Source organism: Adiantum capillus-veneris, chromosome 1 (assembly GCF_014529385.1).
Source record: "Adiantum capillus-veneris isolate H3 chromosome 1, ASM1452938v2, whole genome shotgun sequence".
Lineage (NCBI taxonomy): Eukaryota > Viridiplantae > Streptophyta > Polypodiopsida > Polypodiales > Pteridaceae > Adiantum > Adiantum capillus-veneris.
Window position 1 is genome coordinate 177228904 of NC_140931.1, and position 72089 is coordinate 177300992.

At 42.9% G+C, this 72089-nt stretch overlaps 1 protein-coding gene across 2 annotated transcripts; it reads left to right on the top strand.

Moving 5' to 3' along the window:
- The first annotated feature begins 24791 nt into the window (after positions 1-24791).
- LOC147466061 (extradiol ring-cleavage dioxygenase-like) lies at positions 24792-54178 on the top strand. Of its 2 annotated transcripts, none has more exons than XM_086523617.1 (4): positions 24792-25143; positions 52745-53112; positions 53180-53368; positions 53799-54178. In XM_086523617.1, exons 1-4 carry the CDS (start codon positions 24925-24927, stop codon positions 53965-53967), a joined length of 945 nt encoding a protein of 314 aa, XP_086379743.1. In that variant the 5' UTR covers positions 24792-24924; the 3' UTR covers positions 53968-54178. The 2 variants fall into 2 exon arrangements, with proteins under 2 accessions (XP_086379743.1, XP_086379744.1); XM_086523618.1 differs by having other exon boundaries at positions 24797-25143; positions 53180-53412; positions 53799-53930.
- Positions 54179-72089: the final 17911 nt, after the last annotated feature.

The following is a 72089-nucleotide window of genomic DNA, read 5'->3' on the forward strand; positions in this document are numbered from 1 at the left end:
CATGGCATTCATAAGACTGCCAATTGTTGAAGAATATGGCACCTAGGCTATTTCCACTTTCTCAGCATCAGACTTGGGAGCATCATTCTTGCTAAGATTTGCATATGCTTGCATGGGAGTACTCAATGTAGCCTTGCCCCTTGCATATTAAAACATTGCAAGACTTTATGGATATACTTTTTCTGTGATAGCTTTAGTATTCCATGCTTTCAATCTCTCTTGATTCACATACCAAGAAAGTGATTCGCATCTCCCAAATATTTCATAGCAAATTGTGTGCTAAGTGACTTTTTCAAGATGGAAATCTTGTCTTTAGACTTCTTGGCAATGAGCATACCATCTTTCAACTTCCAAGTATACAAGCAGTGATCTTCTTGGCTCCTTTCATACCCTTGGGACTGGATGTACTTGTCATACTTCATGTACCACTACCTTGAGCCTTGTTTTAGGCCATACAATGCCTTATGAAATCTACACACTAGTTCTACCCTCATAGCCTTCTCCCCGTAAAGAAGTGTTGTCTTCACATCAATATGGACAAGCTCCATGTCCTAAGTGGCTACCAATCCAAGCACAAGATGCAATGTAGTCATCTTGACTACAAAAGAAAATGTTTCATCAAAATCCTTGCCTTTCTTTTGCTTGAAATCCTTAGCAATCAATCTATTCTTGTACTTAAGCTCACAATTATCTGCTATGAACTTCTTCTTGTACACCCATTTGCAAGGCAGGGCTTGTCTTCCCTCTAGCAACTCTGTTAGTTTCCAAGTTTCATTAGCCAAAATCGAGGTGCACTCAAATTGCATTGAACTTTGTTCCCATGTCACATTATCTTCCATCTCAATAGCCTCTTGGCAGTAGGTAGGCTCTCTGCAGTCAGTGACCAATAGATAGTCTAATCCTGACTAGAATCGCTCAGGGGCATGGGATACATGCTCGGGGTGGTCACTTTTCAAAATTTGTATCATATCACGTGAGTTAACTAGACAGGATTATTAATTATCCAAAATGTATACATTAAAGGGCTGTAGGGGTTTTTTTAATAGGCATGTAGTATATATAGTATGTATGTTGAGGTATTATTAATAACCTCTTGAACGCATGTGATATAGGGAGCTTTTGATAAGTGACTCCCTTGAGATGTCCTCACTGCCTGATTGCTAGACCTAGCTCTCTCTAGAGCACTACTAGCGGTAGGTACATTGCCAATAGACAGAGTTGTTTACATAACTAGACTTGAGGCTACAACTCATTTTGTGATACTCAACCTCTCTCACGGGCTATTTGTGCATCTTTGAATCATTAAAGATCACTTGTGAGATGTGAATAACTCTTCAAGAGTCCGGGTGCCAGAAACGATAATCCATCTCTCCATTTGCATCATAGCTACTTAGGGTCTAGCTTCTTTCTAAGCTCTTTAGGCACATGTGAGAATGCCTCACGCAAACACATATTAGGCTTCTTGCCTATCTATATCTCCTAGAATCTTGTAGTTCAATGGTGTACTAGGTGACATGTTGATTATATGCATCGATTTCATAGAAGCCTCTCCCCAAAACTCGTGAGGTAAATTTTCCATAGATAGCATGGAAGTGACCCTCTCATGAATATTTATATTCATGCACTCATTCTAAGCAAGTGTGCATGGTGTAGTAAACTGCCTTCTAATGCTACAAAAGTCCTTAAACTCAGTGGAGATGTACTCTCCCCCGTTGTCAATGCACAAGGCCTTCAATTTCTTGCTTGATTGATTTTTCACTATGGCTAGAAATTTTTGCAACATAGCAAAAACCTTGTCTTTCCTCTTCAAGAGGTAGACCCCCACCTTTTTAGTAGAGTGGTCTATGAAAGCCAGGAAATTTAATTCCCCCCCTAAAGACTTATACTGCATAGGAACACATAGATCACTATGAACCAAATCTAGAGGATTCCCTAACTTTTAATCTAATGGCGATGAGGTAAGGCTAGTCTGTTTCCCGTATATGCAAGGCTCACACAAACTAAAATTAGAATAGTTTTAGGGATAGAGCAAAAGCGTTGCAGCTACTTCGTTATCTTTTGTCTCATATGACCAACCTGCCTATGATACAAGTCACTAGAAGGCACCTCAACAACATGGTTAGAGTTCTCTTTCACATTAGAGACATACAAGGAATATACTGAGCCAGACTTTTGGTCTTTGAGCACAACCAAGTTACCTTTCTGTATCATCCAAATACCAAACACTATAGAGTATCCAAGATTGTCGTCCTATTGAAACCAAGCTCTTAGTTAGCATTGGCACATGTCTAACATCTTACATCATGAACTTAGTACCGTTGTGCACACACAACTTCACATCTCCAATGCCACATATCTCAAACCGATGAGAATTACCCAGCTAAATTAAACCATGTGTAGAATCATATTTGGAGAACCACTCCTTGTGAGGAGGAGTGACATGAAAACTAGCACCCGAGTCAATAATCCAATTTTGTGCATAGTATTCATGAGAGAGCTAACAAGTTCACTAGACTCAAATGAGTCGTGAAGACTAGTACATCTAATGGCTATGGCACATCAAGGACAACATCAACATGTGGAGGCTCAGCGATATTGAGCTCCTCTATCTTCATACTACTCTTAGGAGGTGCATGACTTACGATAATGGCTTTACCCTTCTCTTTGCAACAAATGGAAATCTTTCTTCATGTGTCCTTTCTTGTGACAATGACAGCCTTCATTGTTCCTCGTGTTACGTCCATGACTCTTGCTACATGCATTCTTGTAATCTTAAGAACAATCATGACTGGGACTATGACCTATTAACCACTGGCGTCCACTTCTAGTAGTCATGGGCCGGGCTTGTTGGTCCAATAAGAAAAGAGTAAGAGTGATCGCCGATGAGAGGCGCACTCTGACAGGAACATTCAAGGGTTAGTTGGCTAAGTATGGGAGCCCAAGTGTGAATGGGGCGAGCTCATATAAGAGTTACTAAACCTAAAATTCATTCATTCATTCATTTTTTCAATTGAAGAGTGCTCTTGCTCCATCTCCAACTTCTTCTTCTTCATCTCCTTGTGTGTGTGTGTATGAGTGACAAAGAGAGAGAGAGAGAGAGAGAGAGAGAGAGAGAGAGAGAGAGAGAGAGAGTGTGATCAAGCATTGCAACGATAGCACGGTGGTGGCGAGGCGGTTGAGCACGGCACGACAGTAGCTCCTTCTTCTTTGCGGCAAGGAATCCTCCAGGAAGGCGAGTGTAGGGCGGTGAGTGACACACCCTTGCTCTCTTGAGCTTGCTAGATTAGTGTGGTTGTGTGCTTGCAGCCATTTGTGGCTCGCACACAGTGTATCAGCAAGTCCCTTTAGAAGTAAGGCAGTACAAATAGCCAAGCTCACACAAAAATTTAGTGGAGATGGGGATGTGAGAAAGCATATCGAAGTGTTTGAACAAATATGCGATTCTCTAGGAGAACACAATGACCTGCATAAGAGTAATTCTTTAAGCCTAACCTTAAGTGGGAAGGTAGGGGATTGGTATAGAACCCTAAGGGCGGAAGCAAAAACGATTTACCCTACTCTTAGGAGACTGTTCTTAAAAGAATACATACAAGAGGGAGTGCTTTGGGGTGTAGCCTCTCAACTCCAAAAAGCCCAACGAGAGGAAGGAGAGTCGGTGAGAGACTTTATTAGTCGCTTGAAGCATTTGAATTCTCGTTGTAATCCAAATGAGTGCTTCAATGATAATCAATTTCTTGATAGATTCATTAGGGGATTACGACATGAGGATATCTACAATGGCCTAGTCATTAGAGGTATCACCACTTGGGAAGCAGGCACCACCAATGCAATTTAATTGGAGGATAATTTAATGATTCAAGGAGAAAGAGTGTCTGTTGAGCCTAAATCTATTAGCTCGCAAGCATCGGGGCATCAGCCAATGACCCTAAAGCCTAGTGCTAAGGAGCCAAAGATATCTGAGATGACTTTAGCAGACCTCACCAAGGCCATTCAAGAGAGTCTTAGAGACAATCGTGCTCCGCAAAACAATCATATGTATCCAAAAAGGGAGCAACAATGGTGCTCAGTATGCTATGGACCGCATAGTACCAGTGAATGCCCTACTTTTAGAGTAAAATTCAATGGGAACTACAATGCCTGTGGGAGGTATGGTCATCAAGCTAAGGATTGCATAGTATTTAAGCGCGCAATGGCCAATAGACCAACCTTTGCATGGATAGACACACCTCGAGTGCCTGCATCGATGCCGGCCCCACCTCTTGAACAAACGTCACAACACATGGTCCCTAGGGCCCCGAATGTTGTTCAAACAACACCCTTACCACCTCCAGTGCTAGGACCGCAACCACCACATCTCAGAATCACTTCAGTGAATCAAGTGGGTTGTGAATCATCTATTGCTTGTTTGGAAGGTTGTGAGGAAGATATAGACCCTAAAATTGCCTATGGGATGGATGCGCTTGAAGAAATTCCACAATACTACATGGAGGACTATTGGGGACGAGTCAAACCTATCTATCAAGTACCTACTCTTGCTATAAGAGGCCAAAATATCAATTACACTGCTAAGAGACCACCTCTTCAATGCTATGAGTGTGGAGGTCCACATCGTGTGGCGAGTGTCCTATCAGGCTACAAAAGAACGCCACACTAATGCAAACCAATCAATCGAGCATGTCTACAATGCTGATACTCATGTGTAATCGATGTGGCATAGATCATTGGATTGCCCAATGTCCAAATAATCCAAATGCACCGAAGATCACGCCATTAAACTTGGTTGAGGTTACCGAGGAGCCATCACAAAGTACACCTGTGGTACCAGTAAACGTATTGACACGATCGATGCTCCAAAAAAAAAATTATATTCGTGAGGAAAGAGACACGGCAACAATTGCCCAATCTCAGAAAAAGAAGAAAACACGAAGGAAGAGATCGCAAGAAGCAGCGAAGTCAGACCCCAGTTCAAAGACCAACATAGGGACATGTGACGTATATATGAACAACGTTGAAGAGGATTCCGATTCAGGTGAAACCATGGAGACCAAAATGACCACTAAGATAAAAACCAACAAGGAAGATCTTCATGAGCCACAATGGCCAGGATCCAATAAGAAGATAGGAACTCATCCAAACCCTACAGAGGAGATCGAGCGAGTCAAGCAATTAAGGAGTTTGGTAGAAGATACCCAAAGGGATCTAGAACCAGCACCTAGGCAGATCCAGATTATAGACACAATGTTCCCTACGCAACAACAACCTCACCAAGTCCATAGACCCTTAGCCATACCTGGTGTCATCCAAGAAGAAAGTGACTTAAAGTCATGGGAAAGTGGACGTATTCACTTCTTGATGGAAAGAATGTTTACAGAGGGACTACCTGATCCTATCAAAGAAATGGAGATCCCATCTTCCCCACGTCAAGGGACTGAAGCCCAAAAGGTGCCATTAAACATTGCCAAATTGATGGATTTCATGTCTTCAAAAGTTAGAACCACCATTATGTCCAAACTATATAAAGACCTTGAGCTAGTCTCAACGCTTCGAGCCTTCCTCAATGGAGAACTGAAGTTTGGGCTACCACAATTTGCACAGATGGATGGAGTTGGGGAGATGCCAATAGAGGAGGAACACTTAGATCCACAACCCAACCTAGATGAGAACCTTGTTATAGAAATACCTGTTAACAAGTTGGGACAATACTTTGAGGGTGATGTATCCAATGTGACCATACCAATCACTACTAAGGGATTAACTATGAAGGGAATCCTTGATGGTGGCGCTGGGGTTAGAATTGTGACTAAAAATTGCTGGGAAACTATGGGAAGACCTCACCTTGCAACCACAACCATAGTAGTGAAGATGGCCAATGGGTCTATTGTTAAACCTATTGGGATGCTAGAAGACCTCAAGATCAAGGTCTTTGGACATAAATAAGAATTACCTTCATTGTTATGGATTTCTCCAAGCACACTATGGCATCGGAAATGATATTAGGATGTCCTTTCATGAGGGAAGCAAAAATGGTGCATGATTGGTCTAAAAACCATGTCTACTTGCAGTTCCAAGATTCTGTCATTCGAGTGGATCTTGTAACTGGTCGAGCACATCCTCTAGGAAACAGGTTTATAATTGATCATAGATCTGACACCACAATTCACTCGGCCACACTGCAGTATTGTTACACGTGTAAAGAGGACACTGATATTGGGGAAGATTCTCCTTATATGGATGTACTACCTGGGATGACTGAGTCGGACAATGTGGATTTGGTCCACCTAGCAACAACCATAGACACTTGGGGAAATAGGGGGACGACTTGGGTAACACCTGAGGGGATGAAATGCCACCACTCGTACCCTTAAGTATGCTGGAAGCAATGAATATAGCTTCTGATGACCTACAAGATGAAGGTTTGACTGGCATTGGAACCAGTAGCGCCTCACAAGACTATAGCCCACACAATTTGGGGTCAGAATCAACAATTTAAATTGACTTTGAGGACCAAGAATCTGAGTTGAATCTTAGTGCAAATGTGGGGATAAACCATTCAGGGCCCAGTGGTACCCTAGATGACAATCTATCCAAGGGACCAGAAGACACAAGAAGCGATTCATCTAGTGACTCTTCACTAGAGATCGGTCGTAATAAAAAATTAGACAAGAAGAGTAAGAGATATAAGAGGCAACGATATCGAGCAAATGTGAGTGCTAGAATAAATGAAAAGAAATCTACCGCGAAATGGCTTAATTATATAGGGGCATGTGATGCTCATCGGAAGTTGGTAGATAACTAGGGTGGATACCGTCAAAGCGTTATGTGGTGTAGTCCACAACCCATTGACATCACACAACTAGAGGCTACAAAGAAGCCAAAGTTAAGCCATACCATAAGGAGACGACAAAATCAAGAGTTAGCTCAACAACAAAGGAATCGGAAGTGAAATCATAGTCCACAGAACAATAGGACCCCACAAACTTACACCCTGCACCTGAACATTTCAAATCCTATATCACAGAGGAATGTAAGGTTGTGTATACAAAGGCTCAAAGAACACCCATCGATGGAGTCTATGACAGTCCAGTGATAGTTATGGAAATAGAGTTAGCAGACCCAGGAGAAGAGTTCAAACGTGTTTTTATTTCCCAAGATCTTACAGAGATTGAGGAGTGTGTACTTAAAGAACTTCTCAAGGAATTCAGGGATATATTTGCCTGGACATATCATGATATGAAAGGTGTTCCACCTTCCGTGGTGCAACACACAATCCCATGAATAGCATGGCTAAACCAGTTCAGCAACGACCCTACCCAATGAATCCTAAATATGCAAAAATCGTTCAAGAAGAGATTAAAAAGCTTGTGAAATGTGAATTCCCTTATTGAGCACTCAGAATGGGTGTCTCCAATAGTGATTGTGCCAAAAAAGAATAAAAAACTCAGAGTGTGCGTGGATCCCAAGAATGTCAATGCCGCCACTAGGAGGGACCATTACCCCTTACCATATTCAGAACATGTGCTTGAAAGAGTTGCAGAGAAGGAAGCTTATAGCTTTTTAGATGGGTACTCTTGCTACAATCAAATCACAATTGCACTGGAGGACCAAGCTAAAACAACCTTTATAATCGAATTTGGAGTGTTCACATTTCGTGTTATGGTTTTTGGCTTAACAAATGCCCCTGCTACCTTCCAAAGATTAATAAACACTGCTTTTAGAGAATATTTGAGGGAGTTTTGTGAAGCTTTCTTAGATGACCTTTGTGTTTATTCCTCTTGGAAATAACATCTATCATGCTTACGAAAAGTTTTTGAGATGTGCAGATTGTATCGCATCCCCTTAAACCCTTTCAAATGCCAATTTTGGGTTAAACATGGAGTCATTTTAGGGCATATAGTGTCCAAAAATGGGATTTCCTCACATGAGAGCAAAATTAAAGCCACCACCTACAAACTATAAAGGAGTTCAAAGGTTCATGGGCCATGTTGGTTATTACCGACGGTTTATTTTAAACTTTACCAAGATAGCTCGTCCTTTGTACAAGCTTCTTATTGAGCTCCACTGGACCGCGGAGTGTGGCCATGCTTATGAGTCATTGAAAAAGACCTTGACTAGTGCTCCTATTCTACGAGTGCCCGATTGGAATGTAATTTTCCATGTGTATATTGATGCATCGAACTTTGCTATTGGGTGTGTTATAGCTCAACCAGGAGAACATAAATTGGACTACCCCATTAGCTTTGCAAGTCATCAATTGAATGATGCCGAGAGAAACTACACCACTACAGAGCGAGAAGGTTTATGTATGATTTATGCAGTGAAGAAATTTTGCTACTACCTTCTGACCAACAAGTTTGTTTTCTATGTTGATCATCAAGCCTTGTTGTATCTAGTAAATAAACCTTGTTCCACGGGAAGAATTACACGATGGTTGTTAATTCTCCTTGAGTTTGATTTTACCGTTGTGACGAGACCTAGTAAAAGACATGTCATGGCGGATCATTTGTCTCACATACCCAATGGTGAAGCCCCTACTGGAGTCAATGATGAGTTGCTTGATACTTCTCTATTCCTAGTCGAAACCATACCTGAATGGAGTGAGAAGATTGTGAACTTTCTAGTTAATGTTTTTCCACCCAAAGAGCTTCGTAAGGACACAGCTCGAAAACTGTTAAAAAAATGTGAACCTTACTCTCTCATTGCAGGAACTCTCTACATGCTAGGGAAGGATGATATTCTTAGATGTTGTGTCCGTGAGGATGAGTATTTATACATACTGCAAGAAGCCCACATGGGTATAGACGGAGGACATTTCTCAGGGGAACTAACAGCTAGAAAGGTGTTGCAATCAGGCTATTGGTGGCCTACCTTATTCAAGGATGCATCACTTTTTGCAAAAGGATGTGATGAATGCCAAAGTTACAAGATCACACAACAAAAGGGTAACATGCCCTTACATCCTGTTAAAGTGACTCAACCATTTGAAAAAAGGGGTTTGGACTTTGTAGGCCCAATTAGTCCGACAGCTCGTAGCACCCAATCCGATATATTATCGTTGCCACTAACTATGTGACAAAGTGGGTGGAAGCTAGGGCGACACGTAAGGCTGATGCAAGGTCAACTGCCAAGTTTCTCTTTGAGAACATTATTACAAGATTTGGTTGTCCCTTTGAGATTGTGAGTGACAATGGTACTCATTTTATAAATGGAGTAATAAAAGAACTCACTACCAACTTTATGATAGCTAACCATGTCCAAACCTTATTATCCACAAGCAAATGGCCAAGCTGAGAGCATCAACAAGACCTTAAATCTCTATATTGACCAAAATGGTGGAAGCTCAATGCATAGATTGGGATTTAAAGCTGACTTCAGCTTTATGGGCTTATCGTACTGCGTACAAAGTTGCCATTAACTGCACACCATTTAAGATGGTGTATGGACAAGAAGCAGTGATGCCATGGGAGTTTGTCGTTCCTAGTCTTCGAGTAGCTTCTCAATAATGTTGGGATGGTAACCCCTTAGTTGAGTGATTATATATCCTTGAAAGGCTAGATGAAGAGAGGCAATTAGCTGTGCAAAACGCACTTGTGGAGAAAGATAGGAGGAAGAAATGGTTTGACCGTCATCTAAAGAACAAAGATATCAATGTTGGTGATAAAGTCCTTATGTATGGAGTGCATAACGAAAAGAAAAAGTTGAAATATGTGGGAAAAGGACCATATAGAGTATGTGAGATCACCCCACAAGGAACCATTCGTGTGGAGACTCTTGATGGAGTTGAAACCATTGGATTCCTCAATGGGAGCAAATTTAAAAGATACTATGATCCTTTAAGCCAAGAGGAGCTACGTGCCATCCATCAAAAAAAGGCAGCCAAGGTACAAACAAAATTGAAGAAGATACAAGCTCAAGCTGAGGCTAAGGAGCGACAACAACGCATAAGATGCCAACAAGAGGCTAACCTTGGAGTTACACATGCATTTCACGTTGAAACTGACAAGGATTGGTTGGACTCTGACACAACTCTACGATACCCTATTGAGCTAAATAGTGCCTATGGAAAAGTGCTATATAATGCCTTATTGGACACGGGTGCTAAATATAATTTTCTATCATATGGGGTGTGGTGTCAGTTAGGGAAGCCACCTCTATCTGAGAGTATTATCCAAGTCAAGGGTGTCAACAAGAAAAAAACTGCGATTTTTGGAATATGGCACACTTCTGTGAGTTATGACAATGGGGTTGTAGCTCAAGACTTTTTGGTCATGCCTATTGGAACTATGGAGGGTAATATAAACCTAGGACGGACGTGGATGATAGCCACCAAATGCACTATTGTGTACTTCTCTTAGAGTCAACCTAATAGACCCTAACTCAATTGCATTTTCTTCAGGTACTACGCTTGTTCTAGTTGGCAATGTTACAATTCATGAATTTGTTTTTGCATTTCCTAGAATATCATGTATGCATCTCACTTATTGCACACTTGTACATGCGGCCTTTGAGCTTTCACAATGTTGTTTTTCTTCTGACACAGGTACTTCTATCATGGATCCCGATACTGCACTGTTATATTTCGAGGACGGAATCTACATCAGGAAGGGGGGCATGTTAACCACTGGTGTCCACTTCTAGTAGTCATGGGCCGGGGTTGTCGGTCCAATAGGAAAAGAGTAAGAGTGATCACCGATGAGAGGCGCACTCTAACAGGAACATTCAAGGTTAGTTGGCGAAGTATGGGTGCCCAAGTGTGAATGGGGCGAGCTCATATAAAAGGCACCTAAACCTAAAATTCGTTCATTCTTTCATTTGTGCAATTGAAGAGTGCTCTTGATCCATCTCCATCTTCTTCTTCTTCATCTCTTTGTGTGTGTGTGTGTGAGTGTGTATGCGTGAGAGAGAGAGAGAGTGTGTGTGTGTGTGATCGAGCATAGTGACAACGGCACAGCGACGGTGAGGCGGTTGAGCGCGGCATGGTGGTAGCTCCTTCTTCTTCACGGCGAGGAATCCTCCACGAAAGCGAGCGTAGGGCGGTGAGTGACACACCCTTGCTCTCTTGAGATTGCTAGATTAGTCTGATTGTGTGCTTGCAACCATTTGTGGTTCGCACATAGTGTATCGGCAAGTCCCTTGTATTGACACGTGCGACAAACGCACACACGACCTCTCTTTTGTTGCCTTACATTTTGTAGCACCACAATAACTCTCCCTACCTGTAGATTGCGTTGTAAAAATTCCCAATGCTACGTGTTACGTTCACTTGCGCTAGAGTAGAGTTCCACACCAACATTCCCTTTCAAAAAATCACGTGCATTTGATAAATCTTCCTACCGTTTCTATCTATTGTTTTCAAAGTATAGCACTATGTGTTTCTAGTACCCAACATTGCTGACTTTTTTAATTTTCAACTTCAAATCAACTCCACACTCTCAACTTCGATTATACTTCACATAGTAACGCATAGAGCTTCAATCAATTTCTTGTATCTCTGTGTAGCTACCTTGAACCAAGATAACCTTAGGCTTGCCTCAAAGCCCGTGAACACGCAAAGTGGGAGGAAGCGCCCGTGGATCTAATACCACTTGTGAGTGCACGTGCAGTGCGTGCAAAGTGCGAGTGCAGGTGAGGAAGGAGATAAGTGCACAAAGTGTTGATGGAGCTTAGCGTGAGGATTAATTCCTCACTACTCCTTATTGTTCTATATAACCAAAGAATAGATAAGGTTAGTACGGTCAATGAGATGGGTATCTGGCTCATTGGCCTTGTCTTCTTCTGGAAATTTATTCTTTATGCAAGACTTCATCACCAAAATGGCTCCCCATGTTTGAACGATAGCGACAAGCTTACCGAGACAACTATGCACATTAGAAATTGATCATGCGATTGTGGTTTTTATGGAAAGGGTTGTGGGACATTGTCAATGATGCGAAGACAAGACCCATGGTGTTCGATGATGAGTTTATTCAATTTGTGTTGATTGGGATACGAGTAATGCAAAAGGGATGCCAACCATTGTTCAAGCACTCACGAAGGATGTCTCTCCTACAGTATAGACTTTGCAAACTTGCGAGTGATATGTGGTCAAAGCTTGGAGATATGTTTGTTCAAGACTCTACAATGCAAGTGATCACCCTACTTGTCCATTAATTTGGAATCCTAGACTTCCATGTCATCATTTTTTATAAGGCAAAGGTCATCCATGATCAATTCTCAGTTATGTGAATTGCAACAACTAGTACTCAATTAATTGCCTTGGTACCTACACATTTTCCCAAGGAGTTTGAGGTGATGGCAAGGGCATTAGGCTTGCAAATCACAAAGGAAAAGCTAGATTTTGATGATCTCAACTCTTTCCTTATTGAGGGGAAATTTGTCTTAGCCTTCCAAGCCACAACATGATCTAGCTAGACTGGTGCAAGTGGAACTCCCAATACTTCATTTGGACCAATCTGTCAGTTTACAAAGCACATTGCATCTGGCAACGAACCCACGTGACAAATACAAAACACTATGGATGTTGTGCATACAATCCATTATTGTCGATAGGATTATGGATTATGGATAGGATCTGTTCCAAAGTTCATTATCTTGAAATATCTTGGACGAAGATGTGTTCATAGTTCACAAATGGGGATTCTTCAATGTAGTGTGGTCCATAATTGAACTTTTTATGAGGCAAGATGGTTTTTTTTTTTGTGACAAGGTGTTGGTTGAAAATTGAAGGTGTATCTAGTAGAAGGCTTGTGATGGGGTGTCCATTGTTGGGATGAACCCAACTTGTGTCCTCTATGGGAAAGCCAACTAGCCACCTAAGAAGGATGAAATTATGACATGGTCCCAATGGCAAGAGAGTGCAATAGAACTAGCCAATGATTGTAAAGCACTAAGCCTGTTTTAGAGGGTCTTTTCTAATGAATCATTGCACCTTTGAATTTTACCATTTATGTCAATACTCTACCCTAATGCTCTTACACTTAACCTAACCCTAATCTCCATCTGTGTAATCCTAACCCTAACACCATGATTAAGTAAGGCTCCATCCTCCATAGCCTAACGCCACACCATTGGTGATTAAGGAGCACACTTTCGCTACTAACCCAACAAGTGGTATCAGAGCCGACGATTCCATACCTAGGCCTACCTATCAATTAATTTATATTTTCATTAAATGTTCTTAATAATCCAAATCCATAATCCCCACTTGGGCATGAGCATATTCCACCACCCTTTGGTGATTAGAGGAAGAGGAAGTTGTATTTAGTTTTCATTGTTTGATTTCTTGAATAATTTCAACTAGCCTTTGCATCTTAGATTGCATTTAGTTTTATCATTGCACGGTTTTTAGCTCCCCCAATTATGTAAGGAAATATGACGTAGCTTAAGTAAATAATTGAGTAGTCTACTTAATGGAGAAAGATAATTTTCACACATGAGAGATTATAGAGTAGAGGGAGAGAGAGAGAGAGAGAGCACACGATATACGTGGTTCACCCAATGTGGGCTACGTCCACGGGAAAGCTGTCACTCAATGGCTTTAGTACTGCAAAACAAGAAGTAGATTACAAAGGGATTATACCCTTTTGGAGCTCCCGCCTCGCTTCACACTCACCACCTCACATCAACTTCACAATGCACCACAATGCTTCACAATCCATTTTTGTGTGTAGAAGAGGCCTCCTTTTATAGGCCAAAAGGGTTGGGTTGCCCTCTCTCATGAGAGGCAGCCGTGTGTAGCCGCCATTGTGTTGACAAGTCCGACTTGGACTCTCCAATGCGCCCATGTGTCGCTGCCCTTGAGAAGACAAGTCCATCTTGAAATCGGCCACCAGCCATTGAATTTGGCCACCGTCCACCGGCCATTGACTTTTGACCACCGGCCATTAACTACCGGCCACCGGCCAATCGACCAACCGTTTTCCAACCACTTTTCGACCGTTGCCCGGCCATAATATTTCAATGAAAATGAATATTCCAGCTGGCCATGAAAATTTTGGTTTCCGACGAGTGATTTTTCTTCACGTACAATGGCTTCTCCTCATAACGGGGGCCTTACAATTGTGCGTTTTTAATACAAAAAATTACAAAGGGTAAATCAGACTCCATACTTAACAAATTATCCACTACTTGAACCTCAACTCATTGCATGAGAGGTGTGTGTGTGTGAAGCCATTGGCAAGAGCTCCTTGATGATCCGATGAATATTTGTTCGCTCTAATCGGATCTCATATGTGCATTTAATTGCTCAATTATTTTTTTGCAAATTAGTGCATCATTAGCTTATGGAATTTTTGCAAATCTGCAATAACTCAACTTTTGTGTGTGTGTTGGCTTTTGAGCATTCATCAACATCAAATGAAGACGAAAATAATGACCAACAATGAAAAAGAACGACATCAACACATGAAGACGACAACAATGACAAGAAGATGAAGACACTTTTGAAGAGGACACACACGATATAAGCGAAATTTGTACTACCTAGGACTACTAGTGAACCTACCAAGTCTCACTTGTGAACCATATTGATGAATCCAATTGAGAACCACTATGATGTATCATGGGAAATTGAACCATGGTGATGGATCAAATTGAATCGCCATGATGTATTGGGTAGATGAATCATGTTAGCCTAGGAGTATGCCATGCCATGAATACATGAACCACAACATCATGAAATATCTATGAAAGCCCCAAGTTTGACTTAAGGTGGCGATTGTTAGGATAAGCCCAACTTGTGTCTTCTATGGGGAAGTCACTTAGCCACCTAGGAAGGATGAAATTATGACATGGTTTAATAGCAGGAAGGTGCATAACACTAGCCAATGATTGTAAAGCACCAAGCCTATTTTAGAGTCTCTTTTCTAATAAATCATTACACTTTTGAGTTCTATTGTTTGTGTCTATACTCTACCCTAATGCTCTTGCACTTGGCATAGCCTAACCCTAACACCATGGCTAAGCTAAGGCTCCAACCTCCATATCCCAATGCTACACCATTGGTGATTAGGGAGCACGCTTTCGCTATTAACCCAACATCCATGGTAGCTTCTTTATGGACTCGGTCTTTCTATATATGTTGACTATGAGTTGCAAAGAGGGTGTTAAGGTTATGCATCTCAAGTGAATGCCCAATGTGATCCTATTTATTTAATTTATCATTTTTAGGTATTTGTTTTACTAATTTGACAAGAGTCTAGGTAAGCGATTCATGTGTGGGACATATAAGACTCATAGAGGAGTATATAAGAGGATCTTGTCCCCAGAGAAATAATCTATCTAATTCAGTGCTTAGTCGATTGGTTTGAGAAATCTCTCTCTCTCTCTCTCTCTCTCTCTCTCTCTCTCTCTCTCTCTCTCTCTCTCTCTTTGTTTGACGGCTTCAACTACCCCCCACACACATTGGCATCCATTTTTGAATTGGTTGGCGAGAAGGTGGTTTGAGTGTGCAGCTTCACATGTGTTCAATGCACAAACAACCCTTCAATAAATGGGCATTGTAAAGGGTTTTTTGTTTTTGAGGGGGGCACTCTTAGAGCTCTCTCTTGCCGGGTGCGTACGAGGTTTTGGGGGGGGGGATAGGTGTTGTACACACCCCATGGAGTGGTCTCGCCTAAGCTCTACAACACATACAAGGGGATGTGTGCTTGCGCTCTTATCCCCATAACATCTTACTACAAGCTGCATGTTTACATCATACAAGGAAGGAGCGTTTATGGTGTCAAAAAAAGTAAGGGCTACCAAGTCACAAACAATCAATTGTAAAATTGAAAGTGAATATATTGGGTCGTATAATTGTAGAAGCAAGAGTCTTGTTTGCATTTAGCGTGTTGAGAAAAGAAGCTTACAAACCATGAAAGTTGCTCTTCATTGCTGTCCCTTGTGGCATTGGGTGGGATGGGGCTCTTAGGCTACCTAGTATCCACATAGAAAACTCTCTTGTTGGCTTTCTAAATAAAGCCTTTAGAAGAGGCCATGCAAAATTTTATTATTTTCTACTATGATTTGACCTTTCTTTTGGTGTAAACAATTAAAATCTTAGGCCACTGTCACACATGGTCGGTCGAACAAACATAAAAGAGCTTGTTTAGGCCCTATTTGCATCACACAAGGGCGGGCACATAAATGTATAAACTGTTTTGGCTCAATTATTAGCGAATAGAAATGGCACAACTGTATTGGTTAGCCGTTGCAACTGTATGGGTTAGCTGTTGTTGCAAGTCTACTGGTTTTCACTTTCTTGATAGGAAAGGCAAATGGGCACTGCTTTCTTCTTCTAGGCGAGGGGGTAACTCTGGATGTGTTATAGCACTCCCGAACATCATCTTTGGAAAATCATTTTGTGCCAGCTCAAAATCACACATGTCCAGGCGGACGTGTGTGACAAGGGCCTTAGTACATGACTTATGCCAACGTGAACCTTCCGTGTCATTGGTCCTTCACCTTGTTGGCACTACCTGCTTGTAGGTTGGTGCCTATCAAATCTTGTACACATTTTTTAGGCTTTTTTGAAGCCTTTTTTAGGCTATTTTAAGATTCTTCGATGCTTCGTAATAAAAATAGCACTACTTTGTAATGAAAACAGTGCTTGTGTAAAAAAGGCTTTGCAAATAGCAGCAGTGCAAGGGGATTCGTGTAGAGATGAGAGCAAGCTGGCTCTCTCTCTCTCTCTCTCTCTCTCTCTCTCTCTCTCTCTCTCTCTCTCTCTCTCTCTCTCGTGTGTGTGTGTGTGTGTGTGTGTGTGTGCACGCTAATAAAAAGAGGAGAATGGCATAACCTTTCTATCACCTAAGTTTGGTAGATTGGTTATGCCATTTCCCTCTTGAATAACAGGTCTTGAGTTCAACTCTCCTTGTCGGATAGATCTTTAAGGTCTCTTGGGATAGTTTCCTACTCTCTCTCTCTCTCTCTCTCTCTCTCTCTCTCTTTGCTGCAAGGTAAGAACTCAAGGTCTGTGCCCTGTGAAGCAGTCATGGGACGCACTCACAATGGCCAAATCCTCGATTGTCAAAGTGGCCATGGAGCTTTAGGGGGATTTCGACCTTCAAAATTATTATTGTGAGCACATAAGAGGAGTCAATCAGTCACCCAGCCAATTTCAGGGGCGTGTGCTAAGGTGGACACCCATATTTGGGTCAACATGGCCGACGAGCAAGCCAGAAAAATCAAGGCCTGGTTTTCACAGCCAGCCAGCCAGTACTCTGACGAGATTTATAACAAGAAAAGCAGCAGCAGCTTGATGTGCTCAAACCAACAGGTGAGCCAAGGCCATAAATATGAGCGACTATCGTTATGTGCTCAAGATTGCTGATGGAGCTTAGGTTGAGCCCAGGATGACTGGACTTTCCTGACTTGCCTTATGTGCTGAAGACATCTGAACATGGGCAGGGTGAAAAATCGCCAGAGCGTTTGCAAAAGGAAGGTGTTTCATTGACGAGTCTCTGTGTGTGTGTGTGTGTGTGTGTGTGTGTCTAAGAATGTCTAAGAATAGGTAGTTCCGCCTTGTTTATAAAGGTCATGAGGTGGGAGGCGAGGGATCTAAGGCGATGCGTATGATAGACGGAGCGGGGGGGCCTTTGGGCCGTCGGATCCACCCAACATGGAGGGGGCATGTTTTTATAGCTGTGGAGTCGCATCCCTTGCACGGATGCGCGATAGGTAGGTTGGATAAGGCGTGGGAGTCCTGAGTCGGAGGTCCAGGGCTTGAGGCGCGAGCGCGACGGAGGTTTAATCCATCGTTGATCCGATCTCCGTGCGATTAACAGGTAAGGCTCCCCACCATCGTAGATCCCTCGACTATTGGGCGTGGCTCCTCATGACTATTTGACACCCCCTTTGTCAAGTGGGATCAAGGATCCACGATCTTTGAACAATGTGGACAATCCAATTATTCTCAAGAATAAAAAGATATCGACCGGTCGAGCCTCCGCGACTCGAACCCACTACCTACCCCACCAAAGGCCATGACTCTCCCGTTAAGCTATCACGCACCACTTGAAATGGAGGTGTGAACATAGAATCTAATAGCAAAAATGACGGAGTGGGGATCACATGGTGTTCACTTAGAGATCACTTTGGGATGATCGGCGTCACACTGCAATCACTTTGGGATGGTCAGGGTCACAAGGTGATCACATGTTGATTGGGATTCACACGAGACTCACTTGGCGGTCACTTGATGTTCACATCAAATTTCCTTGGGGTTCACTTTAATTGTAATCACATGGGGATCACTTGGGGATTAAACTGCTATCGGACGGTGCAAAACCACCCCCAATTTTTAGGGACCATTGATCCGACCTGAGAGAGAGGGGGTGTCAAATAATCACGAGGGGCGTGGCTAGTCCTTGTCTATACTATATATAATTGAGCTTAAAGTTTTCAAGAAAGGAGAGGGCATCCAGGTGTCACTCTCTCCTTCGTTTTGAAAACCTTAAGAAACATTTGGTTTGAAATGTAAAAGTAAAGGGTAAGTAGCAAGTACTCTCGTGGTAGAAAATGAAAAGACTTAAAAAGCCTTAGTTTTGACTTCCCATTTCTGCCAAAAGTCACAATACTTAGTACTATATTTATTATTTAAACTCTTTAGTAAGACCATTGAGTTTCACTCCAGTGTTTAATTTTGAAGGGTGATTACTTTTGTTTTTGTAAAGGGTAGCTCTACTTCGCATTTTGAAAGTCGTAAAAAACACCGAGCATTATATGGTATGGATGTAGTTAAATGGGATTAAGGGTGGAGGTGATAGATCATGACATGCATGCGATGTAGACCATCCGATCGACACCCAAATTTACAAATCAATCTGCATTTACAATGTAATGCATAAGAGTACCATGATCTTCAGTGAAAGCATGTAAGCGTGGTGGTTAAAGCCCATGCCTTGAATACGGTAGGGCGTGGTTTTGACGTGCAAGGTGTGAAACAATCTTGACTAGCTCAAATTTATTTTTTCGCCCTGAATTTACTCGACAATCCAAATTGGACGGTCTAAATGACCCCCAATGTCGATCCCATTGGGATGTGCCCCGGTTAGATTGTGCAAAGCAAAAAAAAACTCCCTTTTCCTTTCTAGCCTTGAAATTTATACTTGAGCTTCAAAAAATGTAGAACTTTCAAAGATTTCACGCATTGAATAAGGTTGAGCTAAAATTTCGCACTTGGCATCTTCATGTATAATTTTCCTTCTAGCCCCGAAAATGTGCACATTGCATGTTGTAGCTTTGCACAAAGGGTTAGAGTCGAATGATCTCAGAGTCGATTGGCGCTACCTACACCTTATGTGGCACATCATGAGCTTGCACACACACACACACACACACACACACACACACACACACACACACACAGGGTTTCTTGAATAGGGCCTGCCAAATTTTTTTTTAAAAATCAAAGAAATCTTAAAATAAAAATTACAGAATAAAACAAGCTTTTGAATTTTATGTTGAAATTTGAAGAATTGATAGTATTGACAGTAAAACTTACAAAATTTAGTCAATTTTCTTCTTTGGCAAGCTTGAAATCTAGCAAACAAATTTGCAATTTTAGTGGCAAAAATATATTAAACCTGGCTTATTGCAAACATTGGGAATCTCAAATAGCCCCAAAATAGAAGAGCATGATAGATGTAGAAAAGTTGAATACCCAGTACATCCACGATCACTCTCTCACCACCCCAAGCACACCTATTGAAAGTCACCCTTGCATGGGGCACTGGTGTGTGTTAGAGAGAGAGAGAGAGAGAGAGAGAGAGAGAGAGAGAGATGAGCCCTAGAGGCATCCATGTGTCACTTACAAGGTTACTCTACTTTTCCTTTTGAAGGCCATAAAGAAACTCCAGCCCTCAAATTTAATACTTTTATATCTATACTACTTCTTTATTGAGCTTGAGAAATCCTCGAGCACTGAATCCTTCCACGGATCAAAAAGAGGATTCAACGGATCAAAAAGTGCTCTCTCTCTCTCTCGCTCTCTCTCTCTCTCTCTCTCTCTCTCTCTCTCTCTCTCTCTCTTGCGCGTGGGTGAACCACCACTTTTTTCAGGATTATAGAACCTCACAGGTATCGACAATCGAGATGGCTGTCACTGCTATTCCCATGCCACTACTGGTTAGGGAGCATGAGGTTGGCAAATTGACTTGCGAGAGAAGTTAGAACTACAGCGCCACAAGTCTAGGGCTCCTGGTCCCAACTTGCTGGCTACAGCTCTCGCGCGCGCATGTGTGTGTTTTTGTGTGTGTGTGTGTGTGTGTGTGTGTGTGTGTGTGTGTGAGAGAGAGAGAGAGAGAGAGAGAGAGAGAGAGAGAGAGAGAGAGCACTCGCGTCCAACCTCCATGGCAGCTGTGTTAGTTCCCTTCCAGCACTTCTCCTCTGCATGTGCGACAAGATTGACCTTGCGACTATGCTTTTTGGCCTTTCATTTCTTAGCTCCCTGCCACACAGGTGGTGTCATCGGTGGCTTCTCTCATTGCACCTCCCTCAGCTACGCAATGGATGTTAGTGGCGGAGGAGGTCCTTCCTACACACTCACAACATGTCTTCCATTGGAATGCGTAAGCGAGAACTATTTAGTTTGCAAGGAAAATGAAACCAGTTTTGTTACCTTTCCAAGCAAATAGACACCTGCTTAGAAGTGGAAGCAAGATAGGCAAGTCTCTATGTGTTACCACGATAGAAAGATCGGGCCCTGTTGGTATAGAAAGCCCTTAAAGAAAAAACTCATGTAATGAAGAGCAAGTTTAGACTCTGTTGGGATCTGAGGTGTCTTTTGAATACCTTGGAATTGTTTACAAACTATGAGCTTAATATTTAAGTGAAAAACCAAGTTTGGTGCCTACACGTAGGTACTATCTCTAGAAAGGGGAAGTATAAGGGGTATGAGCCTCCCGAAGACCGGCCACGGGAGGGGACCCCCCACCTAGACACTGTAGCCTCACTCCACGCACTCGCGCACCGTGGGGACTCCACGCAAGGTTCCCCGGGGCACGCTATGACCCGTCGGCGGTGCGGCGGAGCCTGAGGCTACGTGGGGCTAGGGACCCGAGACGCGAGATCCGCGAAGACCCGCGAAACGCAAACGGCCGTCGACCCATGGAACGCAACCTCGCCCGAGCCGGCCCCGTCCGAGCCGGGCCCCCGAGAAGGCAACTTGACCCGAGCCGGTGCCGTCCGAGCCGGGCCCTCCTGAGCCGGTGCCGTCCGTGCCAGGACCCCTTGAAGCAACACCTTGGTCCCTTGGCTGCGCGCGGGTATAAATCCCCGCCGGGCCCTTGAAGGTAGAAGTCCCCTCGGCCGCGTGCGGGTATGAATCCCCGACGGGCCCCTTGAAGATAGAAGTTCCCTCGGCTGCGTGCGGGTAAGAATCCCCGCCGGGCCCCCTCCCCGACGCGCCCAGAAACTGGGGCGTCACACTTGGTATCAGAGCTCCAGAACGAGCTCCTGGAAACGAGCCGAAGACTAACGTGCCCGACGCGCACGATACTCACGACGACTCCAACCGCAATGGCCCGGGTCGTCAAAATCCTGGTGAAGAGAGCTCTAGAAAGCAACCACACGCCCTCCGCACCGTGACGCGTTCCCTGAACACCGGGCCGTCACTTGTGACCCGTGCCGGCCCCGATCCGAGCCGGGCACCTCCATGAGGAAAAGGAACGATGCGAGCCAGACAGGGCTCTTCGTGACGCGTCCAAACAACGGGCCGTCACCCGTGACCCGCGCCGGCCCCGATCCGAGCCGGGCACCTCCACATGACAAAAAGCAAAGATGTGAGCCAGACAGGGCTCTCCACATGAAGAAAAGGCAGATACGAGCCAGACAGGGCTCTTTATGACAAAAACAGAGAAAGACCAAAAACGCGACGAACCAAGCCAACGGTGTTCGTCGCGCCCCGGCCACGTTTTGTGGCCCATGCTGAGCTGAAGACCCATTCAAGTCTACAAAGAGACCACAGGGCCCCGAGCTATGCCCTCCAAACGACGTCCAGACAGGGACCAACTCGCAAGTGCTGCATTGCGACGGAACGCTCTTTCAGATTCGGCTTTCAAGAAGCCTCCGCGCGGACCAACGCAGCAGGTGGCTCCGCGCACATCGGGTTACCTATTCGGGGAACGCTCAAGTACGGGGAATTCTACTTGGGTGTTCAAAGCATACTTTTTCAGCCTTCTGCCAAAACCCCACAAATACTCACTCACTCATTTCAAAAATGACAAAAACAAAGCATGCCGACTTACTTGCATTTTGGGAACAGTTTTGATCACTTGCACTTATATGCACCCCTTTGTCCCCACGGCCTCATGCATAGCCGAGCACTTTTTTCCACGTTCGACGCGGTCGTCGAACTCTCTTCAAACGGGGGTGTATATAAGGGGTATGAGCCTCCCGAAGACCGGCCACGGGAGGGGACCCCCCACCTAGACACTGTAGCCTCACTCCACGCACTCGCGCACCGTGGGGACTCCACGCAAGGTTCCCCGGGGCACGCTATGACCCGTCGGCGGTGCGGCGGAGCCTGAGGCTACGTGGGGCTAGGGACCCGAGACGCGAGACCCGCGAAGACCCGCGAAACGCAAACGGCCGTCGACCCATGGAACGCAACCTCGCCCGAGCCGGGCCCCCGAGAAGGCAACTTGACCCGAGCCGGTGCCGTCCGAGCCGGGCCCTCCTGAGCCGGTGCCGTCCGTGCCAGGACCCCTTGAAGCAACACCTTGGTCCCTTGGCTGCGCGCGGGTATAAATCCCCGCCGGGCCCTTGAAGGTAGAAGTCCCCTCGGCCGCGTGCGGGTATGAATCCCCGACGGGCCCCTTGAAGATAGAAGTTCCCTCGGCTGCGTGCGGGTAAGAATCCCCGCCGGGCCCCCTCCCCGACGCGCCCAGAAACTGGGGCGTCACAGGAAGATAACTCAAAGATAATAGTAAGCTCGTGTATGTATAAAAGGGAACCGAGTAAAATGGAAAGGGGATTAGGTAAGGTAGAGAGCTAACAAAAAAGATACCTCATATGGCACTGTCAATATGTGAAAAAATAAGAAGGATGTTGCTATCGGTTATGACAATATGTAAGGGGTCCATGTGAGGCATGGTGACATATTCAAACCAATAGTGAGGCCAATGCATTTTGATGCAAGCATAAGAGGGAAAACATATGGCAAAGTAAGTTTGCAATAGTTTAATTTATAATCAAAATGGACTAAATTGTAGCAAAGCGTGGATGTGGATGTGGATGTGGATGTGGATGTGGATGTGCATGTCCATATAGCCATAAAGATTGAGTACAATCCATCAAATGGATGGTGGCAAAGACAAATTCACAAAGGAGAAATGGTGGCAAGCTAATAAAGTTTGTGTTTGTTGCTTATCAAAGTTACTATATTGAGATCAAGATGTACATAGTGTGAGGAAGGTTTAGAATATTCTTGGAATTGCAATAACATGCGTGAATCAGATATGCTGGTGGGAATCTGGGATCTCAATGTTTCACGAAGGATCATAGGCTGTGACTTATTGCATGCCTAAAAAAGAGTAGATCGCTAAACTCTACCATTTGAGGTATGAATTTTATAAAACAATATGCTATTCATAGATATTGACAATATAGTAAGAGCATGTAACCCTCTAAAAATACCCTTTTCTCTTGCACATCTTCTTTCTTTACTATTAAACATCATAGTTCACAAGTTTTGTAGTGGTTCTTATAAGAATACGGAGACATGTTTTTCTTTTTTTGCGTTACCCATTGCATTGAACTTATTGCAACGGTGTAAAGTGAGAGCTTAGGGGAATAGCATGCATTAGCCCCTTGGCATTGACATGATATACACCATCAAAAGCTTACTTGGATACCAAAACATGGCCCTTTTATCACAAATGTGGTGACCGCCCATGCCAAGCAAGGTGCTCACATTGAAGCAATCACTCCAACACTTTTGGTGTGTGTGTGTGTGTGTGTGTGTGTGTGTGTGTGAGAGAGAGAGAGAGAGAGAGAGAGAGAGAGAGAGAGAGAGATCTCACACACACACACACACGGAATGTGGTCAACATAAAAAACACTCTTTGGTTTTCCCAACCTTATTGTACACACTACATAAGCAACATTACATAGAGCAAGCCACACCTTTAAGGTGGTGGTCACACGAGGCACAGGTATCAATAATTGATAATTGTGTTTACTATGCTTTATTTTGAGAAATTCAATGATCATTGAGCCTACTCCATGGTCGTGCAAAAAGACTAAGTCAAAACTGAACCCACGCTGCTGCCACCTGGCGGTTGAGCTCCAACCACGAGTCGGTAGTTGGCCTTGGATACGCCTCACAACAAAACATCTGCTTTGAATGTGCTACAGCTGCCATGGCCGTGTAACTGGCTCTCTCTCTCTCTCTCTCTCTCTCTCTCTCTCTAAAGAGGTGCAGACAACGTCGTCAACATGCGCAAGCTTAAAAAAAGAAAAAAAATGTATAGGTGATAGGCCTTTGCAACTATGCCGATTTTGACATACTTACAAGAGCCTTGACATAGTAGGATTGAGATGCTTCACTCAGGAGGCTCAGTGATCTACCCAACTTACTTATAACTGAGCCTCATGTGATCACGTCCTAAAGTCGGCTTTCTATAGTTGTTGTTAATCCACAATGTTAGGGATACTTAGGCCATGGGACCTTGCCTTTGTTTTTAGAACCACAAAGCCCTTGGAGAGCCCACGATTTTGCGACTCTTCTTTTATGACCGCAGCAACGCGCGGGTCACGTATTTTACTCCGAGAAGTGTTCACGACGGAAGCTTCTACCTTTCCACGAAAGGCGCCCGCCACCCCCAGTGTTTGACTCCGTCGCCTGTTACCTTCCATTTCTTACGATCTAACATACGGGAGCTGCGGGTTTACTCTATTCGAGAGGAGAAGAAGAAGAAGAGGAGAGAGAGAGAGAGAGAGCGCTTGATGGACCCTGTGTACATATCGCATGGATCGCCTATGCTTCCCTTGGAGGACATCCCTGCTAGAGATTTTCTTCGGCAATGGAGGCAGTATTTGCCTGAGAAGCCAACGGCCATCGTTGCGATCTCTGCCCATTGGAATACCTCGCACCCAAGTGTCACCACCACTTCCCAAAACACCACCATTCATGACTTTTATGGCTTCCCTCCCGAGCTTTACAAGGTGTGTACTTACTTACACTTCTGCACTTGCTAGTAGACCCATTGATTTTAGGCACATCTCTCAGGAAACTGGCATTGCGTGAAACAAAGGTTTGGTTGGAGAGTCCCATTGTGGAAGTTTATTACAGTAATCATAGGAAATGTCCATTCTCTCTTTTGTTTTTTGCCACATTTCAAGAGGATACAATGTACAAGAGAAAAAGGGAGCTCTTCCATGCTGAAGAATAGAATGTATCAGCTCCACCAGAAGGCACGTATTGTCGCTGGCCTTGGACATGCTGACCATGCTATTGCTCCCCAAGTGAAAAGCACCTTCGGCAAAATAGGCGTCCTCATGCGGAGAATTGTGAGCCTAATGGCCTGTGTGCAATCCCATAGAAAGTGCCTAAAGGATGCCCACAACCAGGGCAAACCGAGGGGTGTCCACCAAGCATAAGCCACACCCCCACTGGAGTCCCTCTATGTGCGACTAGCCATTGAAAGACAGCAATCCACCAAGCCTGGTGGCTAGCCCAAGGACAAGTTCAAAATTTGTTAAGAACTCATCTGTGATCACCTGCTGATGCAATGGTAATGCTGTTGGAATGGCCTGCTGCCCTGGATGCCAATATATGCCCGCCAAGCCGAGCTGTATACTCGAAAAAGGGAATCCTGGGGTGGTTGGGAGAAACAAAGGGTTTTACTGAAGTTGAGCTAGAGCGCAAGCTCCAAAAACCCATAATTGTCCGTTCCCTCTGTCTCCCCTGAATTTGGGCCAAGAAACCACGGTCATTGACCTGAAGTGAGATCATTAATGCTCTGAAATGTGCACTTCAAGACCACACAGCCACCTCGCACTGAATGTGAGAGAGCTGACCCTCCTTATACACAACGAAGGAAAAGCACTTACCCTCATCTATGCAAGCTTTCACTCAGAGCACCGACTGTATATACTATATTTAGTCACATAGTCAATACCTCCTCATTTGAGGCTCAGTCTGTCTTTCTTCACCTCCTTAGGCAAACTGCGTACACTCTTCAAAACTCTGAACTGGACGAGCTGCCATAGGACCTGAGGCTACATATGGTCTAGTACCCAACATATGTCCATTCTGTGTGCAAAGCAACTGGTTTCCATTCAAAGGCTGTCGAAGACGCTCCTCCATCCAAGTTGGCGGACTTTGATTCAGGCACGAGCGCAACATCTCTCAGGGTGTGAGCAGACTCATGGCGAATTCGTCCTCCCATCCTCATTGAATTTGACTCTGCATCTTTGTGAATTTCCATCGAGTCTCTAGGGCCACTTGCTAGGGGAACACAAGCCTGAATCCTGGTGAGAAGCAGCTCCTTTCAAGGTGCAGGACCTGGGTGTCCTCGAACAATAAGTGTCATGTGACACATCCCAACCATATGTGTCCGTGGCCAAGCTACACCACAGCAGGGTTCAGTCAGTCCGATCAAGTTAGATTAGCAGTGATTTGGTACTTTTGTGAGTCTATTCGTAGACCGTGCATGCCCAGTCACTTAGCATAGATGCATATCCTCCGGTTGCACACAGCATGACCATCGGAATTCCCATCAGAATCCATTAGCATCAGTTAGGGGAATTTTCTAGTGCATTTAGCCTATTTTCCTATTTATTGGGATTTTCACTTATTATTTTTAAGTGACTTTCCTACAAAAGTAGGTAGGGCAATTTTGCTAAGTTAATATATAAGCAAACCAAAGTTCACACTTTTTGGCAGAAGAGGCAGTAGGAGCTTCCCGCTCAACAGGCAACTTCTCAACAGTACCCCCAGCATTTAGCAAAGTCCAACCCTTTCTAGCGTTTGTTCCCCCTTCAGGCAACCCCCAAAGCCCATCGTTTTTGGGATTGCAAAGCATCAGCAGAATCAGCGTTTTGACATCATATTGTCGCCGGAAAGACCATCACGTGCCTGGCGTTTTTCACATGCCCAGCGTTTTTGGAAATGCAAGATCAGCTAGCGTTTTTGGTCAACCTCAGTCTCTAGCGTTTTGGATTTCAACAATAGAAAAAGTAGCAGATTCAGCCCCGTAAAGATCATCAGTTTTCAGCCATGAAGAACCTCAGTTATCAGCCCTAAAACGCAGATCTGCAGCAGTCAGAAACGCAGATTTTCAGCCTTTAGCAAGGTAGCAGATACATCCCAGATTGGTTGCAGAAGTTCCCCCATCTTTAGCCCAAGAAAACGCAGCCAAAACAATCATTTTTAGCCACCGAAACAGTCCCGAAATTCAGCGATTAGAATATCTCAGATTTCAGCCATCAAGTCATCGTCGTCGTCACCGTCGTCGTCATCGGCATAGTCCCATTGCATCAGTCCATTGCATACGCATTGTACACCTTTTTGCAATCAAAGTAGACCACTCTCGCCGACGAGAGTGGGGCCTTTGGAGGAGGTTTTACAACCTCTCGGTGTCGTATCTCTTCTCTCTCCTTCTCTCAGTCTCATTCACTTGCACGCACAATATCCACTCACTTTGTTCGTGACCACAACACTCTCCATAAGATGGAAAGCTCTCTCTTTCCGTAAGAACTAAAAGGAACCTTGAGCAATAAAGATCACTAATCTTGAGAAAATACAACATTCATTCCGCTGCACCTAACATTGGTATCAGAGCTTTGGAAGCGTTCTGCATTACTCAAGGAAAGAACCACAAGAACCACAAGAATTTTTTTTGCTTGTTGCAATCGCACGAACCCAAGTTTACTTCGGCGTGGCGATTCCTAATCGTGTTTTGTTGAAGAGTGACAGGAATCCCAAGAAAGAAGGGCTTGTCCAGCCTCCCCTTGTGTCTCTTTTCACTCATTGAGAGCGGACTGTGCACTTAGCGGCCGGCCAATCGACGTGAGGTGGGAAAAAGCAACCTTGGTGTGAGCGCAAGGCCGCCAAGGGGTGCGCCCTCAAAAAAGGGTAGCACTCGGGTGAAGAGAAGATCCTTCTCCAACGCGATTTGCAAGCGAAAGAAAACCTCAAGAACCCCAAGAACCAAAGACCCTCAAGACTCAAGAACCTCAAGAACCCAAGATTCTCACGAATCAAGGACTTCAAGAAACTCAAGACCCTCAAGAACCCAAGTTCCGCGTGAACTTAAGAACCCAAGACCCCCAAGATCCCACAAGAACCCACAAGAACCCACGATTGCAGAATGATCATCACTCGAAGCGGATTGGATACTTTGCTTGGAAGTGATGAGCATGAGAGAGGCGAAGAAGAATTTTCCCTACCAGGAGGTTTTTCTGACCCTTCCCCAGCTACGACAAAGATTGCACTAACTCCTATGGAGGAGTTGGACCAAGAAAGAGAAGCAGAAAGAAAAGCCTACGAAGAAGATATGGCAGCCATCGAGCGTAAGTACCAAGAAAGAAGGGCAGCCATAGAAGCAGAATTTTATCGCGAGAACAAAGCACAAATGCAAGAGTTATTGCGACTCTTTTCTCAAGCTCAGGCACAGATGCAACAAAATCGGAAAAAGGAGACTCTCTCAGTCTCTTCTTCTCCAAAGCAGGATACACAGGATTTGCATGATTGTTTGAAGCATGATGATGAATTGAATGATAATGACTTGCATGATGATTTGAAGCACAATGATAAGCATGATGATTTGGATGCCAATGATTTGCATAATGATTTGGATGACAATGACAAGCATGATGATTTGCATGATCAAGATGTGATTTCTCACAAGCATGATGATTTGCATGATCAAGATGTGATTTCTCACAAGCATGATGAGTTACATGAAGATGATGTGATTGTTCACAAGGATGATGTGTTAGTGGATGCTTTTTCTAGCGAAGCTAACATCGTTGTAGATTAGATCAATCACGAAGAATCGATCTTGACTTTCGAGTCGAGGTCCACGGAACCCCCACAGGACGATTCGATGGACCCGGAAGAAGCGATCTTGGCTCTCGAACCTTGGTCCAAGGAACCGTATTATGTGTTTGCATGATTGATACGCACGCATTGTTCGAGTGTTTCATTCGTGAAGGTTTCCTGTATTTTAGTCAGCATCGTTATGTGATCCCTTTTCCTAGGCATGACATATTGTATGTTGAGCACGTTTCTCTCATGAATGAGCATGGATGTATGCGGATTGTTCATGAAAAGTTGAAAAGTTTGTATGTTAGGAAGGCGCATTCCATATCTCTTCCGTGGCATGACACAGTTTTCGAAAGAGCACATGATAGTATGAGCACCAAGCATGGGCATTTCCATTGTGATTTGCCACAGTTGATTGATTTCGATCAAACAGAAAAGATTCGACCGCATTGTTTGCATATGTTTGATGAACGGGTTGTCACTCCGTCTCTATGTTCATCGACATTGTATACACAGTCTTTAGAGAAGACACGATTTTTTTCCTTCTCTTTACATGGAATGGGTATGTTCATGGTTTTGTGTTGCAGATGGTTTCAGGAATTTTCAGCTATGGAGATTCTTGAAGACGAAAGAAGTAGATCTCTAGACGTAGTTGACACAAGGAGATTCAAACAACTTTGAGTCGCTTTCGGCGCGGCCCAAAGAAGCAAGTGTTGCAGACCTTTATGAAGTTCAAGTACCGCACGACCCACACATCAGAGTGGGCCGGCGAAGAGTCCCTTCCAAGATTCCGGATGCTGTTGGCGATCTCCCTCGACGCCATACAGTTCGGTATCAGTACCTCACTTTGAAAAGGAGGGGATCTCACGTGACACATCCCAACCCTATGTGTCCGTGGACAAGCTACATTGTCAGTCCGATCAAGTTAGATTAGCAGTGATCTGGTACTTTTGTGAGTCTATTCGTAGACCGTGCATGCCCAGTCACTTAGCATAGATGCATATCCTCCAGTTGCACACAGCATGACCATCGGAATTCCCATCAGAATCCATTAGCATCAGTTAGGGGAATTTTCTAGTGCAACCGCTCTACAGGCAACTTCTCAGCAGTACCCCCCAGCACCCCCAGCAGTTAGCAAAGTCCAACCCTTTCTAGCGTTTGTTCCCCCTTCATGCAACCCCCAAAGCCCAGTGTTTTTGGGATTGCAAAGCATCAGCAGAATCAGCGTTTTGACATCAGATCGTCGTCGGAAAGACCATCACATGCCTGGCGTTTTTCACATGCCCAGCGTTTTTGGAAATGCAAGATCAGCTAGCGTTTTTGGTCAACCTCAGTCTCTAGCGTTTTGGATTTCAACAATAGAAAAAGTAGCAGATTCAGCCCCGTAAAGATCATCAGTTTTCAGCCATGAAGAACCTCAGTTATCAGCCCTAAAACGCAGATCTGCAGCAGTCAGAAACGCAGATTTTCAGCCTTTAGCAAGGTAGCAGATACATCCCAGATTGGTTGCAGAAGTTCCCCCATCTTTAGCCCAAGAAAACGCAGCCAAAACAATCATTTTCAGCCACCGAAACAGTCCCGAAATTCAGCGATTAGAATATCTCAGATTTCAGCCATCAAGTCATCGTCGTCGTCACCGTCGTCGTCATCGGCATAGTCCCATTGCATCAGTCCATTGCATACGCATTGTACACCTTTTTGCAATCAAAGTAGACCACTCTCGCCGACGAGAGTGGGGCCTTCGGAGGAGGTTTTACAACCTCTCGGTGTCGTATCTCTTCTCTCTCCTTCTCTCAGTCTCATTCACTTGCACGCACAATATCCACTCACTTTGTTCGCGACCACAACACTCTCCATAAGACGGAAAGCTCTCTCTTTCCCTAAGAACTAAAAGGAACCTTGAGCAATAAAGATCACTAATCTTGAGAAAATACAACATTCATTCGGCTGCACCTAACAATAAGCTTCCCTAGTAGGGTCCTAATCTGTGAGGTTGGGTCAATGAGCCGAAGATCACTTTGTGTGGTAGGTAGTGTGATGACCGAAAAGGTAACTTTGGTACATGTGACACAAGGTGATGACGTGGCATGTACCTTATGAACTGGATGAGGACAACATTCGTGTCAGGTGCAACAGAATTGAAATGGTGAAGATCTAGGTTTTATACTTCCACAAATCTTTACTTCTTTCCTTGCGTTAATGATTGCTTTAGCTTGATTGATGTTTCCTTTTACTTTCCCCGAAGAGAAGGAACGAGAGAGCGGTAGAGATGTGTAGAGAGGGGGGGAGAGAGAGAGAAGGCGAGAATGACTTAATTGGGGTCCCAACCAACCCTCTCAAGGGCCCCCACACCGTTGCCGATGTGATATTTGCTTTTGATTGCATAAATGGAATGTAGACACATGCAATACCTCAATTGCAGACTCTACTGACTCGAATGGGGAATGTCGCCACGGTAACTGCAACCAGCCCGTAGGGCGGTAGACTTTAGCTTTCACCCGATTCTTACTTGAAAAACTTTACTTGAACTTTACGATACAGAAGGACTTCACGAATAAAGCTATGACTAGAATTAACACTTCAAACAAAACGCGGGTGACACCCTGTAGGCCCCAAAGACTAGCACCCCTTTCAGTATTTCTTTATTCTTATTAAACTTGAGATAAAACTTGCAAGTTTCTACGAGCTGTCCCGCTTTTACCGGGATGAAGATGACCTACTCTAGCCCGATTTCGCCAGCATAACCGCTGTAGGAGCCTTCACAGATAAAATCCCCATGCAAAAGGTGACTTCCCCGGCGCATACGAGCACTTTCCCCAAACCTAGCGAGGAATTTGCAGCACGCTGAATTCTCTGTTTTTCGCCACAAAAATGCACCAGATCACCTGAATAGCGATCCCATCGCTTCCTCGAAGCTCCTGGGGGTATTAGGAATCAATTAGGGTCAAAACCCTAAACCTGCAAAAATACACAGCAGGCTGTATTTTACTGTTTTGGGCTCCGTTTCGTGTGCCAATCGCATTCATTGAAAGCCCTCCTACTCCCGCACCTGTAGGGCTACTTACTCTTTGAATTGGACGAGGGGCCTAAACGACTCCGAATTGAGCTTAGACACCCTTTTACTGCTCGGATTCCAGTGCCAACTGGCCCAACCATTTTGTGGCGACTTGCCCTTCTCGACTGCCATGAAACTCTTAGCCGTCGGCCATTTCACATTGGCCACACAATGTCCGGCCATTTGTGACTTCAAAAAGAGGGTCCCGAAAATTAAAGAAAAATCAAGGGAAAGAAACCAACAACTAAGGTTAGTGGTTGCCATAGCCTTGTGACATACCCCCCTCTTGAAATCGCAAACGTCCTCGATTGCATGCCAGATATACATGACATAGATGATTTAGTGTGATTAGCACCCTTTTATCATCACATGTCTCTGCAGGAAAGGTCATGAAACATAGATACAAATGACTTAATGAGACCTTCATACTTTTGTCATTTCATCTACGATAGAAGTGAGCATAATACCTTTAGCATTTGTAGAGTAATATCCACTTCTATTGCACTGAATCCGTAGGTACATTTGATGGCTCCAACCACTGTAGCTTGGTGGCGGCGGTGGTGGTGGAGATGAGGGCAACGGCGGTTGTATCAGGGTCAGATGGCTGTACCATATTACTGAAGACTCCCCCGATTGGAATAGACGACTGTGAAGGTTGCCGGCTGGAAGCCCTCGTACTTTCTGGTGCCGGAGGAGGAGATACCACCCGAGGCATCCGAGGGGGTAACATGTAATTCAAAATTGTCGAAAACTTTGCAGCATTGGAAGAGTCTGCTGAGGATGCCGTGAAAGAATGTCGTGAAGCTCGTCGAGAAGAAACTACAAATATTCTGCTGAATCCGTGAACACCATGTCTTGGGTTCTTTATGGCTTATGCCCTGTAAGACAAAGCGATGAAGACGGGAGCGTGCCCGATGCGCTTCTATGAAGTAAGGGTGGGAGTAGCTAATAAGTCCGGGGTCGGGACCTGAAGATACTACAAATAAAGTTCCAGTAGTCTCTGGTTTGCTCTGTCTTCTCTTTTGTAGGACCTGTATGCTTTCAGAAAAGCACACGCCTGATGCTCTGATACCACTGTCACAAGACATGCACCACGTGCCAATAGAAAAGAACAGACTGAACATACTTTTAGCACTTCAATAACAACTGAACTGAGAGAGAGAGAGAGAGAGAGAGAGAGAGAGAGAGAGAGAGAGAGAGAGAGAGAGAGAGAGAGAGAGAGAGAGAGAGAGAGAAACGCGACACGGAGTGGCGGAATTCTACCCTAGAGAGTATTGGCCCCAAACCTTGGCGCCCCTTTCGGTATTTCTTTTTATTGCATCAACACAGTGCAAGCCAGTACTCTAGACTCTGCACCTTCTCCAGGAAGCATGCCAGAGAATGGGCCCTAACCTCATATTTAAAAGCCCTTGGCCTGAAAAGCAGTTACAATGAATAGCTTCAAACTCAAAAGCAACTGGTCCAAAAAATACTAGCGCGAAAATCTGTCAGCGCGTTTTGCGGAAATCCGTACAAATGCCACATCAGCATTGTGAGTATGACCAGGGGAACATTTTATTACTCTGCTGCAAAGTCAATTGATGCACCAGTTGAGAGATTTTTAAGCGAGAAGCCCAATGCGGGGAAATTGCATGCATGAGTGCCAAGTGGCACTTTTTGGTCAATCTACCAAGTCTGGGAGAAGAGAACTCGTAACTAACTTTTTGGAGCAATTTTGGAGGCTGATAACTTTGATTTTCAGCCATTTCTCTCCATTTTTGAGCTTCCCATGACTTTGCCTAGGTCCAAGGAGCTCATTTTCAGCATTGGAAGGCATCATATGCGTGTTTACAGGGCTGTTTTGCTGCGTTTTCAGCGATACGCAGGTTTTGGCAGCCATGGAAATCTTCCCCTTTTTGCATCTATTCGTTCACAGATGCATTACAAGTTAAGGGCAGAAGAGGGGGCGCTCGATTTATGCTTGGGAGATGCTTCATTGAGAACCTGTCACAGGTTAAGAGCTATGGAGTGCTTTCTTTCCTTCTCATGTATAGTGTGGTGCTAGGAGTGATGCCTTACACGCTACACACTGCTCTCTCTCTCCCCTACGTGCAGTTATGTGATGCCCCACAAGAGGGCTCTTCAGGGGTAGCTAACTGCTACTCCAAAGCAGGCACCGATGAGGGTCATAACCTCACCGTACAGGTGCGTATTCAGTGCTGTATATGCGCAGAAAATTGACCGTTTTTCGGCCATACGGACGCCAGAACCATTGGGAATAGTGCCCCACTGGCAGAGGACAGTTAGGGGACTGTTTGGGGCTGAAAACAGGGCAAAAACCAGTAAATACAGCGTGCTGAATTTACTGTTTTTGGGCAGGAATCAGAGGGTTTATGCCAGTGGAAGTGAGTTCCAACAGGGGAATTGGTTTCGCGCAAGTTTTGGGGTTGTTATGTTGCCGAAATTTTGCCAAATCAAGTGGTATCTAGTTGGATATAGACAAGGGATTCCCAGGACTCTACTTTGTAAATTTACCCTCTCAAAGTATAAAGAAATACCGAAAGGGGCGCCAATTTTGGGGCCTACAGGCTGTCGGCGTCCGCTTGGAGCATTCTAGCTTCCGAGCCCCGTGTGATTAAGTGTTAATTCCCGTCGTAGGTTTCCTTTGCAAAGTGCTCTGCGTGTGTGTCTAAAGTAAACAATTTCGGGTGAAAGCCAACGTCTACCGCTCCACCACGGGCCGGTTTCATTGCATGTTGACGAATGCACCGTATTGAACCTTTTGCCACCCTCAACAATCTTAGAAGGTGCCTTGCATGTTGACGAATGCCCCGTATTGTTGTATGCATACTCAAGAATGGGTAGATACTGTTCCACTTGCCCTTATTATGTGATACATAACATTTGAACAGATCTAAGACAGTAGAATTAGCCTCTTCTGATTGTCCATCAGTTTGTGGATGAAATGAGGAGGAAAACTCGAGCGTAGTGTCCATGTTTTCAAACAAGCCTCTCCAAAATAGGCTGGTCATACGAGAATCACGATCATTGACAATAGGTTGTGGCATACCATGGTACTTGAAAACATTGTACATAAACAACCGTGCCATGTGGTAAGATTTTATGTTCTTTCTAACAAGAAGAAAATGGGCTTGCTTGCTTGCTGAACCTGCAAACAATTGTCCATATACCATCATTCCTTGTTGGAGTTCCTGGAAGATCAAAGATAAAATCCATAGCAATGCTGTCCCATGGTTTATCTGGTATAGGCAGTGGCTGTAACAACCTTGGTGCCTTTTACCTGTCAAACTTGACCTTTTGGCAAATCACGCATGCTCGCACAAAGGCAACCACATCTCTCCTCAAAGTAGGCCAATAAAAGAATGTCTCGACCGTTTTTACTGTCACATCTATCCCACGATGCCCTGCATACGGTGGGACATGGCTTTCTACCATAATCTTATGTCGCAATGGCCTAGTGACACATAATCTGCCATGCATCATCATAAACCATCCTTGAGGAGGTAGTGCTCATGGCATTGCCCGTCTTGCAACTGTTCAAATCTTCATCAGTAGCATCCCGTTCCTTCATGTCATCAAGCTCATGATGATAAGGAATTCACATAGCTGAAATTTGTGGCTTCCTTGAGAACGCATCAGCCACAACATTCTTCTTGCCTTCCACATGCAAAATCTGAAAGTGGAACATAGAGAGAATGCTTGCCCATCGCATGTGCTTTTCGGATAACTTTGACTGCGTCAAGAAGTATCGCAAGGTCTGATAGTCTGTCTGGACAACAAAATCAGCACCTAATAGGTAGTGCTTCCAACTAGAAAGCGCATGAATCAGGGCTAGTAGCTCTTTCTCATAGATTTGCATAGTCTTTTCTGGCCCTTGCAAGATTCTGCTCTCATAAGCTATTACCTGACCATCTTGCATTAACACTGCCCCAATACTATTGCCACACGCATCACACTGGATCACAAATGACTTTCTGAGTCTTGGAAGACAATTACTGGATCCGAAGTCATCTTTTCCTTTAAGAGATTAAAAGCTGAAATCTCTTTTTGTGTCCACTCGAACGTGACCTCTTTCTTTTGTAGAGCATAAAGGGGTGAAGCAATCTCGACAAAGTTCTTGATAAACCTTCTGTAGTAAGAGCATATGCCCAATAAGCTATGGACATCATGCATAGTCTTCAAATCTGGCCATGTCCTAATTGCTTCAACCTTGGCAAGATCCATTCGGACACCATCCTTTGACACTCTATGGCCTAGAAAGTGAATCTCTTCCTAGAAGAACTCTCTTTTCTTAGGATTGATAAGTAGCTTATGACCGCGTAACTCTTCGAACGCAATGGTCAAGTGACGCCTATGCTCCTCTTCATTCTTTGAATAGACTATCATGTCATCAAAGAATGTGCCGACAAACTTTTGATGTGGGCGGAAAATCCGATCCATCATCCTATTAAACGTAGCAGGAGCATTTGTAAGACCGAACGGCATCACTAAGAAATTATACAGACCAAAAGTCATCCTAAACGCCGTCTTGTGCAAATCCTATGGCCTGATACGAATTTGATGGTACTCACTCTTAAGGTCTATCTTGCTGAAAATTGCAGCACCCTCTAGTCGGTCAAGAATATCATCAATCCTTGGAATAGGAAACCTGTTCCTGATGGTATTCTTATTTAACGCACGGTAGACAAACCCATGCGCCAAGAGCCATCCTTCTTCTGCACTAGAAGCACTAGGGAGCAAAAGGGTGAAGAACTAGGTTGAATCAGGCCTTTCTCTAGCAGCTCCTCTACTTGGCCCATGATCTCTTTTTACTAAGCCGCACTAACCCTGTAGGGAGGTCTATTTGGTGGGCTACAACCTGGCACCAAATCTATCACATGATCCCGAGGCCTCTCCGGCGGCAACCGAGACGGTAATGAGTCAGAAAACAGTCATTAAACTCTCGCAAAAATGTTGACCTTTCTTTATCAAACACACATAAATTTGATTCTTTAGCACCTGGGTCAAAAAAGATAAGTGTTTTCTGGTCTCTAACTTTACCCCATGCTTTGCATAACTCACTGGCATCTGACTTTGGCCTATCACCCACCATGTTTGGCACTAAGCCTGCCGTGGGTTTGGGCTCTGGCCTTGCCTGTCCTCTTTGTCATTCGAATCAGCTGGTCTCCTTTTTTGTGGACAATCTGTCGCAAAGTTTCCAGGCTGCTCGCATCTGAAACATTTGTTCTCAGCCATTAAAACCTTCTTTTCCTCGAACGACTTGCGCACAAAAGGTTTCCTTTTCTTTTTCTTAGCGTGTCCTTCAGACGTCTCGGTTGAGTCCTTGCCTTTGTTTGCCTTTTTTGACACCTGGGATGCTTCAGGAGTCAATTTCACAACAAGCTTCTTTGCTGAATTTTTCTTTTGCTGACCCCCTTTTACGTTGCCCTAAAACCCACTGTCCTCTCCCTTCAACAAGGCAAGACCAGCGTTGGCAACTTCCATAAGCTGAGTGAGGGTAGTGTCACAAGACGGGCACCACGTGCCAATAGAAAAGAATAGACTGAACAACTTTAAGCACTTCAAATAACAATTGGATTGAAAAAGATGCACGGCACGAGACGGGGAGTGGCAAAGTTCCATCCCAAGAGAGCACTGGCCCCAAATGCTGGTGCCCCTTTCGGTATTTCTTTATTATTGTTGATTCGCAAAGTACAATAGTCGGGGAGTACCTCCTCTGCAATCTGCGCATTGAAGAGTGCCAGAGAGGGCCCCCAAGGCTCATATTTAAAGGCCCAACACCTATATTCTAGCGTAGTAAAATTAGCCATGACACCTAGACCGCACTGATCTTCCACGGGTGTCTTGATGCACTAAAGTTACTTACCCAGGCAATCTCATCCAATTAGGAATATTCAGTGGTTGGCACATCACAATGCAACACAAATGCTCACATATGCATGTTACAAGACATAGAAACATAAAGCCGCCAATGAACACTCCCCCCGCAAATAACCATCCAGGTCAGGGCCATGAGTTGTTCAACGACTCCCTTATCACTCCTCCCGCAAATAACATAAAAAGGTCGGGGCCATGAGATATAGAGGCCTTTTACAACAAACGCCCCCAGACCGCAGCCTGCGTCTTTTGGAGCTGCTGAGAGTAACCACTGCTCAGACTTCTTAATACTCCCCCCTTAAATAACCACAAGGGTCCGGGCCATGAGTAAAAACAACACTTTTCAATCATTCAATACTCCCCCCGCAAATAACCACAAGGATCCAGGCCATGAGTATGAACAAGCATTCTCAAACATCATTTCTCACTACTCCACCCGGGAGTAAAATCACTAATCATTGAAACCAATATTAAAACCAGAGTGAAACAATTCAAATCGGCACCAAGACATGTTCAAAACAGATATCATCCATTTCAAACAAATTCCAAATAGGATCACCAAACAAGTTCTCAAACAGAACTCAAGCTTAAAAAGCAATCTTGACATCAGCTGAGCTCGAAAAGTCGACTGACTTTCCATCCTGAAACTTGCACCAAAAGAATTAGGATTAGGTTCCTTCCATAAGGTCTTAGCTGACCGCACCATGGTCCATAAGGTCTTGGACAGACAGTGTTCCTGTGGCGGTGATGATAGTCCCAAGACATAGCAGTCACACCGGACCTCCGAGTTTATTAACAAGAGACACCTGCTGAGAGATATCTAGAATTTCAAGTTATAATCTGCTAGGGTTTCCATGGCAAGCATTTCAGGATACCCCACTCTGCCAGAAGTTGCACTCCGAAGAAAGATGTCAGAAACCATATAACTTTGGGCAAAATTTTTCTTGAAAGCTTGCCAAGTCCTTGGAGTGTGCGGCTTGGGAGCTATAGATATCAACATCTGCATGGCACTGCTTTTGAGAAAAACAGTTACTCGAAACAAATCTTGGATCCTTCTCTTGCGAGTGATCTTTTTGGCTTATGCCTTGTAAGACATGAGCGATGAAGACGGGAGTGCGCCCGATGCGCGATGAAGTAAGGGTGAGAGTGCCTAATAAGTCTGGGGTCGGGACTCTTCAAATAAAATTCGAGTAGTCTCTGGTTTGCTCTATCTGCTCTTTTGTAGGACCAATATGCTTTTAGAAAAGCACCCGCCTGATGCTCTGATACCACTGTCACAAGATAGGCACCACATGCCAATAGAAAAGAACAGACTGAACAACTTTAAGCACTTCAAATAACAACTAGTTTGAAAAAGATGCGCGACATGAGACGGGGAGTGTCGAAGTTCCACCCCAAGAGAGCACTGGCCCTAAATGCTGGCGCCCCTTTCGGTATCTCTTTATTATTGCTGATTCGCAAAGTACAACAGTCGGGGAGCACCTCCTCTGCAATCTGCGTTCTGAAGAGTGCCAGAGAGGGCCCCCAAGGCTCATATTTAAAGGCCCAACGCCTAAAAGCATCAAATATGAAAAGTTGACCCCAAAAAAACACCGCGAATTGTGGAACGTCCGTACAGGTGCCACATCATCATATTTTGATGTGCAAAATCTTCTGAGTGTGTTCTGCTTTATTTATTATGCCTTTATGTCACTTGGGCCCCATCGGACGGGGTCCCATAAGTTGGTGGGAACTCTTCTTTAAAAATAGGCCACTCGTCAAGACAATGTAAGTCTATAAAACTTCTTCTGCCTCTTCTTCTTAGGGTTTTGGCCCCTTGGCCGGGATCTGAAGGTTGGCTCCGTTCTTCAGTGGCTTGACACGTAAGCGCTTTGTGACATGTAGTCACTCTGTTCTTTGTACAGTAATCTCAAAGTTCTTTGGGAAGCCCACCACAATACTTCTCAATTTGCTCTGTTAGTGCCACAAACCTGTAGGAGGCTACTCTCAGTAGGTTTACAGAACCTCTGATTGGCCTCCTGTAGGCTCTTGCAAGTAGCCACAGTGAGTTGGTGCCAATCTGTCATGACATCGGCTTCAAATTCATTTGATAGCCATGCAGATGCAAACATTTGCTTGAAGTATACCCATGTGGCGGGTGTTGTCCTTGCATCGATAGTGTCGTCCACCATGTAAGCGCATTGCCTTTCAAGAAAGTGGCAGCTTTCCTAACCTTGGAGGCCTCTGTAAAATTCCCCCCTGCATAAGCTATATCAAACTGCTGGAGGAAAGTAAGACCCTTTGCCTTATCCTTAAAGCTGCTGAAAATTTCAAACTTGACAGTTGCACCACCTTCTTTGTAGGCTTTTGGCTTTTCCAGAGCTCCAAATTGTCATAGGGAATTGTTTGCAACATGGGCACTGTGATAGGGATCATTTGTGCCCCTTGGCCATTGACATTTTGCGTCACTCGTGCCATATGTGCCTGCTGGTCGGAAAAACTAGCCATGCCAAAATTGTCCATTGGCACCCCAAATTGGCCTTGGTTGCACTAAAACCCTTGGTTGCACCATACATGGGGTTTGGCATCATGCCTTGCATACTGCCAAAACACTGTTCTTGGCATATATTGTTGGTTTCCATGCGCATAACCAGCCATGCTCTGAAACACTGATCCACCCCAAAATACCCAGGATGTACTGTGGGTGGTGGAAAAACCTATTGCATAGCCGTGAAATTGGTTCCCTGTCCATTTAATGCAACATTTGGACTTTGAAAATTGGCTAGCTTAACTGGTAAAGCCTGTGGAATAGGTGTCCTAACCACCTGTTTGTGGATAGAAGGAAGTTGTCTTGGAGCCCCAACTGACTCTGCAACATGAGAGTGCTCCCTGCCCTGCTAAGAGGCACAAGGGACCTAGGCTTTAGCTCTACTGCATGAGACAGTTGCCTCGTCTGTTGTGACACTTACAGGTTATAAACTCCTTTAGGTTGAGGTAGGGCAAAACCTTTATCAAATTCTTATCAATACAATCATACAAATGATTTATAAATAAGTTTGACGAGAGCTCAATTTTTGGGTGAAACTGTCGCACATCTGCCGATCTAGAATCCGATTGACGCGGGGGATGGCTCATTGGATTCCTCTAACCTAAAACGACATGCATGTCATGCCAGATGCCCATTGTAGTGCAATAGCATCTGTCAAAACGCGTGTACAAACCATTTATGCAAGAGGGTTCCAAAATTGGAAAATTGGCTCTTGAAGTCGATGAAGCATGTCCACGTGGCACATAGAGCCATGTGCACGTGACATCCCCTCCTGCTTAAGGTGAAGTACCGGTACCGAACTCCATGCACGTCGTAAGATGGTCTCGCTCCTTCTAGATGATGTCCTCTGGCTCCCTGGGTGATGTGGAAATGTTCAAAACACAAGGAAGATGATGATGCATCTACTCTCAAAGAATGGACTGTCTCTTGGGTCAACGATGTCCTTCTTGGTTACCGACCAACAATAAACTTTGCTGCCCCAACTCGGATGGTGTGAACCAAACTGCAAATCGGATGGATGCTTGTCGAACGAATGGCTGTATATGCAAACGCTGATGTCCACGACGGTTACCAGCCAGCCTATGCTTCCCCTACGTGGAAAGATTGGCGAGATCAATGCCAAATGGGGGATGAAGATGGTTGTGTCCTTTGAATGCCCACGAACCAAGGCAAGTCCTCTGTATCATGTCTCATGAAACCGCCAAATAACTCCTCAAAGATAGAAGCTCCTCTTGGGGCTCTAGATTGTTGTATGATGGAAGGTCTAGATGAATCCTCGTCTGTGCAATGGATGTGGCTGCGAATGTAGGCTCACGATGCCTACGAACTCTCGCAATGGTTGCCTCGGATTGGAACCTTTTGGCTCCCGATTGATGGGTATTGATTGCTAAGAAGATGCCGGTGGTGTGGACTCGATGTGCTGCCAAAGTGTGTACAAATCGATGACGATGCAATGCCTCTTCTGGAATGATGGAAATCTCCAAGCAGATGGGAGAGATGGTTGTGCAAACAATGCGAAGACTCCAAACCTAATAGACTGGCTTAAATTGCTCTTTCCTTTGTCATGATAGGCTGCTAGCAAATCTTGATACTCACAATCAACATCTTCATGTTTCCAATGCATGTCTTCAATGAGGTGGTCTGTTGTGTTGAAGAAGATATGATTGCAAATATCCATGCTAGGATTTCTTTGTGGCGAGGTGGTCGAGTGCGCACGCCAAGTCAACTACCCTCTTGCAAGCGCACCACAAGTGTAACCCCCGGTATACAGTGTTTGCATTTCCTATGCTCAAGGCGCACGGTCGTGCAATTCCCTGAGTGAGAGAAGCTGTCACAAACTGCTGAGGTGTCAAGCCATTAAAGAACGGAGCCAACCTACAGATCCCGGCCGAGAGGCCTAAACCCTAGAAGCAGTAAAATCAGTATAAGAAGAAGAAGCAGAAGAAGTTTTGTCCACTTACAAAGTCTTGCCGAGTGGCCTATTTTCAAAAGAGGTTCCCACCAACTTATGGGACCCCGTCCGATGGGGCCCAAGTGACCTAAAGGCATTAAAATAAAGCACACACACCCTCAATCTCTTGCGTAAAAGATGATGATGTGGCAGTTGTATGGACACTCGCGATTTGTGCTGACAGTGCCACGTGGCAGCTTGTACGGATTTTTGCGTTTTACGTTGTTGCATGCTGACATGGCATGTGTACTGATTTCCATGATTAGCGCTGGACTGCTTTTTGGAGGCCAAGTGCTTTTAAAACTTGTTGCTTTTCATAGGCCAAGGGCCTTTAAATATGAGCCAAGGTCTCATTCTCTGCCATGCTTCTACGTGAAGGTGCAGAGGATGGAGTACCGACATTGTACTGAGTTCAAGCAATGTAAAGAAATATTGAAAGTGGCGCCAAGGTTTGGGGCCAGTGCTCTCTCTTGGGGTGGAACTCTGCCACTCCCCGTCTCGTGTGTCGTGCGCTCTCTCTCTCTTTCTCTTTCAGTTGACTTGTTATTTGAAGTGCTTAATGTTGTTGAGTCTGTTCTTCTCCGTTGGCACGTGGTGCCTGTCCACATGACAGTGGTATCAAAGCTTCAGGCGTGTGCTTTTCTGAAAGCATACGAATCCTACCAAAGAGCGAACGGAGCAAGATGGAAGTTTTATTGGAAAATTTATAAAAGAATCTTCGTGTCCCAACCCCGGACTTGTTAGGCACTCCCACCCTTAATCCATCGTGCATCGGGCGCGCATCCCTCTTCATCGCTCTGTCTTACAAGGCATAAGCCATAAGGAATCCAAGATCACTTGCATGAGAAGGATCAATTTTTTTTTGACCCACCAATTTTCTCAGAGCCAATGCTATGCAGTGGTGGAAGTCTAAAGTTACCAAGCCGCACACTCCAAGGACTTGGCAAACTTTCAAGAAATTTTTTTGGCCGAAGTTGTATGCCTTCAGACATCTTTCTTTGGAGTGCAGTTGCTGGCAGAGTGGGGTATCCCGAATGCTTGCCACAGAAACCCTAGCGCAATATAACTTGAAATTTCTCGACATCTCTTAGTAGGTGTCTCTTCTCGAGCTGATAACCTTGGAGGTCCAATGTGATTGCTATATCTTGGGACTACCATCACCTCTACAGGAACAATGTCTGTCGAGGCTTGTTTCGACCATTCAAGAGCTTATGGACCATGCTACGGGCGGCTATAACCTTATGGAAGAAATCTAACCCTAATTTTGGTGCAGGTTCCAAGATGGAAGCCTTGTCGACTTTCCAGCTCGACTGGTGTCGAGAATGCTTTTTCAATTTGAATTAGCAGTTTTCTGAATTCTTTCTGAGAAATTGTTCGGTGATTCTGTTTGGAATTTGTTTGAAATGGATGTTATCTGTTTTGAACCTGGCTTGGTGCCGATTTGAACTGTTTGACTCTGGTTTGAATACTGGTTTCAATCCTTGGTGATTTACTCCTGGGTGGAGTAGTGAGAAATGCTGTTTTGGTATTGTCTGAACCGTGGAACGACGCTAACGGGATGTCTGGGGAGCGTTTCGTTGTATGTTTGAAAATCTTGGAACGACGCAAACGGGATGTCCGGGGAGCGTTTTGTTGTATGCTTGAACCTCCAAACGATGTAGGCTGTGGTTTGGGGGACGTTTGGTTGTAAAAGGCCTCTATATCTCCCGGCCTGGACCTTTTTAGGTTATGCGGGAGGAGTGATGAGGGAGTTGTTGAACAACTCATGGTCCGGACGTGCATGTCCAGGCCGGTCACACTTGCATACCGTCTCTTGCACAAGAACACTCATTTCATCATGCAAGCATTTTACCGCGTGAACCACCTCTAATAGGTCATTTTATTTAAAGTGACTTTTGGAATTCTTTTTGTAAGTTTGTTGGAAAAGTAGGTAGGGAAAATTGCTAAAGATCTATAAAAGAAACCCATTGGGCACTCAGTAGAAGCAGAAGAAGCAGGACACAGAAGGGCAGGCACCCACAGGTCCAGCGTTTTCTCAAGGATCAGCCCAGCGTTTTCAGCCTCCAGCAATCAGCGTTTTCAGCCATCAGCCACCAGTGTTTTTAGTTTCAGCCTTAGCCTTGTGAGAACTCGCTCCCACCCGGTTGCAGATCCTCGCCAGATTCCCCATCTACACCCAAATCAGCCTAGCGTTTTCAGAATTCAGCAGATCAGCCAGCGTTTTCAGAATTTAGCTAGATCAGCCAATGTTTTTGCATTTCACCATTAGTGCGACTCGGCGGTTGCAGATCCAAGCCACAGTGCCGCCACAATAGCAGATCTATAGCAGAACATCTAGCGTTTTCAGTTTTCAACATTGATTCCCTCATCGTCGACACCATCGTCATCGTCATCGTCATCGTAGTCCCTATCTTGATGATGACACCTTCGTCATCGTCATCGTCATCGTAGTCCCGGACTTGACGACGACACCATCGTCGTCATTGTCACAATCACCATCGTCGTCGTCGACATCATCCTCTTCGACATAGACCCCGTCATCGACATCACCGTCTTCGACACAGAATCGTCGTCGACTTCACCATCTTCGATAGAGAACCGTCGTCGACTTCACCGTCTTCGACAGAGAACCGTCGTCGACTTCACCATCTTTGACACAGTACCGTCGTCGACAAAGACCCTTAGTACCTCGTCGTCGACTTTATCGTCTTCGACATAGACCTCATCGTCGACCTCCCCATCTTCGACATAGAACCCACAGAACCCATCGTTGACATCATCGTCTTCGACATAGACCCGTTTAGTATCTCAGTAGCATCAATACCCTTCAGCATCAGCATCATTGTAGTCGCATTTGTGCAAGAATAAAGAAAGTACTTGCTCTGGCAATAGAGCAAGGGGGCCCTTGAGGGTTGAGACCCGATATCCCTGTGCCCTCTCTTTTCTCTCTCTCGTCTCTCTCTTTCTTTCAGTTCAGTTCTTCCAAGTGAATTAAAGTGTCCCTTGTGTTTGTGTGCGGAGTACTAGATCGGAGCGAATCCTTATTCTCTTCTCCTGCACCTGACACACACACCCTCAATCTCTTGCGTAAAAGATGATGACGTGGTAACTGTATGGACGCCCGTGATTTGCGTTGACAGTGCTACGTGGTAGTCTCTATGGATTTCTGCGTTTTACGCTGCTGCATGCTGACATGGCAGTTAAACGGATTTCTATGATCAACGTTGGACTGTTTTTTGGAGGCCAAGTGCTTTTAGAACTTGTTGCTTTTAATGAAAACTGCTTTTCATAAATTCATAGGCCAAGGGCCTTTAAGTATGAGCCAAGGGCTCATTCTCTGACATGCTTCTACGTGAAGGTGTAGAGGATGGAGTACCGGCATTGTATTGAGTTCAAGCAATATAAAGAAATATCGAAAGGGATGCCAAGGTTTGGGGCCAATGCTCTCTCTTGGGGTGGAACTCCGCCACTCCTCGTCTCGTGTGTCGTGCACTCTCTCTCTCTCTCTCTCTCTCTCTCTCTCTCTCTCTCTCTCTCTCTCTTTCAGTTCAGTTGTTATTTGAAGTGCTTAAAGTTGTTCAGTCTTTTCTTTTCCGTTGGCACGTGGTGCCCTAAGCATCCTTGGGCGAAACGCTACATAACACACTCAAAAAACACTTTTTTCCGAAGATTAGCGGATTCGTGCAAAATCACAAAGGTCTGATACCAATGTTAGGTGTAGAGGAATTGAAATGGTGAAGATCTAGGTTTTACACTTCCACAAATCTTTACTTCTTTCCTTGCGTTAATGATAGCTTTAACTTAATTGATGGTTCCTTTTACTTTCCCGAGAGAGAGAGAGAGAGAGAGAGAGAGAGAGAGAGAGAATGACACCCGATGGGGTCCCAACCAACCCTCTCGAGGGCACCCCACACCGTTGCCGATGTGGTGTTTGCTTTCGATTGCGTAAATGGAATGTACACACATTCAATACCTCAAGTGCAGACTCTACTGACTCGAACGGGGAATATTGCCACGGTAACTCGTCAAGATGAAGCACCTGTGGGGCTGATTTGATGCACCTTTGGATCCGTCTCGATGTGGGATTGTGGATGGCCACCATGGGATAGATCTGGGACTGATTTGCACTCCCAATGTGAGAAGAATCAAGGGCTGAAAATGCAGATCTTGACGATGTTGATGATGGACAGCGATGGGAGCACTCTATGCGGCGAGCAGTGTTTGGGAAAAGTGTGCCTTAGCTTAGCCTTGAGCCGGTTGCAAAATCAAAGTAGCCGGTTGTGGGGAGGGCAAGAAGGAGAAATTTTCGCTTAAAATACATGAAAAATAGTGTAATTTTGCAAAATTGTTGGCTAGTATTGTAAAATTTCTGGTTCAGATTTGTCTTGGAGGGATTTTTGTATGCTTATGAAAATGATTTTTCCCGAACACTGGCGGCGAGGGAATGGCCGAGGAGAGGCTCAATGGCCTGCAGAAGTACTGGACTGCAACGGGAATGCTAGCGACGACAGATCTGAGCTGGTTCCGCCGAGGGAAGGGGCTAAAATGTGAAAATGCTAGGGCTGCCCTGCTGAAGACTGCAAGCGCTGGCTGATCTGTCACTGGGAGCAAAAACGCCAAGGCTGATCTGGTCCAAAACTGCTAGGGATGATTTGGGAGCCAAAAATGCTAACAGGCCTGCTGCTCTGTTGCACTAGCTCCTCTGATGCCAAAATGCTATGCTCTCGGTAACTCTTCATAGGCCAATTTACAGGTTATAAACTCCTATAGGGTTGAGGTATGGCAAAACCTTAGTCAGATTCTTATAAATAAAATCATAAAAATGATTCATAAATAAGTTTGACGAGAGCTCAATTTCTAGATGAAACTATCGTTAGTCGAGGAATCTGATTGACGCGGGGAATGGCTCATTGGATTCCCACTGTAGTGTAATAACATTTGTCAAAACTCGTGTACAAACCATCTATGCAAGAGGGTTCTAAAATTGGAAAATTGGCTCTAGAAGTTGATGAAGCTTGTGCACGTGGCACGTAGAGCCATGTGCACGTGACATCCCCTCCTGCTTAAGATGAGGTACTGATACCGAATTCCATGCACCCCATAAGATGGTCTCGGGTGAAGTTCCTTCTAGATGATGTCCTCCACGATGACTTTTGAGAGAGAGGCTCCCTGGGTGATGTGGAAATGTCCAAAACACAAGGATGGTGATGATGCATCTACTCGCAAACAATGGATTGCCTCTTGGATCAACCTAGCCCTTGTTGGTTATCGGCCAACAATAACCTGTGCTGCCCCAACTCGGATGGTGTGAACCAAACTGCAAACTGGATGGATGCTCGTCGAGCGAATGGATGGATATGCAAACGCCGAACATGCAGGTCGTGCGAACATGCTCACAAAATTTTCGGTATTAATCCTCTTAGGATTCTAGACACTCCTTTCTAGAGATAGGTGCAAAACTGGCTCTAGAAGTTGATGAAGCATGTCCATGTGGCACAACATGTGTGCTGAAGTCTATTGTGGGAGATAGAGATCTGAGACTCCAATGATGTTATTTGGACAAGTCTCAAGTCTTAGATCTCTATCTCCCACAATAGACTTCGGCATGCTCAGCTTTGATGGCTTTCTTAACTTGGTCAAAAGTGAGCTTGTTTGCTACTTTGTTGACACTTGTCCAAATAACATCATTACCTTGTTGAGTCCCTATTTATGAAGTCCATTGCAATGCTTTCCCATGGGTGCGAGGGAATATGTAAAAGCTGAAGTAAACTAGGCATTTTATGCCTGTCAAACTTGACAATTTGGCAAGTAATACATTCACGTACGTATGCTTCAATATCTTGCCGCATACTTGGCCAAAAGAAATATTACTTTGTCATATGTGTTGTAGACATTATTCCTCTATATTTTGTCCCATCTTTGAGTGATGGTTTGCATTGCATTTGGTGATAGGAAGTGAGCAAAGAAGCATTCCTTTAAAGACTTTCCTAGTCCTGATTGGTTGAGGTGATAGCTTTATGGATATTCACCAATGTGCAACGGTACCTTCCAAAAACATACTTACATAATAAAGCATGGATGTTTCGGTGAAGACTTCATCGCCAAAAGCAATATCAAACTGAGCAACAAATGTCAACCCTTTGCTTGCATCATACTCACCATAAAATGTAGCGAACTTAGCGGATTTACTCCCACCCTTAATACTTTAGGCTCCATGGATTTGATTGCATCACTTGAGTGTTGTAAGTCCAAATCACACTTGAATGGAGTTGTTGTTTAATGCATTACTTTCCCTTTTGAAGGAGGTATAGGAGGCTGAATATCACAGAGTTGCACTTTAAATGGCTTTGCATGATCACCCACTTGTGTAGGAACATGTTTTCCCACTTCTTCCCTATCAAATGCATGCCTTAAAGCACATGTTACATGGGACATGCATCGCTTGTGACTTTCTTATATAATGTGAATTAACGGAGTGTTCCTCTCTATGCACATCCATCCTTTGCCTCTTTGAAGAGTACTCATCGTCTTCCAACAAACGTGTGCTATTTTCTCACGTACACCTTCATGACAAGCCAAGTACGCACGTGCTAGATCCAAGGGTTGCATACATAGATCCCTCGCCGTATTCTCAATACTACAATCCACGTATAACTCCGCCTTCTTGGTCGCCATACACTTTTGTACTTTTGAATCCTCGCAGTAGAGCTTCATTCTCTCATGTGCCTGAAGAAGCTTTTGCATATGAGAATTTTCAGCTTTGAGAGTGGAAGCTTCATAATTTTGCACCTGTCCTTTTTTGATACGCTCCCTTTCTTGATTCCTTTCACCTATAGCTTCAACTATCCCTACAATGTAATATGCACACTATGTCTACCTCTCACATTCAAAAATAAGAAGGGTGTCTTGAATCTTCTTAGCCTGTCCATAGCGTTTGCAAGGATTGTCTTTTACGTTAAAAGTGAAAGAATGCTATGCTTTGATACCAATATTACTAGGTTGGACATCAAGAGGACAAACACTTGTACATTTCAAAGACAAAGCTGAAACGAAAGAAGGCACACATTGAGCCGGAACGGCCGGCCCCTCTCGCTTTATTTGTGGAAGAGTTATATTCATGGGCAATACAATGCTAGACCTTCCATGCCAATGCAAGTGAAAAATTCAACATTGCAAACAATTGAATGTTGATGTCGATTCTCCAAGCCGCTTGTTCCTTCTATCTACTTATCCTCCATCTGCTTGCAATTGTTTTCCAAACAAGGATCCACAATCTTTGCAAGCACATAGGACAAGAGAATTCCTACACTAGAGTAGATTGAATGAAGCCTTCACGATGGAAGTCGTTGAATGGCTGAAATCTTCAATTCCGATGTAATTCTTCGCGATGACACTCTTCCATTGTCGACGTAGGTTGAGAAGAGAGCTTCCACATGATCTCCATCAAAGAGGGATGGCTGAAATTGCAAGAGAAGTGTTGAAAAATATAGCATTTGGTGATATGATGGACTGTTTTGATGGAAAACAACTCCGTGTATGTGGATAATTGGCGTAGGATGATGAAAAGAGGCTTCCCCAAGGTAGATATAGCTATGGAAAGCTTCAAAGTGCAGTAAAATGTTGCAAAAACAAAGTTTTTCAGCCCCCTAAAATGCCCTAGAAGCTCAAACTTGCAAATTCTCTTATAAGTAAGTCTTTTTTTGTCAAAATTCTCAAAGTGGTCAAAGGGTTTTAATTTAAGTCCTTTTATGTTTACTCAAAAATTAAAATGTGTGAATGCACATTTATTAATGTTAAGTGACTTTTTGGTTGTCCAAGGCTCTAGTTCTAAGAATTTTCATCCCGAAAAGAGGGTTTATACTTACCACCTGCTCACGAGCCACAAATTGTGTCACATATGAACAGTTTCAAGTGGGCGTCCCCATTTCCCCAAACTATTCACGACATTCATGCAAGAAGATAGCATGCAAAAATAAGGCATGCAAGTACATATATATGCTATGCAATGCAACATCATTATAGATGGTCCCCATTCATGAGCCTATGACTAGAGGACGTTCCCGTGCAAGTACGCGATGGTACTCGACCCCACAAAAAGCTCGCACACAAGGCATTTCCGTGCATGTGCATGTGAATAAGTTCCAACGAAAAGCCAAGTCCACTATTCCGCGCATGAACTCAAAGTTTAAGACCGAAGGGAACATAAGGTTCGAGAACACCTAGAAAAAGGTGACAACCCATTCGATAATATCATTTATTTTCGTCAATGCAAGCATAGCATCTGGACCACAATTACCAATTAAGTGGCCAGAAGGTGACACAAATCATAGTGATAGACATTGGGAAGCAGTGAAGTATATTCTCAGATACTTGAAAGACACATCAAGTGCTTACACTTCGGGAACAATGATGCATACATGGATGCCGACTATGCAGGAAATGTAGACAACAGGAGGTCTACATCTTCCTCTACATCTCTCTAAGGTGTGCCTTCTCAAATCTTAGTAGCACTCATCTTTCTTCAATTGCAAGTGCCTTCTTATGCCGTTCTTGAGAGTTTTGCAAAGCCTTCTTAACCTTGGCACAGGCAGTCTCTAGATCCTGTACAAAGTGATCTGCTTGCTGTATCTTGTTCTTGGTGCACAGAACAGGGAGAACCTTTTTGCCACCCTCGACAATTTAAAGTGGTGCCTTCCCCGCCGAAGTGTGAACAATGTTATTGTAAGCAAACTCCACCAATGGCAAATACTTTTCAGAGATATAACGCTTCAATAAGTCTAATACCATCGAGTCGGTAATCTCTAAAAGGAATGATTGTGCAAAGAGAGAGAGAGAGAGAGAGAGAGAGAGAGGAGAGTACACAGAGATGTGGTTATCATAGAGTATAGAATAATGTGTTAGTGATGGGTGTTAGTAAGGGGATGGACGGCTGACCACGGTCGGCTGCCCAGCCAAAGTGACCTTTATCCCAACAACCTCCCAAGGCCAATGTGACCCTAAATATTCAAAAACAAGTAATATGTACAAAACCTGTACAAGTGTGAAGGATGTCAGTGGCTTCACCCTACACCTATCAAGTCAATGTAATGTGGCAACCGCTCCAACGTTGGGCTCTTCGTAAGAGCAACCGCAGGGTTCTCATCAGTATGAACTTTTACTTGTTCAATCCGCTTGTGTGTCAAGACTCAAGACATCTCGAATGAAGTGATACCTCACATCAATGTTTCATGGAACACGGGATTCTTTGCCAAAGCAATGGCACTTTGACTATTACAATGTAGCACTAGAGGTTCACCTTTGATCTTCATATCTAATACTAAATGTGCCAACCATATTGCTTCCTTGTTGGCATATGATGCTACAACATACTTAGACTCTGTAGTGGAAGAGGACGTGCAATCTTGAAGACATGACCTTCAAGAAATGGCTCCTTTAACATAAAAAGTTTACCATATTTGTGAGATTATGGTTAGGAAGTCCTTAGAAACTGAATGATTCATGTACTCTTACAATTGTTTCTTTGTCCGAGTATGTGTGTAAGATGAAATCTTTGCAGCATTTTGTCTTGGTGATGTGAATGTGGAGTGACAAGATTTAGAGATAAATACGGCCTGGATGTGATGGCTAAGTTATAATGATCGCGGTTTATGTCTAAGATCTTGATGGGGATAGTGATGTGAATGTTGTTATTGTGATTGTTCAATGGTTTGTGTCTTCGTACTAATGTATGGTTTTAATAGTGAACTGCATGTATGCATAAGAGTCGTGTCTACTGAGCTATTTTTATTGTCCACTGCTTGTTTTGCAAGCGTAATCGAGGGCGGTTACTCTTCTTTTAAGGGGGCGTATGTCACAAAATGATGACGTGGCCACATAGACCTGACAGAAGAGAGTAAATCGGCTGAAATGACACGTGGCAGGACCGTATGGAACAGCCTAGAAATTCCGCCACAATTTGCGGGCCCCTTGCTTGGAGAGAGGTGATACAGGGTACTGCAGATCTTCCTGCTTATGAGGCTGGTGGGGCCTCTTTGATGCGACACTCGACCTGCATTCCTACTGGTGCTCGCCTTTGTAGTATGTTATTCTCAGCGCTCTTGGATTTTGTCTCGGTCGGCACACATAGTTTGCTTGTTTTTGTGAACATAGAAGATTCTCTTCTTGGAGAGAGAGAGAGAGAGAGAGAGAGAGAGAGAGAGAGAGGTCCCTTGTACACTCGCTGCACTAAAGATTTCTTGAGTGGCTTAGTTGTGCCCTTTTTGCCAGGCTAATGTGGGGAGGATGTTCTGCTTGTAGCTAGGAACTGTTGTTTTGATAGTATTCTATTTAAAGATGGTGTTCAAGAGGTTTATACATTGTTTTCAGCTACAATACAAGGCACGAGGTGAACCTGAACTAGCCAAGCAAGTGAAAGGTCTTCTTCAAGCAGCAGGTTTCCGCACAGTTCAAGAAGATACAAAATGGGGGCTAGACCATGGTGCTTGGGTGCCCCTTTATCTCATGTATCCTGAGGCAGATATCCCTGTGATTCAGCTATCCGTGCAGCCAGCCCAAGGTGGTCTTCACCATTACAACCTGGGCAAGGCTTTGTCGAGCCTCAAAAATGAAGGGGTTTTGATAATGGCTTCTGGAAGTGCCACTCACAATCTTAGATATATCTCTTCTAGCAACGCCGTTCCTGCTTGGGCTTCTGAGTTTGATGATTGGCTAAATGATGCCCTTAGCAAGGGAAGGTAATTGTCATTGTTTGTTCGGTTTGGTGTACCTTAAGACGCCTCACTAATTGATTCTTTCTAGCAGGTTTGAAGAGGTGATTGAGTTCGAGAAATACGCGCCCAATGCAAAGAAAGTACATCCATCTCCTGAGCACTTCTACCCTCTGCTTGTGGCTCTTGGGGCAGCTGGAGAGGATGCAAAGGCTTGCAGAATACATGCTAGCTGGGCGCACTCATCACTTTCTATGGCTTGTTTCAGTTTCAGTACTGCTTTGTGAGCATGTCTATGCTGCCTACTACTTTGATTACAATTACCATGTATATTGCTGTCATGAAGATACTCCAGTTGTTGTCCTTTATAATGTCTATGCTGTAGAAAAAAGTGATAAGGCGCATGCTAGCATCTTGGTACGATGTTGGTAATGTAATATGCTCTGTAAGTGGTGGTACTGTTCAAAAGTTGAGCAGGTTGTGAGGAGTGGGCAATATTGAAGTATGTAATATTCCAGGGATTAGAAGTTTTCGGGAACATTCTCTGCATCTTGCTAGCTATTTTCCTTCTTCAAACTTTACCTCAACTGTTTAACCACTAAACTAGGCATGAAAGGAGGTTGGCAGATTAAACTCATTGGGTCTGGGTGTACTTGTGTATCGAGTCATTCAGGTTAATCATGTTCAAGAGTTTTGAAGCTATCGTGTTTCAGGGTGCAGGACACTGAAAGGAGTCATGATGGAGGCACAAGAACTTGGAAGGACTCTTCTCTTAATACCAAATCGGTAGGCTCTGAGGACCCAAACATCAAAGCAAATCTAGGAAACAAAGGGAGTTTTTTGGGGAGATTTTTCTCTCGAGCTACGCATGGACGCCAGTGAGGAAGTTGCAGAACATCATGGCTTATGAGAATGAAGTCATTCATAAATGATTCTGTCAGGAAGCTTCACTGAGTCAGTAAAAGAAAAATGTTAGTAATGAAGAAAAGTTTCATACCATTTTACCGAAATTAGTCGAATGGCAAGTATATCTGTGATTGTATTATATGAAATTATAATTGCCTTCATTGCAATATGCTTCAAGTTTATGATAGGATTTCTGTGATGCATTCCGTATGAAATTTTAGTGTAGTTTTTGCATTATGAAGGTGTAGTAGGGTGATCTCGCTAAGTCTTAATGAGATGTCAGGTGTGCTAATCCCTCATCTGCCAAGAAGATTGGCTTTAGTTGGAATTGTTATGCATATCCTAGCATGTTCCAAAATTGGACCCTTTGAATGTTACTTGAAACACGCTACAAATGGCTAGTAATCCTAGAACATCATGTTCCAGCAGTGGATAAATACCAAAGAGCTTGTACTCGTTTTTGTGGTAAGTGAAATGATATAATTATTTTGAAACGTTTTATGACGATTAAGGCTACAATCAAGAGAGGAGCATTACAGTGTAAAAGATGCATTCAAAGGTGTCCCAACACAAAGGGAAACAAAGGCATTGGCCTAAGTCTCTAACATCCAATGGAGGACCTTTTTCGTTACCAATGGTTTGCTAATGTACCTCATGTATATTTCTTATTCGTTATACCCTCCAAATCTATAGACTAAAAGGGGAGCCTCCCATTTAGAATTTAGGCGTTTGGGAAGGCAAGCTAACCTGTTCAGAGGGGATCTCTCTCTCTCATAACAAGTCTTGAGTTCAACTCTGGTCGGATAGAGGTCTCTTGGGATAGTTTCCCACGACGTTAAAATTTTTCTTCTTGCTCTCTCTCTCTCTCTTTCCACACACACACATGCGTTGTCACTTAGGCAGGGAGCTTAGTACCCATATAGATTCTACCACTAGGGATCACTTTGGGGTACTTACTCTTGCTGGCCTACTAACCCCTGCTCGATTCTAGGTAAACACTTAAGGTGAGGGTAGTAATAAAGCCTCGTCAAAAAATACTCCGTAGTTTGAAATACTCACATGCTCTCTTTCTTTAAGACGTTCTTTGCACTTACTATGCTCGTCCACGGAGAGACACTTAAAGTCAAATGCGGTTGCAATGTAGCACTTGCAATGTGCAAGAAGTTTACCTTCTCTAGGACATAGCTTGATATAGGGCTAGAAAAATACTTTTTTCCTAACTGAAGAAAATAAGGGCAAACTCGAAATTCTCCCAGTTTTTAGGTCAAAATTTGAAGCTTTTGATGGTAATTACACTAGAACTTGTGAAAATTTCTTGGTTTTCTTAAAGGCAAGCTCAAAATCTAACCGAGATTTTGGGATTTCAACCGGTTAAAATACACTAGACCTCGGTTTTTTTCTAACACTGGCTTGATACACCAACTTTGCTTTCCAATGGTAAAACACCTCTTGTACACCTTTTATTGGTCATACTGTGTAAATTTATAGATTGAGCATGGCTCTTTAAACTCATCTTTAAGAAACGTCTTTGAATTTTTTGAATATTTACCACTACAATTTTTTTGAATAAAAGATATTCTTTTCTTTTCCCCATTTAAAATTTAGATCTTTGGTAGGGAAATCTAACCTTTTTAGGGTCTCTCTCTCTCTCTGTGTGTGTGTGTGTGTGTGTGTGTGTGTGTGTGTGTGCAGGGAATATCTATCTAGATGTTAACATTAGGGATCATCTTTACTTCATAGAATGTTGGGATACGACCAACTTGTGACCTATAAGAGGTGCTTAACTATGAGGCTTGCCTAGAACGTTGCAGTTAAGCGTGAATGTATGGTGACACTATTGGGATGGGTGACCTCTCGGGAAGGCTACCCATTTGGGATCATCAATTGGTATCAGAGCCACGATGTCATTGTAGATGTCCTACCCATGAAGATAGCATGAAAAATGCTACCAAAAGGATCTACTTGTGAGCCTGCAAGATGTATCCTTATGAGCCATGGTGACGAATCCAAGTAGAGAACCCCATGATGTATCATGTGAGCCTGCAGATGTATCATAGATCTCACAAACCCCAAGTAGCACCATAACAAGGACCTTCAAGAGGAGGACAACAAAAGGGAGAAGAAAGATGAAATAAGATAAGAACGATCTCCCAGGTTTGCCTTAAGGGGGCAAGCCCAACTTGTGACCTATAAGGGGTGCTTATAGGTCACAAGTGCTTAACCTTGAGGCTTGCATAAATTGGCTAGACCCAAGGTTCCTAGCACCTTAAGGTTTTTGGGCTAGATCAATTTGTAGAACATTGTAGTTAAGTGCGCATGTACGACGGCATTACTAGGTGGGGTGACCTCTCGGGAAGGCTGCCTTCTTGGGACCATCATATAAACTCATCCAGAGTTGTGTTTATAAGGGATTGGACCTTATAACTCTTATGGAATTGATCTTCTACTATTTATTGCAACTGACTCGTGGAAAAGGCTTGATTGATTTAGGACTATGCGAACAAATATATATATTGTACATTTTATTATTCAAGTTCTCTTTTATGAGCTTTGGCCATTTATGACCGGCCGGCCAGTTTGTACTCACTTTGACCATTCAAGAAATCTATAAATCAAATACGTGCAAAAGGGAAATGGCCACTTTTGCACGGGGGAAGATTGCATCCAGTGTCTGTGTACTTCTTCTCTCCTCTCCCCTCTTCTCTCTCGCCATGCCGGCATAGCACTCCGCTCTAGGAGATGCACCTGCACGTGCTCTCTCACTCTACCTCGCTCTCTGTCTCTCTCTGTTCGTGTTATAAGTCGATTATGGATTTGTACAAGTCTTCATGTATGTAGGATTGTTCATTCATGGCTTGTCGTGTGCTATTTTGGATATTTTGTAGGGTCACTGCGCCTCCGTTTGTAGCAATAAGCTATCATCAGGGCTGATTTCATCCCTTAACCTGCAAGACACTATTTGGATTACTTTTTTTTGCCTCATTATCAATTTTAGGTAAACACCTAACATGTTCATTAGGTGAGGGTAATAATCAAGCCGCTTTTAAAAAGCTCCTCAATTTTTGTAGTTTGAAATACTCACTCCTTAAAAAATATATATATTCTTTGCATGGATCCACCTTCTGTGTTGGTCTACGTGTAGACTCTTACTTGAGCTAAATTTGATGTAGATATCTTCGCAATGTAGTAGTTGTAGTGTGCAAGTAGGTTACCTTTTTATGAAATACTAACATGCTCTTATTTATTTATTTTAAAGGCATTCTTTATGTGGATTATTAGACATTTGTGCTTAATCCCACACCATGGAGCTCTCCCCTTACTCTACCTTGTTTAGATTCATTCTATTTGCCTACTAGACTTGCCCACTTGATTTAGTTGATGCTTGCATTGACTCCACACACACCATGGAGCTCTCCCCTTACTCTACCTTGTCTAGATTTCTCCCCTTACTCTACCTTGTCTAGATTCATTGTATTTACCTACTAGACTTGCCCACTTGATTTAGTTGATGCTTGCATTGACTCCACACACACACACACACACACACACACACACACACACTTGGTCACGGTATCCGACCATGATAGCTATTTCTAGTTACACTCAGAAATATACTCAACCTACTAGTATTGCTACCTGAACTATTTATGTAGCTAATGCTTCACCCAACACACACATACACATACACTTCTAGAAGTTGACTAAGCCTTTGACACTATTGCTGCATGATTACAAGTAGATTATTTTTAGCATAAGGATGTCCACCTTGAGATTGAAATTACTGCATAGGGGAATTGTGATTGAATCCTTGATATTGGCTTACACTGCTATCTTGGTAAGAATGGTTGAATGTGAACCACTTAAAAGCTAGGCTCAGTGGTGGCAGCAATCCCTTAAGGATTTAACCCTTAAAAGATAAATGGTAGACCTCCTTCCCATTATGGCTCCTCCTGGCATGATCGATGCGAGTGTATTCCACTAACATCTGTCGCCACAGATCCCTTCCCCCTTTCACTCAAGAGGATTCACGATGAAAGCTTCCCTTTCTGATGATGGCGGTGGCTTGGTGCGACATGTGGCTCATCCTTTCATGATAACTCCTCTTCTTTCCCTCCTAAAGAGAAGGGTCTGTAGACTATTCTGATGGGATTGCTCGACGTGGTGAGCATGCAAGGTGTGGCCATACCTTTCATACAGTAGCTGACGTGCTTTTTTGTTGCCTCATACCAATCAACTACCCCTATATAAAGGTGAGGGGCTCTTCTCATTTCACTTAGACTTGGGTTTTTTCTGTCTTTTTCATTTTTGCAAACAGGAAAAATAATTATGGGTTAGGGATTGGGCATTGGGTTTTGTTGTGTTGTCTCTTGCAACATTAAAACAACCAGATATGGCCGACTTAGACTTGGACTTGGTTTTATTTTATCAAAAGAGGGAGAGTGAAAGTGAGAGTGAGAGTGAATGGAAATGGGCTTGGATTTCCCCGAGTACTTTGGAGATTATTTGGAATTGCTTCTTCTCCACAGGGTCTATATTTCACTCAAATCTCAGTTTTAGAAAATTTCTAGCGTTATGCCACTATGGTTTTATGAGGCTTTTAAAAGGATACTAGTCCTTGACGGGATGACTTCTTTAAGTAGTTGGCGAGATTGATCTGATGTATATTTTTCTTGATACTATATTGTGGAATAAATTAAGATGGGAATCATGCTCGCTTATTTTGGCTAAAGATTTACTTCTTTTTGGCTTGAACAAGAGGGCTCGGTTGCATAACACACAAGGTTAATCTGTCTCATAATTGATTTTATTCAAGTAAAGTGATTACTGATCTTTTAAGCCTAACTTTTTACTAAATGAATTGTTCATTGGGAAAATCTCTTAAAATAGCCGAGCATTATGGATATACAATAGAAAGATGACTTGAACACAAAATAGGATCTTTTCTCTAACTTGTATTCACACATTAGTGGTGTGATTACCTATAGCCTAATGCTTACTGGTTGGCTTTTTGGGTCTTTGGATATCTGGCTTAGATCTGATATTTTGTGTAAACCTTATTCATACATAAATATTCTACTACATCTGGCTCTTGGGAGTACTGCCATAAATTATGTGTAGACTTTACACATACATACATATTCTAGTTTTGATGCTTTACTGAAAATTGGTATAAATTTTGACCGACATATGGATACTGATTTGGTTTTTGGTGCTTTACTACCTAAGTATGTTATGGTATTGTGATATGGGGGAAACTGTTTTGACTTACAAAAAATCTGACCTTAAGCCTGTTGCTTAAATGTCTGGCTTAGATCTGGGTTTTTAAAACCATATTCATACATACATATTCCACTACATCTAGTTCTTGGTGGTGATGCTTCCGTAAAAATATGTAAACCTTTTATATATGCTGGTTTTCATACTTTATTCAGAATAAGCATAAATTCTGATCGACATATGGATACCGATCTGGTTTTTCGTGCTTTACTACCTGAGTATGTTATGGTATTGTGATATGGGGGAGATTGTTTCCTTTGACTTACAAAAAATTTGACATTCAGCCTGTTGCTTAAATGTTTGGCTTAGATCTGAACTTTTTTGTAACCATATTCATACATACATATTCCACTACACCTTGTTCTTGGTGGTGTTGGTGCTGCCATAAAATATATGTAAACCTTATATATACATACATATTCGGGGGTTTTTGATGCTTTACTACCTGAGATTTGGCATAACCTGTGATTTTGACCGAGATATGGTTACTAATTGGGTTTTGATGCTTTACCTACCTGAAGATATTATGATGTTGTGATAGGGGAGAGCTTCTTTGCTTTAATTAGCAAAAAATCTGACCTTCAGCCTGTTGCTCAATACTCCATAATATTTGGCTTTTGGTTCTTGGATGACTGGCTTAATTCTGGTCTTTGTTTTAAAAAAAATGTAGGACTCTTGGGTGTGATATTGCCATACAGGCTTTTTGACTTGTTTTTTGAATTTATTTTTCCTCCAAAGTTTGGAATCTAGCAGTTGATCTTTTGCCTCACGTAGCTGAAGATATTCTACTACAATAATCAAACAGGCTAAGCCTTGAAGGAATTCTAGTATGGCCTTTTAGAAATTTGGTTCTTGATCAGCTGTCTGTCGAGCTTACTAAAATAGCATTAAGCTTACCCTGATCTTGATCTCTCTTTTCATTGCTACTAGGGTGTAACATTACTGGTTACTGACCTTGAATACTCTCGGTTTTAGAGTGAGTTTTGATTCATCTAATTGAAATGTTCGACTTGGATCCATACAACATAATTGTAGTAATAATACAAAGCATCACTAATAACTTTGAAGCTATAATTACATATTCACGTTTTAATTAAGGAAAATTTTTCGACAAGTTGATAATCTTCAATACTATAAAAGATTGTTCTAAAGGTATAGCATATGGTACTAATTTGAGAATGCAGTTTTAATTGGGGATAAAGGAAGGTACCAGGGTTTTTTATAAGGGAATACGAATACTTGCAAAAGTATGTATACACTACTTTGAATTAGCAAATCCTTACTTGGACATTACAATCTTGGAAAAAAGGTTGAAGTAGTTAAGTGTTTCTGTATATCTATACTTTTAAGAAATATTTAGGACAGTAGCTAGTCTAATAATTTTTAAGTTGGACATGGATAACAATCGATAGGTTCTTTGAAGCCTGCCATATGTAGCCAAATCTGTTGTCTTGACTATATGGATGCAGGTGAGAATTCTATCTTCACTTACAAAGGTTTAGCATGTTGCAGTCCGACTTTGAAGACCCTTGATGATTCAGCTGGGATAGTTCTGACACTTTTGTTTAAAATCATTTGGAATGATACCTCATTCTTATTATATTTTACAATAATGCATCAAAGACTGAAATGTTTTTGTACAAATCCTTCCCTAGTGATCTAAAGCGAGTCGTTTTTTTGAACGTCATGTTCTTTGGTGTATATGTATTTAATTTAAAACAGCTACAGACGCGTCCCTAAACACCAGGCCCTCTGAGGCAACTGGGTGGGCCGGGAAGCTGGCTTTGATTACTTTTGTCTATAGGCTTTGACTGACCCACTCTCTATTATTCCTTGTCAGGTTGATAGGTGTTAGGTGGTCTCTCCTTGACTATATACTGGATTCCTACTCATGACTATTGTAGTCTTTTGTATCATTCAGTTTTAGGTAGCAAGTTAATCCAATTCTACTCACCCATGCTTAATAAACTTTATTCACATGATTTCAGGAACATGATTAGGGGCAAAAGAATGAAATATATCATCTAGAGACTTTTTGGGATCAGGAGCAAAAGCATGAAATATATCATCTAAAGACTTTTTGGGATCAAGAGAAAAAGCATGAAATATATCATCTAAAGACTATGAATGACAACCATACTTTTTTCAAATTGGATGCCAAAGCATTTAAACTCCTACAGGAGTTATGTCTTCCTTGAAGACTATATAAGATATTGTGTTGATACAACTGACTTTACCCTCTTCAAGGACACTCTGACTTGGCACTTCTCTGGTAAATCTTCATACTCGACTTTTGTTAATCTCGTCTTTTTGATAAAGCGGTAGGCCCATACACAATGGGCCTATTGCCGAAATCCATTGTGTATGGCGTCAGGGATAGGACGGGTACACACACACACACACACACACGATAACGACATTTGACTATGATAGCTATTTCTAGCTACACTCACAGCTATACTTAACCTATTAGTATATCTACCTGAACTATTTATGTAGCTAATGCTTCACCCAACACACACATACTCATACACTTCTGGAAGTTGACTAAGCCTTTGACACTATTGCTGCATGTTTACAAGTAGCTTATTTTTAGCATAAGGATGTCCACCTTGAGATTGTAATTACTGCATAGGGGGATTGTGATTGAATCCTTGATTCAGGCTTACACTGCTATCTTGGTAAGCATGGTTGAATGTGAACCACTATAAAGCTAGGCTCAGTGGCAGCAATCCCTTAAGGATTTAACCCTTAAAAGATAAATGGTGACCTCCTCCCCATTATGGCTCCTCCTCACATAATGGATGCGAGGGTATTCCACTAACATCTGTCGCCATTGATCCCTTCCCCCTTTCACTCAAGAGGATTCACGACGAAAGCTTCCCTTTCTGATGATGGTGGCGACTTGGCGCGGCATGTGGCTCATCCTTTTCATGATAACTCCTCCTCTTTCCCTCCTGAAGAGAAGGGCCTGTACACTATTTTGATGGGATTGCTCACCGTGGTGATCATGCAAGGTGTGGCCATACCTGTCATATTTTATTATAACGACAATAGCTGACGTGCTTTTTTGCTGTCTCATACCAATCCACTATCCCTATATAAAAGTGACGGGCTCTTCTCCCTTCACTTAGACTTTGGTTTTTTCTGTCTTTTTCCTTTTTACAAACAGGAAAAATAATTATGGGTTAGGGATTGGGCATTGGATTTTGTTGTGTTGTCCCTTGCAACATTAAAACAACCAGATATGGCCGACTTAGACTTGGACTCGGTTTTATTTTTTTAAAAGAGGGAGAATGAGAGTGAGAGTGAATGGAAATGTGCTTGGCTTTCCCCGAGTACTCTAGAGATTATTTGGAATTGCTTCTGCTCCACGGGTTCTATATTTCACTCAAATCTCAGTTTTAGAAAATTTCTAGTGTTATGCCACTATGGTTTTATGAGGCTTTTAGAAGGATACTAGTCCTTAATTGGATGACTGATTTAACTAGTTGGTGGTATTAATCTGCTATATATTTTTCTTGATACTATACTGTGGAATAAATTAAGATGGAAATTATGCTCACTCTCTCTGGCTAAAGATTTACTTCTTTTTGGCTTGAACAAAAGATAATTGATTCTATTCAAGTAAAGTGATTACTGTTCTTTTAAGCTTGACTTTTTACTAAAACAACAGTTCATTAGGAAAATATCTTAAAATAGCCAAGGATTATGGATATACAATAGAAAGATGACTTGAGCACAAAATAGGATTTTTCACTAACTTGTATTCACACATTAGTGGCGTGCTTGTTTGCTTTGATTTACCTACAACCTGTTGCTGATTACTGGTGGGATTTTTCGGTCTTGGATATCTGGCTTAGATCTTATCTTTTTTGTAAACCTTATTCATACATAAATATTCTACTACAACTGGCTCTTGGGAGTATTACCATAATTTATATGTAGACTTTTTACATACAAACATATTCTAGTTTTGATGCTTTACTGAAAATTGGCATAAATTTTGACCAACATATGGATACTGATATGATTTTTGGTGCTTTACTATCTAAGTATGTTATGGTATTGTGATATGGGGGAGACTATTTTGACTTACAAAAAATCTGACCTTCAGCCTGTTGCTTGGATGTCTAGCTTAGATGTGTTTTTTTAACCATATTCATACATACATATTCCACTACATCTAGTTCTTGGTGGTGATGTTGCCATAAAATATATGTAAACCTTATACATATTCTGGTTTTGATACTTTACTAAGAATTGGCATAAATTCTGATCGAGATATGGATGCTGATCTGGTTTTTGGTGCTTTACTACCTGAGTATGTTATGGTATCGTGATATGGGGGAGACTCTTTGCTTTGACTTACAAAAATCTGACCTTCAGCCTGTTGCTTGGATGTCTAGCTTAGATCTGGTCTTTTTTGTAACCATATTCATACATACATATTTCACTACATTTGGTTCTTGGTGGTGGTGCTACCTTAAAATAAATATAAACCTTATATATACATGCATATTTTGGTTTTTTATGATTTACTACCTGAGATTTGGCGTAGCCTGTGATTTTGAGCGACATATGGTTACTAATGTGGTTTTGATGCTTTAACTACCTAAAGATATTATGGTGTTGTGATAGGGGAGAGCCTGTTTGCTTTGATCTGCAAAAGATCTAACCTTCAGCCTGTGTTGCTAGATACTACATTAATATTTGGCTTCTGGTTCTTGGATGATTGGCTTAATTTTGGTCTTTTTAAAAGAAATGTAGGACTCTTGGGCGTGATACTGCCATACAGGCTTTTTGACTTGTTTTTTGGATTTGTTATCCCTCTAAAGTTTGGAATCTAGCAATTGATCTTTTGCCTCACCTAGCTGAAGTTATTCTACTAAAATAATCAAACAGGCTAAGTCTTGAAGGAATTCTAGTATGGCCTTTTAGAAATTTGGTTCTTGACAACTGTCTGTCGAGCTTGCTAAAATAGCATTAAGCTGACCCTGATCTTGATCTCTCTTTTCATTGCTACTAGGATGTAACACTAATGGTTACTGACCTTTGCATATTCTCGCTTTTAGAGTAAGTTATGCTTCATCCAGTTGAAAATGTTTGACTTGGATCCATACAACATAATTGTAGTAACAATACAAAGCATCACAAATAACTTTGAAGCTATAATTACATATTAGATTTTTTGACAGGTTGGTAATCTTTGATACTGTAAAAGATTCTTCTAAAAGGTATAGCATATGGTACTACTTTGAGAATGTAGTTTTAAATGGGGATAAAGGAAGGTACTAGGTTTTTTTATATAAAGGAATACTTCCAAAAGTATGTATACACTACTTTGAATTAGCAAATCCCTACTTGGACATTACAATTTTGAAAAAAAGGTTGAAGTACTTAAGTGTTTTTGTATATCTATAATTTTAAGAAATATTTAGGATAGTAGCTAGTCTAATAATTTTTAAGCTGGACATGGATAACAATTGAAAGGTTCTTGGAAGCCTGCCATACGTAGCCAAGTCTAACAAATTTTTTGTCTTGACTATATGGATGCAGGTGAGAATTCTATCTTGACTTCAAAAGGTTTAGCATGCTGCAGTCGACTTTGAAGACCCTTGATGATTCAACCGGGATAGTTCTGACACTTTTGTATAAAATCATTTGGAATGATACCTAATTCTTATTATATTGTACATTAATGGATCAAAGACTGAGTTGTTTCTGTACAAATTCTTGCCTAGTCATCTAAAGCCAATCGTTTTTGTAACATCATGTTCTTTGGTGTATATGTATTTAATTTAAAACAGCTACACACACACACACACACACACACACCCATGGAGAGGTATGTACAAACAAGAGGTGATTTGGGCTGATCTTGATGCCTACCATTACTTGTGATGTCATCCAAAGCTTTTCCTAGAAGCCTATATAATTGCTCACTATGTACTAGCACTTCAATTTAATAATCAATCCAGTTTGTGTCCATTATCTTTTTGCATTGAGTCTCCTTATTGTGCTTAGTGTGGCTGCACATATGCCCTCACCATCATCATGAATGCAAGCCTAATCTATCCACCCTAATCTATGTACTTATCATGTGGTATTAGAGCTTAAACCTAGGTTGTTTTTAATTTAGCATTAGATCCTACGAACAATTTCTTCAAAGTTCTCTAAATCTTGGTCGGGTCCGGAAGTGAAAGCTCCCACGCTGCGGACGCAAGTGATTTCTTCAAAGTTTTTTAAAGCTTATTCGGGTCTGAAAGTGGCAGTTCCCACGGGCTTCACCCCCGCTTCACCTAGGCTGGTTGCACACCAAATTCAAAGGGCCTTCCTATGCCACTTCACCAGTGGAGCTCATCGTTTAGCATAGAGTACTTCCCCACGCCTGTAGGCTTGCATCAAATATTGGCCTAGCCAAAGCTCTTGTATCCCAAGGTTCTTAATTTAGAGGCATTCCCACAGGCCCCCAAGACCCTGCTTTGCATGCCTCCATCCAAGCTCACATGGTGTGCATCCCTAATCAACCCTAAAATCTTGTAAACCCTAATTCAAGGGATTGAACCTCGAGCCTTCAAAGTCTATATTTTGTGAAGAGGAGCTCCATAAAGTGGAGAGTGACTTCAATTTTTTTTTTATAAAAATTACAAGGGAATTAGACATTGCCCTGCACGAAGGGTAAGACCATTCCCTCATGACACTTGGGGTGCACTATGGGCAAGGATAATCTCGCTGTATTTTATGGCCAAGGGTTTCATACCTGGCAGAGATCATGTCATATGTATTTTAAACCATTACATGTAGCCCTAACAACAATTTTCCCAAAAGAACCAAATGCAAAAAGTTGTAAAAAGTGGTCAAAAGAGCCAAAAATAGAGCATTGTCAAAACTGCCACAATAGACTGTAAAAGTCAGTTTTGGTTGGGCAAAACTGATTCAAATTCAACAAGATTTGTGGAGCAGGCTACAAACATTACAAGCTATCAGCACACCAAAAATTCAGATCCAAAAGTGATGTAACATGGATCGCGATCCATGATCCCCTTAGAAATTTTTGGACAGAAACTTTTGTAGCCTGCAGCAGAGACCATTCTGAACAAAAATCCCCAAAGAAATTTTGCCAAAAAAGTTCAAAAGTTGGGTCAAAAGTGCCAAAAACACTTCAAGGTGAAAACCCTAAAATAGACCTGTGAATTGACTTTTGCCTGGCCTAAACAAGTCCAAATCACACAAAAACCACATAGCAGGGATAAGGAGACCAAGGGGAAGCTGTGTGTCAAGTTTCAGTGCAATCTGACACATAGGTACATGGATCGCGATCCATGTTCCTTTGTCATAGACTGATACCATATTTGCACCATAGCTAGAGCCCATCACAAGGAGTCCAGTGGTCTTTTCAAATGTGAATCTGGATACCAAAAACCAAACCAAAAGCCCAGAACTGTCAAGCATTCTGACAAAGTGCCATAACTGACCTAATTTTCAATCCAGAGGTCCATTTTCAAAAATTTTGATACAATAGGACCTACTAGTCATGCTGATTCTAATGGTACCAAGAGAAGTCAATTTGGGCTCCAAACATGGATTGCGATCCATGTACCCATAGTGACACCTTCACCTGAAACTTTTCAGATCAGTAGTGCTTACACAAGAAAACATATCCCCAAGTCCAATTCTCTAAAAAATTGAGCAAATTTGGGTCAAAAGGGATCAAAACAGGTGACAGACTGAAAACCGCAATACAGACCTTGTATTGATCATTTGACCTGTCAAAGCAAGTCCAAATCCAAAAATATTTGAGATTTAGCTTGTGGACATAGTCAGGAACAAACCCCTAAGAGGACAAGTCCAGATGTGGTTGAACATGGATCACGATCCATGTACCTCAACCTCAGAATTTGCTCAAAATTGGTATATAGCTTGCATATGACCTTGTCTACACATAGTCAAAATTTGGAAAATTTTGAAAAAAAAATTTGATAGGAACATAGATCGCGATCCATGTACCTCTCAGCATAGTGGGGGTATCTGACTTGATGATCTTGTAAATATACTTGAGTATATCCCAAATCTCAAGTTTGAGCTAAAAATACCTTCTGGAGACTAAGATACAAGCCAAAGTTCCTGTTTTTTGGTCATGAGACTGTTTTGCGTACTGTTTCAAGTGCAGTTCACTAAAATTGCTCTAGCTTTTGATAGACAACTCCAAATTGAGTCAGGTATAGCTAGGAAGAAAGCTTGCGGGCAATACCAGGTTTTAGAGCTGAATTTTACTAGGTTTCCTAGATCCAAACTTTTAGGGTACCTAGAACCAGTTTCCAGAGACCAAAAAATTCACAAATTCTTGACTTTTGAGAGACCTTACCAGGGGCAAAAAGGGATAAGTTGCACCAAGCCAAGTTGGGCTTGTCAAGTACTATATTGAGAGATTTAAGAGAGTCTTAACCATGAAAAATCATCCACCACCAGGGTTCTCTACTCCACTTGGAGACATGAAAAACGCAAGAAACGCTACAATGCCTTCAATACAGGGATTGAGAGATTACATAGAAGAGGGGCATCCTCTGATCAACAAACCGAACGTGAGATTCATCAAAGCCAATGAATCCATGAGAGTGCTTACAAATTACACTCATGAGGGCTTGTATAGATTCATAAACGGGGATCCATATATCTTTTACAAGTGTGTAGAGCCCTATGCTAGAGAGTTGATTACCCATAATAACCTCTATGCATTCACATATACAGATGCCCACGGAGTGCAAGTTTTGATGGTAGATAAGTATGGACGTGAGTACAAACTTGTTGATCCCATTGACATCGAGAGATATACATACAAGGGTACTCTAATCTCTACTTACTTTCAGCCAAAAATGATGTCAGAGTACACATCAGAGAGGATTCCACCAGGATTCTCTCCAAGACGAGAGGAGAGTGAGAGACATTTTTCCAAGAGACCACGAATTGGTTAGAGTAGTGACTGAACCACAACAATTAAGACCATATCAAGTGGCTCAATGTGTCAAGAGAAAATACGATGGGTCGAAGGACCCATATGCTCATGTCTCACTCTTCAAACAAGTTTTGAGAGCTGAACAGATTGTGGATTTCCATACTCAGTATGAGGATGGGTTAACATTGGAAGGAACAGCCTTGACTTGGTTCCAACCACTAAATAGAGATGATTTTCCAAACATAGCACAACTCTTACAAGAGTTTATAGAGGAATTCTCAAACATGGGAATCAAACATAACACAGTGTCCCAAATCTACGCTTTCAAACAAAAAGTGAAGGAAGCTTTGCTTCGCTTCAAACAAAACATTGATAGATGTCCTGTGAGAGAGTTACCGAAAGATGAGAGATTATCAGTTCTCTTCATAGAGGGCTTGAGGAATGAACTCTAAGAAGGGACCTACATCTAAAAGGATGCACAACATTTGAGCAAGTCACTAGAGAAGCTCTATATCTAGTTGACAATTGCAAGGCCTATGGAGAGGTGATTGAATATACAGACAAAACGACCAGTAGCGTCTCATCTCCAAAGAGCGAATCAACAACAATGAGAGATGTTCAAACTCCTTGGGAACCAATCATTGATCAAGTGGTCGAGGGGGTGATTAAAAGAAGAAACCAAGGCTACAAGAAAAACCTCAATGTACGATATCCTCAATTGAGGATATGCAATACTTGCGGAGAGGATCACCCCATTCCATGGTGTAGCACTCAACCAAAGCCACAATGTATGCTAGGGCAACAACCAACCACCACTTTTGAATTATGGGAGAGTGATAGTCAACTACGCTCAACCAATGCATATGCCACAACCCATGAGAAACGAGTACTCCATGGATGCGGATACGCTAATGTTCATAGCAAATCATTCACAAGAGTATGGTTTAAAGAACATCCTCACAAGGCAAGAACAACCATTAGCTAGATTATGAGCTGTAAAACAAGAAGGTCCATGCTATGAGTGTGGAGGTGATCATTGGGCACAAAGTTGTCCAAACAAGGGTCCCCAAATTGAATTATTTGTATTCTATGAACGTTGTGGTATAGACCATCTACGCCAACACTGTGCTAAAAATCCAGACTACAAAGGGAAAGCAACAACGAATGTTGTAGGCGTGATGCCTTCTTCAAGCAGATTCGAGGTAGAACCCGCCATTCCTTTAAATGTGATGACTCAAGCTCAAGCTCAAGAAGCTGCCAAAAACAAACTAGCTGAAAAAGCCACGTTGCCTGTTCAAACAGAATTTGAGAACAAATCGGTGAGAACCTTTGGAAGAAGATCATGGAAAGGTAGATGAGACAAAATGAAATTGAAGAGGCTGAAGGAGAAACCGGCTTTGGAAAATGAACTGAATTAAACAAGAGAGCAGCTTAGACAAGAGCAAGAAAGGAACAAAAACGCAAAGGGACCTTTAAAGAGTCAAAGACTAACTCGGGAGGTTCAGTCTTAGTGGAAAAAGTCTTTGAACCTTTAGATGCAATTTTGAAGGCCAATGAAGCTAAGCTAAAACCCAACCAAACCCAAGAGGATAGATGGCTGACGTATCCTCATCCAGGGTATGAAAAAGAGAGGTTGCAAATGTGCAAGGAGCTCATCCAAAAGGCCCAAGCTCTTATGGAACCACATGTTCCAGATGCTCCAAAAACCGAGGTGCTAATCCGCGATAAACTCTAAGAATTGGAGAGCCAGGGTATTGTAAATAGAGACCAAGAAGAGCCAAGAGTTGAGGCACCTTTATATACGAGAGAAGTAGCCAATACCACAGATGGGGTGGGCTCACAAGCAGTGATGCCTATTCCGGAGGTAGAAGAACCGTGGCCACAATCCTTGTGGGAATCAATCAGAAACCAAAAAGATGGTAGTGCTACCTTACAGTCACCACCTATTCCTAAGATATACATGGATCACAAATTTTTCCCGGGGGATATAAGGTCTCTATATGGGGATGCTGGGTCTGTCACATCTGAAGAGAGTAAACCACACTCCCTAAAGATGTTGCCATCTTTCATAGGAGAACTTGAAACAAAATTGGAGGTTAAAATGGTACCAAGAGCTTGCATGAATTGATGTCTTCTCCTATACAATGCACACTTTATCTCTCAGAGCTACTAAAAATTAGACCGCATCTATGGGGCCAAATGGGAAAACACCTGGAAAACATGCGGCTGAAAATCCCTTCACATGACCAACTTGCATATGAAAACATGGATGACACCTTGCCTAAGAAACCACAGACAAAGCCAGTACTAGTAAATAAGGTGGGTGACTACTGTGAAGGAGAAGAAGGAAACACCACCTTACAACTTGAGTACAAAGGAGTAAAGACGGTTGCTATACTAGATAATGGGGCAGGAATTGCCATTGCAACCAAAGAGATATGGAGAAAATGGGGAAAACCTGCTCTTAGGAAAACTCAAATGAAACTGCAATTAGCGGATGGATACACAGAGAAACCGATTGGAATATTAGAACAAATCATTGTGTCCTCGTGTGGCATAGAGTATGAGCACACCTTTGACATAATGAATTTTGACAAGAGCAGCAACTTTGACATCATATTGGGCAGACCATTCATGCGTCAGCTCAAAATGGTACAAGACTGGGGCTATGACTATATCTACTTGAGACACAAAGAGGTCACACCAAAAATCAATGTCAAAGATCATAGTTATAGAGATGTAGTGTGAACCCTGGGGGAAGACTTAAACTCCACAACTGATTTTGAAAGCAAAGCGCATATTTGGATGTACGGAACTCCTAAGAGTGGAAGTCTTAGAAAGGAAGATTGCATCCTACAACGTTCAGTAGAAGATGAGACATATGTACCAGAGCCATTTCCAGAGGAGTTATTTGAATCCTTTGGATGGGATCAAATACTGGCGACTCTTGATGTGTGTGTGAATGAGGCGACCCTGACTAAATTTTCAATGAATATGGGTATGATATAACTCCCTTATTTACGATAAAGGTGTTGAAGGAAGCTAACGAGGTTTTTGAGTGTGAAAGTGGAAAAGGTGAAACAGATAGCTACGTCATGGAGCAGGAGGCCAAAGTGCACATGAAAGAAGCAGAGCAACAACGAGAATATGTCATCATTGACATACCTGAAGAATTGACACAAGCTGTTTCAACGAAGTCCACTCCAAAAAAAGTGCAAATGAAAGTAGATGAAGGAAAAAAGCTTCCAATTTCAACGTCAAATGTTCAGCAAACACAAGATAAAAAAAAGAATAGAGACAAGGACGAAGATTGATTGTCTCCTACGATGATCAAATTTAGAATATACGGAGAAACAGGACTTAAAATCACATGTTCATCTGTGATAGATCCTGAAGCAACAAAGAATATAATGACTTATGGAACGTGGATCATGATAGGAAAGCCACCAATCATCGAGCTAGAGAAGATTGTGTATACAAGTTCAAAAATGCCGATTCCTAGTTTTGGCATGGCAAAAGCCGTACTCAAGTTGAGTACTGGGGAGTACAAGGATACTTTCCGCATAATCGACTCCCATCATATCAAAGACAGTCTGATCTTGACAGAAAGCTGGAGGAACATCTTCTTTCAACCACAAGGAAAATCTTCAGCAACAACACCATCAAAAATCCCAAAAGCACCTCAAGTCAATACAAAGAAGAGCAACCAACCATCACAAAAAAAGGTAAAGCAAAGGTAAACACTGAAGTATATCAACCTTGCCAGACAACTTTACCTTCAACGAGCTTCCATCAAATTTCTTGCGAAGCCTCTACATCAAGAGCCACATCACCAACAATGCAATGGAAACCAAAAGTCTATCAA

Coding starts and splice junctions, on each gene's coding strand:
- LOC147466061 (XM_086523617.1), top strand. CDS start 24,925: ATGGACCCTGTGTACATATCGCATGGATCGCCTATGCTTCCCTTGGAG. Junction 53,113..53,179: donor GATGCCCTTAGCAAGGGAAG/GTAATTGTCATT, acceptor TCTTTCTAGCAG/GTTTGAAGAGGTGATTGAGT. Junction 53,369..53,798: donor TTCAGTTTCAGTACTGCTTT/GTGAGCATGTCT, acceptor ATCGTGTTTCAG/GGTGCAGGACACTGAAAGGA.